The following is a 70,002-nucleotide window of genomic DNA, read 5'->3' on the forward strand; positions in this document are numbered from 1 at the left end:
TCGTCATCAGCCTCTATTCACAACGTTTCCCCAGGTAGAAGTCGTAATATGAATCGTAATGCATCTGCTATATCACTTATGTCCGGTTTAGGTTCATCCACATCTTTGTTTCCCGGACAGTGTACTCCTGTCATACTCTTCGTCTTTGTTGATGATTACTTGGAGGTGGCACATGCAAGCTCTCATGTGGAAGAGGCTTCAGAAACCTCCTCAGTTAATGTCAGTGCTAATTTAAGCAGTTCCTCTAGATCAGCCTTGCCTACAAAAGCTCCTGGTTCTGTAGTTGTGCTAGCACGCCCTATTAGTAAGTCTGAAGGTGGTTTCAAGAAGAGGCTACAGTCATCTCTTGAGGCACAGATTCGCTTTCTCATTAAGAAATGTCGAACACTCTCAGGATCCGAAACTAGTCATGCTGGGTCCAGAGGGGGTGCCTCAAGTTCTGCACCATTATTTCTGCTTGATGCTTCAAGGGCTGTTGTTCTGCTTGATAGATCAACAAATCGGAGTGGTGAATCTCTTGAATTTGCAATGGGCCTTGTGGAAGATGTTTTGAATGGAAAAGCAACTTCAGATTCTCTCTTGCTTGAAAGCCACAGTCAGAGTAACAACAAGGAGGATATAACATCAATAAAGGAATTCATTCATCGGCAGTCTGATGTCTTGAGGGGTAGAGGTGGACTAGTGGCGAACACCAATGGTGGCTCAGCTGCTGGTGTTGGCATGGTTGCTGTTGCTGCAGCTGCCGCAGCTGCTTCAGCTGCATCTGGCAAAGCAGTTACAGCTCCTGAACTTCCAAGTCTGGAATCCTGGCTTTCTTCCAGCAAGATTGTCCTGCATGGGATCCTTACGGGAAAACGTGGATGTATAGATGAAATTGAAGTAAACAAGAGAAAGCCTAGGCAGCGAAATATCAATTCCCCTCAGGTTGAAGGCATTGCATTAAAAGGTGCGGAGCCTGTAGATGTTGCAGTATCTTGGTTGGAGAGAGGAAAAGGACTCAACATGAAATTTTCAACTTCATGGTGCCAAAAAGCCCTTCCATCTGCCAGGGAGATCTATTTGAAGGACTTGCCTGCTTGTTATTCAACTTCTCAGCATGAAACTCATTTGGCAAAGGCTTTGCATGCTTTTCGCTCAATGGTAAAGGGACCTGCAGTGCAACATTTTTTGAAGATGTTAAAGGATGAATGCGTATCAATCTGGACATCTGGAAGGCAACTGTGTGATGCCGTAAGTTTGACCGGAAAACCATGTGTACATCAAAGACACGGTATTGAGGGAGTTGATTCCCTTTCGGCAGATGCCAAGCCTCATTCAAGTGGATATGTTTTCCTCCATTCGTGTCCCTGTGGCCGTACACGGCGATTACGAGCTGACCCTTTTGACTTCAAATCTGCCAACGATGTCAACTGCTCTTCAGATTGTGAAAAGCTACTCCCTGCACTTCAAATACCCGAAACAAGCAACAGAGAACCTATTAATGCATCTTCATGGCGTTTGTTACGTCTAGGGAATTCAAAGTACTATGATCCTTCCGAAGGTTTACTGCAGAGTGGCTTCCATGCCACTGAAAAATATCTTCTGAAATGGACAATTTACCTGGAAAAGCAGAAGAAGATGGATGGTTCACCACCAAAGACAATTCAACCAGATGATACAGCTAGGTCAGACACAGACCCAGTATCTGACTGTAATGCATCCACAGACATGAAGAGGAGCATTAATATGAAATCATATCCGGGACATGTGCAGCATGGCAATGACAATTCAGGGAAGACTGATGATATCTTTTCTGACAGCAAAACAATTAGCTTTGGGAGAGGTTTTCCCAATTTTATGATCAAAAGACCTTTTTCCGAGGTAGTTGCTGGATCTGCAGCTGCTGATTCGGCTTTTCCTCCTCTCCAGCAGAGGAAACAGCCTCCTTTACTTAAAAAGAAGGTGATTAAGCAAATCACTACAGAAGACAGTGCTCCAGAACAGATACACACAAATGTTGATCATAATGCATCAAACAGGTTTCAGGGTATTTCTGATCAAATCGATTCAAATAGGATTGGTTCTAATAATTTTCACGTGGGTAACCCTTTTGTACGGATAGGCAGTAATGTTATACCCGTAAACATGAGTGCTGGTGAAAAGGTCTTGTCAAAAACATCCTTGAAGAATGTTTCGGCTTATTTAGGGTTTGAGTATGAGTGTCCGCATGGACATCGTTTTCTGCTGAATCGAAAGTTTCTCGATGAACTTGGGTCATTGTATTCACCACAAAATGATTCTAACTTTCCTCCGTCGGATGTGACTTCTGATTCTAGTCAATTGGATGAGAATGGTGGTCATAATAAAGTTCAATTGGGCTTAGATGGGATTGCATCCACCAGAAAGAAGCTGAGAAATATGAACAAATCAAAAGAGATCCTGGCCAATGGTAATTCAGTGCATAATCAGTCAGCACACTTGCCTGGTAAAAGAAAAGAACATTATCAGACAACAAGCAGGTTGTCAAGAGCACCTGAGTTTGTGGAAGACTTGGAAGAACGTCTTCACTCCTTCAGCCTCGATAATGGTGGTTGTGCACCCTCTCTCTTGAATAGGAAATTACCTATATACATGAGCTGTCCCCACTGCAAGTTATTGAAGAAGAAGGATACATCAAATGTTCAATTTGCTAGCACTATATCACAGCTTCAGAGGATTTTTCTGGTATCTGCCTTTCACTCTTGTACTTATCCAACCTGTCTTATTTAGTTTGCTGAAAATCTGCATTTGCAGCTCATTCTCATGAATTTTAGGCATTCCTTTTGATTTCTTTGGAGCTGGTGAATTTCCTTGTTGCAAAAAGCTATTTTGTGAAAGTATAAATTCCTCCTCTCTGGGTTTTATGAACAAAGCCCACAGTAAATTCAAGATTGAAGTGGAAATGAAATTATCTAACAAATGTAAGAAATTGTGAGAAGTTTTTTACAATGCATGTTTTCCAGAGACACCGATTGATATTCGGCTTTTTTGTTGACAACAGAACTGAAAACTTTAGGGGCATCTCTGCTTATTCAACAATATTGTGCTTTGACCCCTGTTGCTGTGTAGACTAACATGGAACTTTCTTCTAGGTCACTCCTCCTTTTCCAGTCATATTAGCCATTGATCCGGTCGTACAATTTGAGGTATGTCTTGCTTTTTTGGGGGTTTGTTGTCGTTAGGCACCTGCATTATCTTTGATTATCTTCACATGAACAAGTAGCATAAGTAAGATTAATACGAAAATTACCTGCACTTTTCAGGCATCTTGTCTACCTTTATCAATTCCTGACTGTGAACAGAAATTGCAATTCAACCTTGGATGTCAAGTGATTTTACCACCAGAGAGCTTTCTTGTGCTTAGACTTCCTTTTATCTATGGCATACAACTTGAGGACCAGTCGTTGCATCCTCTTAAGCCTTTCGAACATCAACCTGAGAAAACTGCCTGGATAAAAGAATGCACGACTTTGTTGATTGTGTCCAAGGAAGGCAGCCCTAATGAAGGGGATTCTTCACTAGATTGAATTGACTGAATCTCTAAAGTGGCTGCTAAAGTGGTTCTCTTCTTGAAATTAACAGAGGCAACTTGTGCTGAGAGCTGCACTTAGGGTCAGTAATCTCACCTTTTATTGTACTGCCTTGTATTTAGAGTTTATTGCAATTTGCCCTTGTTTTTGTTTTCCTTAAAAGTAATTTACCTCGCTTGTTTGTGTAGCTTCTCGTAGATCTTTTAGAGCCAATGTATGGCTAAAGATAGTAGGTAGCGGGATTGTGTTTTTCACCATAATGATTTCGGAAATGTGATCCTATACAATGTCATCTGGATTTTACTGCTTGCACCTGATCAGAACTATGAATTCTGAGAGAGATGCTTTATCACATTGTGTGATAGTTGAGGGAAGTTCTGGCTGTCAAAGACGTCCAACAGGACAATATGACCTCCCAGAGCATCGGTTGTTCCTTTTCATACATCCTTTTATCTATGTGTGTGGGAGTATGACTTCATTGTTCGGTATGTATAGTGAGGAACTCATGTTTAGGGAGAGTGAGGGAGAAAGAAGTTCTCCTCTCAGTTGCCCCTTTTTCTCGAGTATTACCCTCATGCTAGGCATAGCAATCTTATTGTCAACCAAATACGAAGAAAACTGCATGAAAATCTTATTTAGTTCTTGATATTGATATACTTTAGTAGGGAGATGATGTCTTACGGCTTTCATTTTTTTTAACAGCGTGATACATCTGTACCTGGTAAAGACTGCGTAATTGGCTTTTGCAATGTCTGACGAGATGGTAAAATTTGAGAATGCACACAGAGTTGCCAGGTAAGTTTCTTTTGCACTTTTCGTAAATTGCAGCACCCTTTCTAGTGGTGTGACTAGGTGCCTGCTATACAGGCTACACAGGTCCATGGACCTCTCTGTGGTGGGTGGATCGGAGAGGTGAATCTGAAGGAAGCTACATTGCATCAGTACGGTGAGTTCTGGATATCCTCACTTGAGTTCGTTATTCTAGTAGTGCATGCAAGCGGGACTGGTGGAATCAATCCAGAAAAGCTTCTTTGAGCCAGTTGTCACAGGAGTTGTTCCGTTCTGGTTCCTAATTCTGATTACTAATACTAAAGCGGATTGTGGGCACACTAAAATAGAAACTAAAAGTCTGGGCACTTGATTCTGCTAAGCTTCTTCCACTAATACAAAAGGGTGGAGAGAATTAATTAATCTGAGTGTAACAATCCTGTGGCACCTGCTTCCGAACAACCTATCACAGTGATCCAACTCTAACACCATCGAGTCTTCAAGCACTATATTGAATGTTTCGGTCCCATTACACCAAATTCTCAATAATGTCGTGGCAGCTTCCAAGGCCATCATCCAAATGCTGCACTGTCCTGCAGACAATTGAATGAGCCGAGGTGTGCCCCATTTGATCTCTGAAAGTCCAGTTTTTGACCCAAAACTCCAAAGGCAAAATATTTCCTATTCCCTGTTGAAGTAATATCCCACTCTTTTTTTTTTTTGGTATTGAAAGGGGCAAAGCCCAGAAATTACAATATAACTCGTCTAACGAAACTTGAACCAACCTGATCTCCTATCAATAGAGGAATCAACCCTCTCGGTGGCCTATCTAGCACTAAGGTGTCATTTGCATCACAAGAATGAAAGACCCAATTTGCTAACCAATCAGCACATGAGTTGCCTTCCCTAAAATTATGTAGCATTTTGACATTTTGGAAACACTTTAAAAGTTTCTGAATCTGAGGAATGAGTGTGTCGCCAAAGTGGAGAGTGGGAGATGATCTGTGAAGTAGTGAAATGGCGACTTGCGAGTCCGCTTCCACAATAAGTTTAGGTATGCCCAAAGAAATTGCCATTTTAAGACCCAAAAGGATATCCCATAGTTCTGCTTTGAGGGAAGAGCACACTTCCACAGTTTGAGCAAATCCAACGAGCCAGTTGCCCGATTTATTGCGCAGAAGCCCACCTACTGAGGTGGGTCCCGAGTTGCCTTTAGAGGCCTCGTCGGAATTGAGCTTGACCCAACCAGTCGGAGGGGCATCCAACCCACAAGCTTATCTCTTTTCTCCCTCTGAGGAGACAATCTGTGTTGTGCTAGTCGAGCCGAAGCAATATCTTTAACATGGTCTAAAATCACGCACAAGGGTTCGCCGGTAAGACAAAAATCCTTCTCAAATATTCTTCTATTCCTCCAGTTCCAGAAATACCAACAAGCAACAACAAAAATAAGTGACCCATTATCTCGAATCCTAGTTGATGAATCAGATAAGTTTAACATCAACCGTGGGAGTAGATCTTGGGTGAAGAACTCACCCTGTAAACTGGCAGGCAGAATCTTCTGCCAAACTACCTTTGCATACTTGCAATTTTTGAGAACATATATAATTGTCTCCGGAGAGTTCGGGCACATCACGCAGCAAGAGTCCGCTGGGAGTCTACGTCGAAATCTTTCATCATTAGTGAGCAGGCACTGATGAGAAACCAACCACAAGAAGCTTTTGATTCTTTGTGGCCCATCCCATTTCCATACTAAACTCCAGAGTCGGTTAGTCGGCATTTGATGTATTGGTGCAACTAATTCATAAGCTTCTTTAACCGTGAAGGAACCATTGCTATCACTGCCTCAGATAAGCAAATCCTCACCACCATTATCAGAAGGTGGAAGCATTGAATGTATACACATCAAGATTAATTGTGGTAGAATGTCTTTTAGAAAGGTTCGATTGATTGTTGCAAACGAAATCACGAACAGTGCAATCTAGGTTCTGAGCTGCAGTAGACGGAAGAATCCAGTGGGTCGGTGGACCAACCTCATCAACCCAGTTATCCTTCTAGAATTTAACCGATCTCCCATTAACAACTACCCATCTCATACCCTCTAGGACATCACTTCTGCTAAGAGCCTTCCAAAATAAAGAATGTGTAGTACGGGAGGGTATAGCAGACGGTACCAATTCAATACAATTGTATTTATCTCGAATATATGAAACCCATAGCGATGTTGGTTTCGAAACTAAGAACCAAGCCAATTTCATAAGGTAAGCTTTGTTACTATCTCTCAAATTATGAAATCCTAGCCCTCCACAGTTTTTCGGATGGCAAAGCTTCTCCCAGCTAAGCAAGTGCATCTTCTTTTTACCTTCAACATCTCCCCAAACAAAGTTTCGACACTCTCTCTCTATTGCTTCACATGTAATTACTGGTAGCTTCGCTGCTTGCATCGCATAAGATGGCATAGTCATAGCAATAGACTGAACCAAGGTGATTCTACCAGCAAGAGATAAATTTTCAGCTTTCCACCCGCTTAACTTACTATGCACTTTGTCAACAACAGGTTGGTAAGTTCTATGGGTAACTCTTTCATGAAGCAAAGGTACCCCTAAATATTTGCCAAGATTGGTAGTAAGAGGAAAGCCTCCCATGGTGCTGATAAGTGTCATTTCATGTCAAGGGACGTTCTTCGAACAAAAGAGCTTGGACTTAGTATTACTAACCTTTTGACCCGAAGCATTGCAGAAAGAATCCAAGCACCATTTGATAACCAGCATTTGTTGAGGAGAGGCTTCCGCAAAAAGAAGGAGATCGTCCGCAAACATTAAGTGCGAGATTACAGGGCATCCTGGACGGGTACGAAACGGCTTCCATTCTCCCTTCTCAACCAACTCCATGATTAAATGAGAAAGTCGTTCCATACAAAGGATAAATAAGAAAGGCGAAAGTGGGTCCCCTTGTCTTAGGCCCCTTGTAGCCTTAAACACTTCAGTTAGTTCCTCGTTCCAAAGCAGTTGCATATTGCTAGTTGTAACACACCGCATAATAAGATTCAACAATGATTCAGGGATACCAGCCAACTGAAGAGTCTCGCGAATGAAATCCCAATTTAGTCGATCATACGCCTTCTCTAAATCTATCTTAACTAGCATGTAACCCCTCTTTCCCCTTCTCTTGCGCATTGAATGAATGATTTCCTGAGCAATGATAATGTTATCTTGAATGTAGCGACCTGGAACAAAGCTCACTTGATTGGGTGAAGTCAGAAGTGGCATTACTTCCTTCAATCGGTTGACAATAATCTTAGTGATTATTTTGTAAGAAACATTGCAGGGGCTGATGGGTCGGAAATGCACCAATCTATCATGATTATCAACTTTAGGGATCAAGGTGATAAGTGTCTGGTTGACGCCATCCAGGTTTCCATCCCGGAGCCATAGTTTCTCAATTTCAAGATTTACCGAGTTGCTCACTGTTGCCCATTGGTTCTGATAAAAAATTGCCTGAAATCCATCTGGTCCTGGTGCTTTAAACGGTCCCATTCCAAACAATGCATTCTGAATTTCCTCTCTACTAAGATGTTTTGAAAGCCTCTGAATCTCATCTTGGGAAACACGGTTGAATCGATCAGGCCAATTCACCGTGGAAGTGCGTGAACATTCTTCTGTGTATCCCACTTTAAGTCCTCATCGAGGGTGCAACTGCGCCGCCATGCTCCAGTAATGGGCCACGGTCACCTGAATCGTCTGAACACCCAAAATACTCCTTTTAACCAAACATTCTTTATGCCTTTGAATTTCATTTCCAGAAGTTCACAGAGAATCTCAACATGATTAAGATGAAGTCTCCACGTTATCTCTTTCTTGTTCGGTTGACAACGTCATGGGTTGTGCCTTCCCATCCCGAGCTCCCTGCCGCCAAAAAAGCTAAAACCTTCCCAGATTGTCTGGTTTTAGTCCACGTCCTTGGTATGATCATGTTTGAATGGGTTGGAAGGTAAATTCATGTTAAATAGCATCTAGTCAATCTTCCTTTTCTGTGCGTCCAGCCAGCCGCGCACACAGGCGTACTCTCTCTCTCTCTCTCTCTCTCTCTCTCTCTCTCTCTCTCTCTCTCTCTCTCTCTCTCTCTCTCTCTCTCTCTCTCTCTCTCTCTCTCTCTCTCTCATGGTTCCTTTGATCATTGCAGTTGTCTCCCTCACTTCAGCTTCTCGAGAAATTGGGGCAGGCACGGATACTCCGATCCCATTAAGTGGAAGACCGAGTAAAACCACCACAGAGCTGTACAGGAGTTGTATCAAGCTAACAGGGTACATTTTGGAATCACTGCTCCTTTCTTTCCTCCGTTTACGAGATGTAATGTTGCATACTAAGTGCTATAAATGTGTAACTGCTGTGATACCTGAGTATACTGGGAACACTCTTTCTTTTCTTTTTTTCTGGCAGAGTTTAGATGACGAGTTCGTTCCTTGATTGCTTAACTGATTGGTAGCATGGAGGTCATTATCTCCTTCCTTTTCCACAACAAAATTGCTGATTTGCTTGGAATTTTTACTTGTTAATCGACCAAATCAGGGAGGCTGGTGTTTGTTGACAATTAAGTTCAACTACAAAGTATTGTTCTTCATGTTTTTCCATCGAAATTTAAGATATCATCAAAATTTCAAAATCGGTGTAAAATCTATGTGAACTTACGAGCGAATACAAATCTAGTGACCCATACCCTATTCGTTTCATGTCTAATCCATACTTGACCTGGCTCATGTTGCTAAATTTTTTTTATATTTAATCCAATCTAGGAAAAATTCATACTCAAATTGACGTGAGAGCATGGAGTGAGCAAGCGTGAGATCGAGTGAGGGCAAGAAAGAGCCATGGAGGTGGGTTGGGTTTATATAAGCTGTGAACCCATTTAGTACACTTATTATATTGAGCTTCACTATTCTAAATCAATTTACTAAATATAACCAATTCACATAATAACTCAGCTTATCAAATATGAATTAAGAAATGAGTTCTCGACCTATTTTGACAAGCCTACATGCACGCGTCTCGAGATTTCATTTAAGTAAAAAGGTGAGAAACGTCAAAAGTTTATTCGAAAACGTCGATCTCATTTTCATCTAAAGGTTAAAAAAGAGAAAGAAAGAAAGAAAGAAAGAAATCCAACTTGGGTGGGCCGACATTATTTTACTGAAGAAAAGGAGTTTCTCACTTTGGGATAGGATAAGGATGTTCCCATTATGGCCACGGTGGGTGATTGGTACATGAGTTCCGCTTCCTCGTTTTCCATTAACTGTCAGCCACCAATTGAAACCTCTGCTGACTCCCCCTTCCCCTCTCCCCCCAAGAAAGGGTGCTTTGCTTTCATCCCCAGTGGTCCTCAGTTCACTTTCCATTTGGACCACTCCTTTGTCCCCCCCCACATCCCGTACTTTAGATAATGTTAACGGGTGTCTCTTTCTGATCCGAAAAATGATCTGTGAATTCGGAAATTCGAATTTTCTCGACTTATTTGTCTTATAATTATCTCCGGACTGAATCGTTTGAGCTGCGTCTAGTAGTCCGGATATACCGATTCATTATCTCATTCCGGTGTTTCGAGATGTCGCGTGGGTTCTAACCACAGGGGTGTGCAAAACGGACCGTCCGGACTGGATCGGATCGGCCGGTTTGATCTGTTCTCGAGAGTGTCGGTCCGGTTCCCGATTCCTAAAAGTGGAACCGGTGTCCGGGTGGTCCGGTTTCCGATTTCAAGAGGGAACTGGACTGGACCATCTACATATATATTTTAATTTTTTTAAAAAAAATAGTAAAATGTGAATTGAACCCTTAGTGAACTTCATCGACAAAAATTCATAGATAAAAATTAGTAAAATATGAACTAAACCCTAAATGACCGGTTCCCAATTTTAAGAGCCGGTTCGAACTCACGAGAATGCCTATTAAAGCACGTGCGGGATTCTAACTCGGAGCAGAAACCGAATGTAAAAGGATTAGGGGACAAGGTGGGATGTGGAGCGGTGGGTCCCAGTCCTCGTCAGCGCTTAGTCAGATCCTAATCCTATCCACTGCACTCTCTTCTTCTTTTTTCCTCCTTTTTTCTTCTTTTTTCAGTTTTTTGGCGCCCCGAAAATATCTTCCTCCAGCTTTTTTTTTTTCACATGGGGGGAGGGGGGAGCCTCGGGACCTCCAAAAAAGCGAACGTGGTCCAACCGCCGCAGAAATCCAGATAAACATAAAATCTACTTCTAGATTATTATTCGACTTAGCAAATATATCGGCTATATAGATAAGGCAAACCAAATTCAGATAATGCATTGGATCCGGTCCGGTCCGAAGTTACATGCCTTATCCCTTTTGACAACGACATGGACATAGATGCCTCGGTTAACTTGTGCCATCTCTCTCAACCTATTATTATCTCTAGAACCATTTTATTCATTCCATGATAAAAAAATTAAAAAATAAAGAAAAAAGGCAAAATTGTTTCCTCTCGAAACGAGCCGTGGTTTTGGCGAGACCAACATTGCCAGAGGGGGAAGGATTAACACAACTCGATAGCCGGCAACGACGACGAAGCGACTTTGGCCCCTTTGAGTTTTCGAGATTGCTTTAACCGAATTTACATGAAATTACTGAATAGAAAACATCCCTAGAGAAATTAAAGAGAGTCGCTAATCTCTGTTCCCGAATGTCTCCATGGAGTCCATCATATCCTAGCTCCTCTTGCAATATCGAGAACAAACACAATCAATGGAGCGAATAAATCGAAATTAAAATGAAGGGAGAAAAATGTCATAGTACAAAAAAAAGTATTAAGTTTGCCGAATGTCCTAAAACTCGTCATGAAAATAAAATTAAGTCCTAAAACTTTTCAAAAAATTACAGTCAAGTCCTAAAAACTTGTCACGAAAGGGCAATCGAATCATAAAACTTTCAAAAAAAGCTGCAATCGACAGAAGGACTTGATTGAACCAATTCGACAAGTTTTAAGAAATTAACTGCACTTTCATGACAAGTTTTAAGATTCAATTGCACTTTTTGAAAGTTACAAATTTTAAGATTTTCAACCCAATTATCCAACCAAAAAAAAAAAACCAGGTCCCCCCTCCTTGACAAAAGCACCCGTCGTCTCGAAAATGCCCTCGACGGTTATCCGTTAATCCATGGGGAAGCGCCCCGCCCTCCCCAAAGCGACGTGACCCTTATCGTCAAGTCCACGTGCTCTGTTGTCCCCTTCTCTCCCGCCATCCGACTCCGAACCAACGGGCTCTCTCTATAAAGAAAACCGCCGGCGCCGCGTGGGGAAAGGAGACGTAAAGAGAAACAGGAGGAAATCCGCTGTTTTCACTTCGCACAAAAATCGAGAGGCCTTGCCTCCTCCTCTCCCCGTTGCTCAATATAGCTTGATCGTTCAAAGCGCGATCTTTTCTCAGGTGGGTCTATCTGATTTCGAGCAAATCTCGCGCCATTGATTGATTACCGGTTAGAGTTCGAGGTGTCGAGGTGTCCCCGCGTCAGCCTTTCCCTCCGTTATTGGTAAGGAGAATGACAGGAGCTAGGCGTGCGGGGTGGCGCATAAATTTTCCTCCTTTCTTTGCTCGCTTTTGCATTGACCATCGTTTGATTGTTTCTGGGTCTGTGCGTGTCTGTTGAAAGATTTCGGTCGTTAGTCGCAGTTGGGTCTCTCTCTCTCTTCCTCTGGCTTCTCCCCTGCATCCGTCTTTGATCTCTGCCGTTCTCTTCTTCTGTTGGGGTGGGGGTTTCTGCTTCTGATCGCGTCTGCTGCGGATGTGGTTGCGGTTGATGCAGATTGAATATCGAGATTTGACGGGAAATGGAGGGCGGAAGAGCGGTGGATCTTGGATGTGGGGATTACGGGTTGGTATAATAGTAACTTGTTTACGAATTTGGGTATTGATTGTGATGAGAAGTTTTGTTTTTATTGGAGTTTTTGTGTAATTTTTTTTCGATGGCTAGGTGTGCGCATTATAGGAGAAGATGCAAGATAAGAGCACCGTGTTGCGACGAGGTCTTTGATTGCAGGCACTGTCATAATGAAGCGAAGGTATAGAAATGCGGAGAAACTAACCTATGCTTTTTGTTCATGGTTCATTGTCGTGCGAAATAGTCAATGATTGACGCCCTCGGATCTTCTTCAATGTCGTGCAGAATTCGCTCGAAACTGCACCTCTAAAACGGCACGATGTTCCGCGACACGAAGTGAAACAGGTATGCACGATTGTCCAGTATACATTCTTAGTGAAGAGGTTGATTTGTTTTGTCCTTGTTTCTCCTGGGGGATCTGGCTCTTGGTAAGGCCTGGAGGGATTTTCCCATTTGCATTTTCAGTTACTGTGAATGAAATGAGGGCAGGATAGTTTGACAGCAGTTAAAGACAGCCAATCGTATCGGGTTAGATTGAGATTGATTGCGAATAATGTCTTTTGCCCTGCTGAGTCATATCCGTAGTTGTCTGATGCACAATCTCCCGTTCTTGCATTGGATCAAATAGACCGTAATGAAATGCTTCTGCTTCATTGATGGTTTATTTCCAATAAATCTATAATTGTCTACTTGTTCTGCTTTCTCATAGTGCTTTTGTCTCCTTGGCCTTTCAGGTCATCTGTTCTTTGTGTGGCACCGAACAAGAAGTAAGCTGTGAATTTTCAAAAACTGAAAGATATGTAAACGAAAAGCGTGTACAACGGTACTTACCTAAATGTTCAATATGCCAGGTTCAACAGAACTGCCAGAATTGTGGGGTTTGCATGGGCAAGTATTTCTGCGCCAAGTGCAAGTTCTTCGATGATGATGTAATTATTGTTCTCTCGATTTTTCCTTCAGTTCTTTCCCAGTCTCCACCACATAATTGCATCAGCTTATCTTATGGTGGCTAAACATTCTCAGGTTTCAAAGAATCAATACCATTGTGACGAATGCGGTATCTGCAGGTAAATTAACAAACCAATATCGCTCACATTTGCATTTCCAGGCTCTTGACTAGTTCTGTGACGCTGTCGTTCTGTCATTATTGTTTTATAAGTAACCTTTTTTATGTGTCAATTTTCACCATCACGCACACTTATATATCATAAATTTCATCATTATATTCAATCCTCAATCCATCTGTTGCTTCTACAGAACTGGAGGCAAGGAGAATTACTTCCATTGTGAGAAATGTGGTGAGTGAAAATGAACAAACAGACTCCTCTGAAAACTATGTTTTTGGTTTTTTTTCCCTCTGTTTTTTGTAGCACTCGCCAGATTCTAGTTTGATCGTGAAAGACTTACTTCTGATATGCTTGGAACATTTGCTGTAGGATGTTGCTATTCGAAGTTAATGAGGGATGCCCATCGCTGTGTCGAAAGGGCAATGCACCACAATTGCCCTGTATGCTTCGAGGTAAGATACGGAGCGGAAATTCTACATAGATGATGTCAGTCAAATTTCAAATCGCTAAATTTTCTGCATTTATCCGCAGTACCTGTTCGACACAATGAAAGATATAACTGTCCTGCCTTGTGGACACACCATACATTTGGAATGCGTCAAGGAAATGGAACATCACTTCAGGTTGGTTCCATATGTCTCGATCACTCGCAGTGCCTTGCAGTCGACTAAATATTAGTTTACCTCGAGATTTACATCGAAATCATTCTTGGATTCGGCAGGTACTCATGCCCTGTTTGCTCAAAGTCGATCTGCGACATGTCTAGTTTGTGGAGAAGACTCGATCAAGAGGTACTAATTTGAACGAAATCTCTGTTTTTTCTTCTTCTTTTTCAATAGAATTTGCTTGCAGCTAACGAAGCTGTGCTCTGTCACCTGAAATCGCTTGTTGATTCTTGAATTTCATTACAGATTGCAAAAACTCCAATGCCTGAAGTGTACCAAAATAAGATGGTGAGAATTTTACTCTATATAGTCAATAGCATTCATTCAAAGTCACGAAGCCCTCGTTCAAAGTTTCTAAATTGAACATATCGTGGTCGATAGGTTTGGATACTTTGCAATGACTGCGGAGCACAATGCCAAGTCCGGTTTCACATTGTGGCGCACAAATGCACAAGTTGCGAGTCCTATAACACACGACAGATGCGAGGCGGTCCTCCGGCCTCATGTTCGTCAGGGACGACCGAGGTCGTGAGATGACCGCTGCAGTCGATAGTTTTACACAGAGCAGCTCATCCTCTTTGAATAGAGTCGGGGCATGAGCAATGGATGAAGGTCTTCGAGACACCTACTATGGTTGTGCTATCTTGTAGAAGCTTTCCCGAAAAAGGGAATTCATTTTTTTGTGGCATCGAATCCTGTAATTTTTTTTCTTGCTGCTGTATGAGAAATTCTGATAATTTATACCAGATTTGTTTCTTGATCCATCGCATTTGTCCTTCTTCACTTTTGTACAAGCGGATCAGGCAGCCGGGTCGGAGTTAAGAACCGGTGCGAAAATGAGGCTAAGCAAATTAGTTATCTCTTTAACCATAGAAATTCAAACAATGGTCTTTGCTCAGGCATATGTTTAGCATACCTTGTGATTACGAGGCTGTCATTTTACGTTTGTGACATCGTATCACTAACCGGACAAGTCATTCGAGAACTCTGTATGATAAAAGCTATCTCTACCTAAGAAATCGAGCCGAACAAAATGAAGGGAAGAAAATAAGTTAGGCTATGTGGGGGAAGTTCCTGTAATCAGTTTTAGAATTTTCTTTTTCAGAATTTTCACTGTTATAAAGACTCATTATGAGTTAAAAAATTTTAGAGGGAACGCGAAAGAAAGAAGTGCCCAAAGTGTCTCGGGACAAACATTACCTGACTTCCCCCCAAAATTTGAAATTTATTCTTCAACTATTAAATTAGATAGTTAACCGCACGCGCATATATATATATATATATATATTGATTCATGTGTATCCGAACCATATTACAGAAAAACAAGAGGTAAAACAGACCCGAGTAAAGTTTATGAAGTTGAGATCTTGAGGAGGGCACTCGCGTTTTCAACGCATAATTTTATACCACATTAAAGAAAAAGTAAACCGTCCCTGACAAAAATGGCCTCGAACGTGGGATTGTCGCTGTCCAAAGCACCTTTTGGGTCAATTAGATGGCAGAGTGTTGTTTATGACCCAGGGCCCCCACATTGGTCTATTAAAACTAACATATTTTAAGTGCACAAAGAATCAATTTAAGGCCTTGTCTCTTCTCAAACTTCTCTCTCTCTGTCTCTCTCCTCTAACGGTGACCGCAGCACCGTCTTCCGTGAGTTCCTGAAAAGTAAAGTTTAGCCTAGCCTTCGTGCTTCGTAGATCCTTTTTTTTTTGGTCAATCTGGCCACTGTTACTGGTGGGACATCCTGATTTAGCAATAACTTCTCTATAGTACGGACTAGTTTGCAATGGTTTTGACCAGATAATTTCAGATTTTTCTCATCCCGGAGGACCAGGGTAAAGGAGTGGGATCCATGAACATTATACTTGGTATAACACGTGAAGATTGTAGCTATATGATCGGTATAACATGTAGAGCGAAAGAATGGGGGATACGAAGTGATCAAATCACTCCCACAGGCGTAGTAGGATAATGTTTGTGAGAAACAATTTGGATGTGCATCGCATCTCTGTCACTTCAAAGAAGACTCGGCATTAGAACAGAGAAGAAGCCGAAATTTGCTCTACTCCTAATGGAAGTTCGTTTCCTATGCCAACTCGAGTTTTCGGTTCCAAACATAAAGAAGAAGCTGAAATTTACTCAATGGCTCGAATGGCAAGCAGGACCCACCTTCTCAGTGGAATTCCCACTCAATCAAATATTCAATAACACTGTTGAGGCGACAGGGAACTCGAAGATGGCGCCCCAAAAGTTCACGGTTGACCCTCATGCACTAACACTACACTCGAGAAACCGAGGTGGTATTTTTTTTTTTTGGACTTTCCAAAGGACCTTTTCATATGGCAGGTGAGAGTCAACTCAATCACATAGGATCCTATTTTCCAGCACCCTTTTTGGTTTCCCACATGGTTTCATGTAAATGATGGAGATGTTTCAATGATTCTCCGCATCTAAACATGTTCATCCATGCACAAAACACCCCATTATGCATTTCATATCTAAACATCCTCATCCATGCACAGAACATTAAACGATGTATTTGCTTTTGTTGTGTAAGAGTCTCAAGACAAAACAGTTGTTCTCATTGGATTTGCAGGGAGGAACAGTCCCTAGGAGGTGATGCAGCACTGTGGAAGCACCGTAACTGAGGAAATGCCATAAAGAGAGAACCCACTTTCTATAAAGCTGAACCCAAAAAAATTTGCTCAACATGACCAGAACTTGTCCCCCCAATACACAAGAAACCTTTGTTCTCTCCTATTTTTTCTCAACTTTCCAGATGTACAGTATCATCAAGAGGACCCGCCAACTCATTTCGGGTTAGCATTCAAAATTCAAATGAAGCTTTTCCGAAAGTTTCACATGCTTCACACACAAGCAGAGACAATGTGGAAACAGTGCATCTTACCTTTCGATAATTGGTAAGTCTCTTTAACAGCTGCCAACCTCAATGTGAGAAGGTGCTTTAGATTGGATTATAACCCGAGCTCCTGATGCAAGCCTGTTTAACAAAACGTATGATAATTTCAACCAACATGAACGCACAGATCTACAACACGAGCAGTCACTGAAATTAGATGGAGGAGAACAAAGTTGAAACTTACCTTTCTTCGATTTTTATCACTTTCTCATCCTCCGGGAGGGAGTCTCTCTTTAATGGTGTGTTCCCTGGGGAAGGCTCGGTGATTCTTCTACTGCTACCGTTCGATGAGTTGGCAAATAATGCTCTGGAGCTATCTGCTCTGTCTGAAGAAATTCTTGGTTTATCGGAGAGAGGGGATCTCATAGACTCACTTCGAGGTTGTCTAGCTATTGAAGCTTTAATTGATAGGGGCATGCATTTTGACCGTCCATTCTCACTTTCCCCAGCCGAATCTAACTGCTTACCAGACCTGCAAGAGAAATCACACGTCCTATATTCATCTGAATTTAGGAACAAAAAGAACTTCTCTTCTCAATAAATATTGCCTTCGCAACTACTATGGCCCCATAACAATTGACATAAGCAAAGGAGATTGTCTACTGTCTAGAATCAGCCATCCTCATACAGAAATTTCTCTAGTCAAAGCTTTTACAAAGCCAAGGCCCCCCGAGAGTGGGAAAAACATGCTCTGTAAAATTTGCACCTTCAACACATTTACCATACAAAAATGGTGTTGAATTGTTAATTTACTTGACCAATTTATCAATCCCATTAAAGATGCAATGAGATTTGTGTTGCAAGCTGTGGTTGGTTCATCGTTCGCAGGGTCTCAGGTTCCAAAATAGTGCATACAAAAAGACACTGGTTTTTGCAATATGGCTTTACAAAACAAAGCACAAATACCCATTTTTTTTCTTTATTCACTTCGTACACATATACTAGGAAAAAGAACTAAATCTAGAAAAGAGAGCACCGCATAGGAAATCGGAGTTACCGGCCAGCATTGTAGGAAGAGGAACGCTTCAGAGAGCTCAGTACATCTCCATCCTCCCGGAGATACTTTGTCTCGATCAAGCTCCCACTGAAATACTCCTTGTCTTCCAGCCTTATGCCCATCAACCGTGGATTTTCTGATAAGCAGTCAAGCTCCCCCGTCATCAGTGATGTAGAAAACAAAGGAGATGGAAATTTTGAATGAGAAAATCTTGGCCTGTAAGTTGGGATTAAGCCAAAATTGTTATCTTTCACTGATATTGATCCACACGAGATTAATTGCATCAACATGTTGGTAGCCTTGAGCCTTGCATTGTTCGGCATTCGGATCTCTTCCTCTTCAAGAATTCTAAAGCTGTTCATCTTGCTAACATCAGATCTAATCAATGATTCCAGAGTTTCGGTCTTTCCAACAGATGAAGAAGCACTAGAAGATGTCGGAGGAGGGGAAACTGCACCACTAGATATCTCAGAGGTCTCTTTCACGCATGAGGCCTTGGTTTGGCAACTATCATTGCATTCACGTTCGGTGGCGCCATCATCAGTAGAGACTCCTCTAGTACAAGTTTCTCTGGTTTTATCTCTGCTTACATTTTCTTCAGTCTGAGTTGATGCATCAGCTAACCCCTCGTTCTTGTACACCTTGTACTCCGTCAAGCTCAAAGACCCATTCCAACTGGAGCCTTTTCCATTTCTTGACTGTGGGGAAACATCAGTGGAATCGGTGTGATGAACCGGAGAAGAATGGTCATCCTCTTGGGAGTGTTTTGCTTCTTTTCCATTCATGCTTGACGATGACGATGAATCATCTTGACTTCTAGAAGACGGTGGAGCTGGCAATTGCTTTAAATTCCTCATGCCGATATTCGCGACAGGACTGAAACGATCTGTGTAAAACATCATGGTGCAATAGCAACACAGGAAGTAAGCCAGCTTAGCCAGGTTTCTGCTCTCTTTTCTGCTTGCTAATAGTAGCCATACACAATTCACAAGCAAATGCAATTTCTACACCACATCTAAAGTCAGTAGCAAGGTCAAGCACAAAAAAGGCCAACATCTACTTCACCTGAATTAGATTCATCAAAGAGCTCCGAGCCTTTGAGGACGTATTCATGTCCATTAGATGGAAGAATCAAGTCGTCTTCACATAGATCGTGCCAAACGAAACCATTTTTGTAGCTTCTGCAATGATCAACGAATTGAATAATTCAGGCAGCATCACTTGTAGGATTTACCAAACAATTACCCAATAACACGACACGGACCCCCCGGATGATCAAAGACGAGATTCTTATGCAACGAGAAATCACCCATTAATGAGAGAAATTCGAACTGGTACCTCTTAGAGGACCACGAATACATGGATGCCATTCCTCTGCCTCGAAGAACATTCAGCCTATCAATCACATCTGCCAAAACGAAACCCGCATTCGCGACAAATGAAACACACTCCGCTACCGACGGAGAAGCGGGCACAGAAAACAAGAGAAAGAAAAGCAAAACGGGGCTCCCGCTTCGCTGTTACCTCGCAGGTAGAGCCCTTCGGGGGAAGAGACGGGCACCTCGATGAAATGAGGATGCTCGAGCTGGCGATTCCTGCAGAGATAGTAAACCACGGGCACCTTCCTGCTCTGAAAATACTTGGGCGACTTCTCCGTCCACACTTTCGCTCTCTCCGGGCTCACCTGCCGATACTTCTTCATCCTCGCCTCCATCCCTCCGCCGGAACCCGCGGCCAAGCCCTAGCGGTGCCCGCCCGTCCCCCGGCCAAAAGAAGAAAGAACAAGTCCGTATCCCCCGACTCCCCGAGCCGGCCGGCACAGCTCACAGTCCAGCACTCCTCCCGCAGGAAAACCCTAGATTACAGGGACCCAATCGACCAACCCTCCGATCAGTATCCGACCACCACAGAATCACGACCGCGAAGCAGGCGTTGACCGGGAGAGAACCGGGAACGGAGCCCGAATGCTCCGTGCGGAGGAGGAGGAGGGGCGGCGCCGCTCGCGGACGCGGCCACCGGAGCCTGGAGCCGCCGTCGCCGGCGATCGCCCGTTCAAGTGCGGGAGGGGGACGGATGGGGGCGTAGCGGAGCGAAAATGTATGGACGGGGGAGCGCGGGCGGGGGTGGAGGTGGGGACCAGAGAGAGAGAGAGAGAAGGAGAAGTCTCCGCGCGTTCAATCCGTCGCCGCGTCGTCGTTTTGCTCCGGGAAGAGCTGGAAGCTGCTCAGAGAGAGAGAGAGAGCGCGACAGGCGAAGGACGGAGGAGACGGGGACGAGAGAGGCGAGGAGGAGGAGGGGGAGAACGTGAAGAGAAGAGGTGGGGGCGTGCCTGTGTCGCCCCCTTATTTGCTAGGGCCTTTTGCTTTTGGCGGATTGCGCGGACTCTGGTCTCTTCAGGAAAAAAGAGGGAGGGCTTCGCTAGAAAGTTAATAAGTTGGTCACGTCGTTCTCCCCCCCTTTTGTTAAGCTTTTTCATTTAACGGTAATGGTATGGTATGGTATGGTTTGGTTTTGGTTTAGATCTTAGCTAGCTTTTAGGAGCTGCTGCTTCTTCTTCTTCTTCTTTTTCCTCTCTCTTTTCCATAGCTTTATTGATGTGTGCATTTGGCCAAAACATAATAATTACTAGAACGTGCGCTTTTAACTTGGGTGTGCCTTTTTGAGTTACTACTATATAACGGAAGCCTCGTCTCTCTTTTTTTTCTTTCTTTCTTTTTATTCGTTCATTTATAGAAATTCTCTTATTAATAAACGGAATAAAGAGACTCCGGACCGTGCCGCCGAACGCTTTCATCGCGTAATATGTTTTCGTCGGCAACCCTCGGTGTGAGCTTTGCTGCCGTGGCATGTGTAATATAAATGCAATGAGAGAACTAAGAATGATGAGCCTTGCGCGTGAAATGCAAGCGAGCCGTAAATTATTTGATTGATATAATCATATCAAATATTAAAACTTCTTTGGGGGTGATTGTAGCTTTGACCGAATTGATTCGGGGTGACGTCGGTTCTTTTCGAATCATACTTTTAGCCGTACTGGCAATTTCATCCGCTTCAATTTTCAAGAGATGTAGGAAGTAGACGTAGATAGGGTTTGATTGGGAATGAAAACCAACGAGTTCAAGTATCGATTACAAATTTGAGAATCGCATGGGAAAAGAAAAGGTGTGAGTTTGAGAACCAAACGGGTCCTTTTTGTGCCCTTTAAATTATTCGACCGTGGAGGATAGAACAAGAGAAGTACACGTGATCTAATTCTTGTTTGACTTAGCCTAGTAGAAAGAGGCTCGAGCACGATGACGAAAAGAGATAAAAAAAAAAAAACATATTTGTGCTACCAACCAAGACAAAGATCACCTTAAATGGTTGCGTTATCCCAAAGGTTCAGATAGGCGCAAGATGCACCATTATCATGTGCACTGCGTCTTCTCGTGCTGACAAGGAGGCAACTACTAGCGCTCTCTTATTGTCGTCGGCAAGTGCGTAGAACCACAAGGTAACCTATCGTGCTATCCTCAAGGTCCGTGTAGGTACAAAGATGTACCATTATCATGTGCCACACATTCCTTATGACTAGTCACCTTCGCATAGAGGCGACCATTAGCGCTCTCTTGTCATCGTCAAATAGAGCACAAAACCACAAGATAACCTACCGTGCTATCGTAGAGCTCCATATAGGTGCAAATAGACATGGCCACGGGTCGGTTTCAGCCCGGGTCAAACCCGGGACCGGCCCGTTGACCGGGCCCGCTGTTCGGAACCGGCGGTTCCGGGCCCGGTTCCAAAAAAAAAAAAACTGCAAATTTATTTTTCTCTCTTTTTTTTCCCAAATTTAATTACAATGTACATTTTGATTACATTTTATATTGAATAATTCATTATTTCATAATTTGATAATTCATTATTTTTTTATTTCATAATTTATTTTTAAAATTTTTACTGACCGGTTCCGAACCGGCCCGGAACCAGAACCGGCCCGAAACCGCCGGTTCATACATGGCCACGAACCGGAACCGCCGGTCCGAACCGTGGCCATGCCTAGGTGCAAAAATGTAGCATTATCATGTGCCACATGTTCCCTATGATGTGTCGTCCTCGCATAGAGGCAGCTATTAGCAGTCTTTCATCATCGTCAAAAACCACAAGGTAACCTCAAATGTTTTTGGGGACCAAGGACGCGGAACAATCTTGCGGTCCTACGTCGCCAAAAGCGGACAATTAGGGCGCGAATGACAACCATTCTGTTCCTGAAACAATTCCTGAAATAGAAATAGATTTTTATATTTCTGTTTCCAGGACGAGTTTCTGATAAAAGAAACCCATTTGATAATCACCAAAAATTTCTATTTCTGGAACAGAAATCCGTTGATAACAGCATAAAATTTCTATTTCCTGGAACAGAAACCCGTTTGATAACAACACAAATTTCTATTTCTCGGAACAGAAATCCATTTTTTTAGAACCCCTTTTGGGAGTTAAACCCCTGTTAAGGTTTTTTAGGGGTTAAAACTCCTTTTAAATCCCTAAACTAAGGAGTTTTCAAAAATACCATTTGGGTAACTCAAAAAATTTAAATTTCACTCAAAATGGGTGGCCACAAGTATTCTAAGCCATCCTGTGAAGTTTTGAAATTTTTAAATTTTTTTTTGAAAAAATTCACCAAATTTCCTATTTTCCCGAAATATGACTTTTTTTATTTTCTGGAAATTTTTATGAATTTTTCTGGAATTTTTCAATTTTATGGATTCTTTGAAATATTTTTTGAGATTTGTAGAAATTTTCGGGATTTTCTAATTTTTTTTTATGAATTTTCTAATTTTTTTAGAAATTTTTTTATTTTCCCACCAGGAATGAACCGGACTGGACTGGTTCGAATCGGTCTGACCAAGTTAGACCAGGGCCAAATTTAGGAAGAGATGTGTTTTGAAGAGAGAAGATAGGTTCTTTTAAAAATGGTTTTCATTTCTTGTCCAGAAATAGAAAACCTACTTTTTTTTTGTTATGATTTTTGGTCCAGAATCAGTTCTAGAACAAAAAGTTGTTCCAGAAATAGAAAAATGAAATTGCGTTACCAAACGGGTTTCTGTTCCAAACCTATTTTCGGGAACAGAAAACTAGTTCTGAACAGAAACAAAATGGTTATTATTCGCGCCCTTAGTCGGAACGCTTATTCAAGTTTTGGCTCGCATCTTCTGCGGCCGATGAGATGTAAGTTATTTCAAATGTTTAGAATTTACCTATATAAGATAGTTTTTGTGTCCTGAAAAAAAAAGTGGAGATTGGTTTAAACAAATATTTCATACAAGGAATGAATGTACATGGGTGGGTTTGAGTACCTTCTTTTGAGGCCACATTATTTGGCTCAACAAGCCACACCCCAACTCATCATAAGCTTGCGTAGCCACTCAAGATTTTTATTTTTAATTATCGTTGACAATCATGATTAGTTGGAACGAGCTAATTGAACGCGCGATGATTTCGTTTTGATCGTCGTGATGCCTTATCGACGTGAAATCAGGCTATTACATAGAACCAACCACGAAACATTCGATCGCGCTAAATCCCGATCTCTCTCTCTTTGTCACGTGGATAAGAGACGGATAACATGTCGCGGATTCGAGGCTCATAGGGCACGGGTTCAATTGCCTGTAGGGAATGGCAAAGAGATAGCCAACGTTCATGCGATCAAGCCGGACCGAAACTGATGGGTCGAATTGCTCATTTTTTATTTCGCCGTTAGTTTGTGCTCTAGCATTCTAATTTTCTGCCGCGCATAAAAACTCCCCTTAACGGATGGGTCGACGTTTTTAAAATTTTCCTTTTGGCTAAGAAAAAAAGTTAAAAAAAAAAACAACATGATAGTCTTCGGTTAGAATAAAGTAAGACTTTCCTATGGGATGAAAAAAAAACGAAATTTCTAACTACCTTTGTTCCACGAAAAATGAATTATCTGGAAAGCATTTTCTTTAAAATGATTAACTTGTATCACTTAAAATAATTAACCAATGAAAAACGTTTTCACCATCAATAATAATTTATGTCTAAATATCTTTACGTAGGATGGAAATATTTTTCATTCGTTCAATTTTGTAATTGATATAAAACAACTATATTTTAACAAGATTTTTTTTCAAATTATTCATTTTCTGCTAAATAAATAGAGCCGAAACTCGATGAATTTGACGATTGGTATGTTTTTGATAGTTAGAAGAAAATATGATTTTCAAGAAAATAAGAAAGACGAGAAATTGACTCAATGATAAGTAGTAGCCTAGTAGGATCCTACGCTACATTGCCAGCTTGGAGTGTTTGCTGGTCGGGCTTCGTGGCCTCGGGGGCCTATTGCATTAAGTCAGACTCATGCGCCTTGTCTCTAGAGTAGTTCCATTCGTAGTATAGTCATTAATCGAGAGAGAGCCGAGCAAGGAATTTTATTTGGCATAAGATCATTAGAAATGCCGGAAGTTTTCGCCGGCTCGCTTAAGTGTCAAATTAGAGAAAAAACGAGTGCCTCGGACGAGAAATTCTAGCAAAAAATATTACGTGAATCTTATAATAAAAAATTTAATATGATTTGGCGTTTTTATATTAAAAGTGAGTCCATGTGGCAAAGCGGCTAGCCATACTTCCCTAAAAATGACGACGCCCAGCAGCTGCTAGGAGATGATTTCGACAATTGTCGCCATGAATATCGCAAGTAGCTGCCAAGCGTTCCTCGAGACGCCCGCTGGGATGGGGATGAACCAGAGGATGGCCTTGGTGGTGATGGAGGCAAGGAGAGGCGTCATGGCCGCGCCCTGCTATGGCTGCAAATTCCGAGATGAGCTTATTTTGTAACAATAAGACGGTCATCGATATTTCTCATAGTCCAATCCAGCAAGATCGTACTAAACACATCGAGGTAGATCAACATTTCATCAAACAAGACCTTGATGCCAAGATAGTTCAATTCCCGTTTGTTAAATCTAAAGACCAACCGTGGATATACTCCCAAAGGCCGTCTCTAGCAACATCTTCTACAAAGTCACTTGATAAGTTAGACATCAGTGATATCCATGCACCAACTTGAGGGGGAGTGTTGGCGTGAGTTGTCAATTAAGATTAATTGGAGAAATTTTGGTGCTGATTAGTTGCTAAAATTGTATTGTATAATGTCCTAATTTTGAGGATCAAGATTCGTAAGCGGTACATAGCCTAAAATAGTTTTTGCGGTAGTTTTTCTCTATACAACTAGATATGTTTTTGTATTTATTCGAAAAAGAAAGAAAGAGAAAAGCATTTATGTTCATCAGTACATACAGAAAAGAGAAATGCTTATGTAACTGTCCTGAATCTACCGTAAGAATAACAGCTAGAAAATACCAGAATCAGAAACCTGCCCTTTGGGCCGTTGGAGATTATATCACCGTTCACCCGTAGCTTGAACAGCAGCAGCATTCCTTTGCCGCCTTTACCCTCGCTAGCCCATCCTCACGCTGTCAGGATGTCCTTCAGTGTCATCAGCATCACGCTCGGTCACCGTGGCGTTATCACGACCCATCTTGCGGACATTTCTTGGTCTTCCTTTGTCAGCAAGACCGGGTTCGTCCCGATCGTCGGCGTTCGTAGGCGCGGAGTCCTCGACATTTCCATTCTCCCACTCGGTCTCATTCGAACCAAAACGTTTCCTAACTGTAGTGTTAGCATCTTGGCCAACTTCTTTCATGGTACGTGTCCCGTTAGCCCTTGCTCTGCCCCTCTCGCGACGCTGATGGACACCATTGTTTAAATCAGAAGGCTGAGAATCTTCAGCAACTTCTCGTCTCTTACTGTTGACATCGCTATTGTATGAAGTATCTTGACCAGCTTCGTCCTCCCTGTGATGCCCCTCGACATCGAAAGAAGCACTCGCTACTGCAAAAGAGAGCTCAGCATCATCTTCAGCACATGCTTCGGAAGGTTCTTCAACATTTACATGATCACCACGCACACGTCCCTCGAGTCAAATCTTGAACAGGATGGGAATCGGTTTTTCTGCCAGGGGTGATGCTAAATATCTTAGATGTGCATTTTCGAAGCCAAGACACAGTTCCAGGGGAGAGAGTCGTTCTTGAACCGACTAAATTTGGAGATGTATCTGTACTTGGCCTTCCAGAAGCAATTAAAGGTCATATTTGCCTCTTCCTTTACATAAGCCTCGGCCAACTTTGACTGACAAAGCTCAGCGTTCTCAATCTCAGATATACATTGTAGAACGGAAAGCAGAGACTCGCGAGTAAGTTCCCCACGTGTTGCAGCTACTCTGCTGCTTAGCAAAAGAAATTAAGCGATCTCTCCCCTCGATAAATTTCTCTCTCTGGTCCTTCAACTTTTTGCCGAGTGCAACAAGCTGTTCAATGTCCTTTGTTATTTCAACTTGTTCATCCTCCTCCAGATGCTTCTTATTTGCAGCAAATTCTTCCCTTTCCTTTTGCAATTCTGCTCGTTCCTGTTTCATTCCTTCCATTTCTCTTCTGGCTACTACTCTCAGGTAGTTGATATTGTTTAGTTCTCTCTCCTTTTCTTCCTCGAATGACTTTATTCTACCACGCAAGTTATTTTCCATCTCATCCCATTCATTCTGCATACTAGTCTCAAGCTCCTTTTTCTGAAGCACAAAATCGTGAAGCATTTGACTTCTCTCACTTTGCACCTTCTCAGCAAGAACTGTAGCCTCATGCTCCATTCTGGCTTCTTTAGCCAGTTTATAATTTTTCAGCTCCCTGTTTATGTAATCATCCGTCTCCATCCTGTCCCTTCGTAAATTTTCCTCCTCACTACGTTTGAGCTTTTCAAATTTTTCTTTTTGTCACTCTGCATCCATCCTTTCTTTCTCAATCTGAGTCCTTTACTCATCAAGCTCATCCCACTCCTTCTCAAAGGCTTCCTTTTGCTGCTTCAAGTCCTCTGTTTGAAGCCTGCACTTCTCTCTGTCTTCCTTCAATTCAGATTGCAAACGCACAAATTCTGACCTTTCTTCTTCGCTCACTTTCAGTTGATCCTTCTCCGTGCGGATCTTCACCAGCTGTTCTTCATTTTCCGCTCTTATCTTCTCAAGAGCAGCCCTAAAGCTGAGCAACTCCTCTTTCTCAACAGCGACCGATTTCTTCTGAGTCTCCAATTTCTTTTCCTCAGACTCGAGAAATTTCTCCATTTCCTCAAGATCTTTAAGAAGGTCATCGCCTTTCTCCTTGAGCTTCTCAGTTTTCTCCTCCACTGCTTGTTCTCTTATCACAAGTACATCCTCTTTGTGCTTAATTTCAGCTTCCTCCTTCTGCATGTCAAATCCTTTTATTTCTAAGTCCTCATCAAACTTTTTCCTCTTTTGCTCAAGTTCCAACTTAAAATTTTTTTTAATCACATCTAAAACACGGGCATGATCCTCAAAGATCTTTTGAATTTCATCCTGAAAGGACCAAGCACAAGGAGTGTCAAATCTCAAGAATGTTAGAAGATTATTTAAATTGCTACAGAAATTTGATGATTAAAGTGACCGATAAAGAGTCAAATCTTAAGAATGCTTAGGAGTGTCAAATCTTAAGAATGTTTAGAAGATTATTTAAATTGCTCCCATGATGGGTAAGTCATCAAGACATCTATGCACCAGCAAATACTAGGCAAATGCAAATCTCCAAACTTCAAGAACTTACTATTGCTCTGGCATCGAGCTTTTCTTCTGTAGCAACCAACTGCTTCTCTTTAATCTCTAGGTTCTTTCTCATTGTTTCAAATTCCTGCAGCCAAAAAGAATGCGTTAGATTAGAATCGTCCCGCTGTCGAAATCTTAAGTGGGCAGCATCAGAAAGACTTGCCTTCTCTTTCAACTTTAGATTCGCCAGCCTGCTGCTCATATCCTCTTCCTTTCTTGACAATGTCAGATTAGCTTCATCTATCGTTTTTGGTGCTTCCTCAAGATCCTTCTCTTTTTGCTTATGCATCTTGTCTTGCCATCTCCTCTCTCTGGTTCAGAACCCTAAATCTATCTCCCAACCTTCCCTCTCTGTCACGCAATTTTCTTTCCCATTCTTGCAAGTCTTCCATTTGCTTGGACATAGTAGTTTCAAGTACTTCACGCCTGAGAAAATTTGCAACAAGCTCATTTATCAAAGAAGACAATAGTATGAGCAACATTAAATGGCCAGAGATACAACCACAGACTTAAATAGCTACAATGAACCATGCGAAATTAGCTATGCAAATGCTTTGGACATACTCTGTAATGAATGATAACTGTTCCCTTCGAAGAGAAGCTTCCCTAGCATCTACATCTTGCGACTTCCTCTCGATTTCCGATTTCTTTCGGCTTATTTCGGCAAGTTTGGCATCCGCAGCGTGCAACTTAGCCTCCACTTCAAGAGATTTTCCCTCAATGCTTGCAGAATCAGCTGTAAATTCAATTTCAACATAATCTGCACGCATCTCACGCAAGGTCTTCTCCAGCTGCAACCAACATTCACAAGAAAAGGAACAATAATTACCAGATATTTTCTTTCTAACATCATCCATCATGCAAGAAAAGGATAACCAAGTACATGCAAGGTAATCTCACTGCAAATAAAAGGACTGCCCACTTTGGAGGTGGGATGGGTGGCAAGGCGTGACTGAAGACGTGACTTTCTAACGAAGAAAACCTGGGTATCGCACTCAAAACCATTTTCTTCATCTAACACTAGCCTTGACATATGCATGATTGCTTTTTCATCATTTTATGCAAATGCTAACCACCACACAAACCTTCCTACCATATCTAAATGCTACTTTATGATTTTTTTCTTGTCACTTCCACAATTACAAAGCTCGAGGCATTAAAAACTCCCAACTTAAACTGAGTTGTAAGTTGTAAATGAACGAAGATATTTTGCATGTGAAACTACATCTAATCCTTCCTCTTCTACCTTGTTAATTTGTAAAGTTCACCATCCAAATTGTGCTATAAATTGAATTTCATACACAGATAGCTGTAGTTATGTAAACATTGATATTGTGGCCATTTAATTACATTCCAGGCAAATTTGAATGAAGTACAAATTTATTTGTTTAAGGAAACAGATGATAAAAGCGATCACGTACATGATGTGGGCATATTCGCTTTTACGTTTCATTGTTAGATATATGGAGAGACGACTTCAAGATACTGACACAAATATAATAACTAAATTATGGTCAACTAGATAATCAAAATGCAACTACAACACAATATGCATCTGTTAGAAATCGAGGGGAGGATATCGAAATCCATATTTTGAAGGCCACATGCTGATGTTATCTCTTATATTAAGAGAAAAGGATAACATCTTCAAAGTTGAAAAGAGAGAGAAATATTGTCCTATGATGCATCAAAGTAGCTTTTGTGAAACCAACTAGTAAGAGGTAGTCCAATTTAGGTAGATCCCCACCCATAGCAAAGAGGGGAGTTATTTAAGAAAAGCACCACAATCTTGACATTGAGTTTACGATTTTGCAGGCAATCAAATCAAACATCGCCCTTGAACTCATGCCATCTACTTTGCAATCATAGACATAGAAAAAGTTCAAACAGACATTTTTACAGACATTTTTTGGGCTGAAAAGAAAAGGTAAAGTAATTTTACAATGGAGATCTTACATCACTCATGCGCTGCTTCTCGACACCAAGAGCTTTCCTCAAGTCATCCTCTCATTTTTCAACATCTGACATAGCAATCAAATGAGCCACTGCTCGCGTTTGAGAGCATTCTTTGTTTCCTCCAATGCTCGCCTCAGCTCTTCATGCTTGGAAGCCCACTCTCTTTTCTCAATCAAGAGACGTCCCATTTTATATTGGTACTCAAAAGCTGGACCAAAAGATCAGGGAATGGAAAGGGTTCTCAACATTAATGCATTCCTAAAATGCAACAATTAGAAAGGCTAAAAACATGGAACTAGAGCAACACGAGCTGATTTTAGATGAGCAGTATAAGAAATTGACAAGATGAAAACACAGATTCACAGGGTGGATCCTCCATAAATGATTCCATAATAAGTGCATTTCCACTTCCACATGCGACATGCCATAACTGTCGTGGCTTATCATCACTTTTAAACCAAGTGAATACGTACGAATAGACACAGAATGGCTAGAAATTTAAATCAAAGGCTGCAGTAAATTGACACAGAACTGGATTTTATATAAAATTCAACACCTGAGTTGCAAAAGAAACTTCAGTTCGCTCAGTTCTGATGATGTTCATAGTAAATCTTGTTTCAGTACACGACCACCAGCTTGTCAGCTATTCTAATGAAGAGCTTACAACCAAGCATTATTTATCTACACCTACATATTCTCTAAGGCAATCGATTTCTTGCGCAATGGACCCCATAGGTAATTGCAAAGTCCCTTCTACGGAGATGCCAATTGTACTATTCAATGAACTTTCACTACTCCCGTCAAGTTGCATGTACTTAAGGAACTTGTTCCTTTTACATCTGATCAAAGATATCACTTTCTGAACAAATATGGAAGACCCTCCACGCCATCCCTCCATCCCTCCCTCACTGATTTTGGAGGAAAGCTCAACATGGCCGCAACTACAAAAACCATTGTTTTGGAAAACCTATCGGCACCCCTTTCCCCAGACGAAAGCTTTCTTGCCATATTTGACATTGCTTCGACAATCTTCATTCTCATCAAGTAACTGACATTCCTTACCCGTTTTCTACTCCTATGATCGACTGAGCTTGCCACAAAACTCTCCTAGGATTAGCAAACTCGCTTGTCTTGAGAAGAACTACATGTAAGATACTGCACCACCATAGTAGAATATGCCCACATACGACCATAGCAGCAAATAATACCGTCTTTCATCCTGAATCCAGAACAACGTAACAGTGGCCGACGGTACAGAACAAGGGAACAATCTGTCGATCACTGAGGAACACCCTTCACGTGTCAAGACTGATCAAGATTGGCGAATAACTACAGCAAAGCACCAAAGATAGCAAATGCAGGAATTCAACCCTCACAAGCCACTGCCGGTTGCCAAAAGGACAAAAGGCGAAAACAAGCCAGAATTTATCTACCAACCTCCTTCTCGAGTGGCGAAACCTTGCCGGCTGAATCGCCTCTGTCCATGACCATCCCATTCGAGCCCAGAGGAGGAGCCACGGGCTGTGCAGGAACAATGCTCTTCCCCGTCATCGACCACACCTTCCTCTGCGGAGTGAACATCACACAACGCGACCACCTGCGCTCAATCCCTGCAGCAGCAAGGCAGCCCAATTCACCGGATCGCGTGTTATTTTAAGAAATCCACGAGGAGGAAAAAAATTCATTGACCGCGTGTTATTTTAAGATAACATTTATAATGTTGTTGCGAAATCGAACGACAATGATAAAAAAAGAAAAATGCTCGGTAGTAGTAATCACGATAAATGTCGGAATCACCATCCTTAAATGCTAATTGGGCAAACGCTAAACTCATAGTATATTCATATCGAGACATACCATATCGAATGAACGTAAGCAAAAGGCTGAAATTTTTTCAAAGGGGAAGATGGGAGTTTGAGATATAAGGAAAATTCTAAATAAAGGTCCGAAGTGTTCTTATTTTCTCAAATAGGAATTTGAAGTACGCATTTTTTTAAAATAATGGCATGACTTAGCTGGCCGAAAAGCATTTTCATTTTTTATTTTAAATTTTTTTTTCTCTTTTTTCTATTTTTTTCTTTTTTCTTTTTCCCACTTCCTTCCGTCGACCATCGCCGGCCTCAAGTGAGGGCCGCCGTCGCCGATTGCTCGGCAAAAAGAAAAAGAAAAAAAAGAAAAAGATATTTAAAAAAATATTATTAAAAATTATTCACGTTAACATCGATCGGCGTTGACATCATGGAGAAGGATTGAATTGTCTCGTTAAAAAGAATTAGAATTAAATTGACATTATTAAAAACGTTTAAGAGTTTTCCGACACTTTTTTCCGGCCATGGATGACCCTCGGAACGAGCGAGGACTGTCCGAAATTGTTTTTTTTTTTTTTGGGGGCTGCGCGCAAACAAAAGGAAGCCCCTCTTTGGTTCCCGCCATTTCTGCTCCGAGCTTGACCTTCATCAGTCCATCTTCGACCCCCTCCCTCGCTCGCTCCCTCCCTCTCGTCTTTCATGTTCTTCCTTCGCTCATGCCACTGCCCTCCGCGCCTCGCTCTCGATCTCAGGCTCGCCGCCTCTCCTCTCGCTCGCTCTCTCTCCTCCGCTAAGCCCCCCTCCCCCCTCCTCCGCCGCCGCCCCGCCTCCCTATCCTCCTCCCCGCCGCCGCCGCCGCCCGGCCGCAGGATGTCCTCCAAGCCCTCCGCGTTCGACGCCCTCATGTCCGGCGCCCGCGCCGCCGCCGCCGCCAGGAAGAAGCCCGGGGCTCCCTCGCCGAGGAAGCGCAAGTCCCCCGATCCCGCACCGGTCGAAAACCCTAGCGACGCCTCGAAGCCCGATTCGGCCCCGGCCGGAGCGGAAGTCGATCAGTCGGAGACGAGCGCGGGAGGGAACCGGCTAATTGAAGCCGAGGGCTCGAATCCGGAGAAATGCCCCGAGCAGAAAAAGGCGAAGCAAAGCGAGGGAAGCGGGAAGAGTGGGAAGAAAGGGGATTCGTCTGCCGAGAGAGTGAAGGAATTGAAGAGCAATATCCATTTGCTGAAGAAGAAGCCGGCGGATTTCTCCCCGAAGTCCGTGGCTTGCTGGAGCGAGGGCGAGAGGGTTCCGTTCGTGTTTTTGTGCTTGGCGTTCGACCTGATATCGAATGAGACTGGGAGGATTGTGATTACGGACATAGTGTGTAATGTGCTGAGGACTGTGATGAACACAACCCCGGATGATTTGGTTGCTGTTGTGTACCTGTTGGCCAACAGGATTGCTCCTGCTCACGAGGGGCTGGAGCTGGGAATCGGGGATGCGTCGATCATTAAGGCGCTTGCTGAGGCCTGTGGAAGGACAGAAGTGCAGATTAAGAAGCAATACAAGGTTATCTTTTAAATGTATTTGATCCCTTCATCCTCTCGTTTGAACTTTTGGGCTGAAGTGTGGAGCTCTAGTCTTTACATCCTGTTGATTGGTGTCAGCTCATGCTTGCTGAGTCTCGATATTTAAACTTCAATTTACATGAGGGAGTCTCCATGCTACATGTTCTTACTGGCACTTTTCAGGAATTGCATTAGTGGTGGAGAAAATCAACTTAGTTGATTAAAGAATGAGAAGATTTTGACATAATACTTAATATACGGAATATTACAAGCAAGAATTCAAGGCCACTGACTGGAAAAAGGATTTTGGGCATGATAAAATAGATCACTATAGAAAACTTTTAAAATGATACCAGCATGATCATCTAGAAAGGGGTAATTTACAAGGCTATTGGCCACTGACAAGGAATTGAACATTGGGAAAATTTTCCTAATGTCACAATTGATGATCCTAGGCAAGTTTCAATGTTCTTTTCCTCCTAATTCTCTCCCGAAGTTTGTTGGCTTTTGTCACTTTTCATTCAATTCTGGCCATAAAGCTTATCTGAATCTTTGAAATTCACAAACTTACTCAACTTTTTCACTTTCGATACTGGCCATACAGCTTATCCAAATCTTTGAAATTCACAAACTTACTCAACATTTTCACTTTTGTAGGATCTAGTGAAATCTGTTGAAAGTTCCAGACTATCACCATTAGGACTTTTTACTTTTAGCCACCTCCTTGCATTATGGGTCTAAAGGATCCAATTTACTGGATCGCAACGCAGATATTTTTTGTTCTTTAATGAAGCCTTTTGTGGTACAATTGCTCAACCTGTTGCTTGATTATGTTGTAGGAGTTGGGAGATTTGGGCCTTGTCGCTAAAGCAAGTCGATCATCTCAATCCACAATGCGGAAGCCTGATGCATTAACTCTTGCCAAAGTATTTGATACGTTTCGGCTCATAGCTAAGGTATAATAACTCTTTATTGCTAATCTTGAGTTCTTCTTTGGAGTAGCAATTGTGCACACATCACTTTGCTTGAAAATTTGTATTGGTGAGAGATATAGCAGCTGATAAAATTATGGTGAAAAACATAGCATGATACTTGTTTCCTGATACGTCTATTAGTTGTTGTCCTTATTGATTCCTTGTCCTCAGAGTGTTGTTTGCTTTAAGGTTAAGTGTTTGAAATGCTGGATCATTTGTTGCAAGAGTGAAAGCTTTTACTTAATCCCTGTATTATGTGACTTTGGTGAATATATTTGGTACTTGAAGCACATTGTTTCTTTGAAATCGATATCTTATCTAAGAGTGTTGATATATTCTGGAAGTTCTGTGGCTCCTGTATTTTCCAATACATATATTCTTTACTATTACTTTTTTTTTTATTTGGATGTATTTACTATTACGTTTAAGAGCTGATAATTAGTTGTTAGTATTTGACATAGTGTAACATAGTACTGTGCCTCCAGCTTACCAAGATCAAGAGGCTATCCTATGTTTAGTTGACCTTGATGCATATTTTCACGGGAGACCCCCATTATCGGAGACAGTTGGAGGTAAGTTGCTAGGAGAATTAGGTATTAGCTTTGGGATTGAAGCCATTGCAATGCAAACATCTACTGCAGCGAGGGCTATAAAATGGTTTTCTTAGTCTTGGTTGCTTGCATAACTGCTCATGTTTTTGGGTTTCTATCGTCTTCCGTACAAAGTTGAAGCCACATGGGCTCTTTGCTGGGTGTAATTGAAGCATCTAGTAAAATAATTTTGAGTTGAACGTTTGCTTAGTCTTTTGCTTTTTTCCCTCTATTCTTCTTCCCCATGGCAAAGCCAGATCTTTGTTAGTCTGCACATAGAGCAGATGCTTGGTTCTGGTTGGAAGTAAAATTGGTGTAATGTCCTATGCATCAATGTTCCTCCCTATAACTAATAGTTTAGGATTGTGAGCTGGATATCATTTAATGCAATTGGACTACAACTTTTAGAATGTTGTTATTGCCTTGGTTAATCTGCTTCTTGTTGCATATTCACAGGAATCCGGGCAGAATAGTCAGGAAAAGAAAAAGAACCATATAAAAGCGCTTCTTGTTGCAGCCACTGATTGTGAACCTCAATATTTGATCCGCCTACTTCAGGTTGTGGTCGAGACTTCTATAATGGTATCACATACATGCTTGTTGATGGTTTTATTTGAGCTTAACTTAGTGACTTGCAGACGAAATTGAGGATTGGATTAGCAGAGCAGACTCTCTTAGCTGCACTTGGACAAGCTGCTGTACATGCTGAAAAACTTTCTAAACCATCCACAGATGTTCAATCTCCTCTAGAAGAGGTGAAATTGACATATGTTAACATTCATTCGTGTAGTGTTGATATTTTAGGAAATGTGCTCTTTGTTCATTATTTTTTTATGTGGGTGGCTTCCCCTTGGACATCGTTTTCTTCTGTATAGGGATGTTACCCCTTTGGTCCTTTTTCAATGAAAACTTTGCTTATACTTGAAACAAACATGTTTATAGTCCTGCTAAAACCCTCCGTCTTTTGATCAACTCACTCTTCCTTTTTGCATATAAGGAAGTATTCTGTATATTATGTCCTGAGAGTAGCAATATATTTGACACAAAATTTAGAATTGCCTCTCTTGTCCGTGCCATTGTTGGAGGGTTTAACGCTGCTAAAAATACTTCTTTTTACTCTAGTTTTCGGTAAGTAATAATGCTTTAGTTCCATTTTTTTCTTGTATTTCTTCAAGTGCCTGTCCTAGAATTGTGATCATCTCTTTTCTTTAATTGTAAGGTTTGAGTTGGATTTTCTTAAGTGTGGTTGTTTAGTTTGTGTCTACATCCTTTTATTTTGGTTTTATTCCCTTATTTTTTATTTTTTCCTTCCGTATGAAGTCTGGACTAGGATTACCTTTCTGAATCGTTCTTGCTTCCTTCTATACATGATTTATGATTTTTATCTGTTACAGGCAGCAAAGATTGTCAAGCAAGTGTACTCTGTTCTTCCAGTTTATGATAAAATAGTTCCTGCTCTTCTCACTGACGGTGTATGGAATCTTCCAAAGTCGTGTACTTTTACTTTGGGGGTCCCTGTTGGACCTATGCTTGCAAAACCAACAAAAGGTGTCTCGGAGATTTTAAGTAAATTCCAGAACATGGTATACACTTGTGAATACAAGTATGATGGGGAGCGTGCACAGGTGATACATCTGAGTCATTTTTTTCTTGCCACTTCTTGTTATTTTATGTAAGGCTTTGTCATATAGTGTTGCTGTTGTAACAGATACATTATAAGGAGGATGGTTCTGTCGAGATATACAGTAGAAACGCTGAACATAACACCGGCAAGTTTCCAGATGTTGTTGCCACTGCATCAAGGTGGGTAATTTTTCTTCAAGTTTCTCTTACACGATATGTAGACCATTCTCTTGAGTCTCCACGGCTCAGATGGCTACTAGCTTAAAAATTCAGTAGAGATGGCCATTCCTGCACGTTTTCTTAGATTTGTCTTTCAGTTCTTTGCCTTGCTTGGGTAGGTAACCGGTGAATTGAAGTAACGCTTAACTTTAGTATTTGATAGTGAGAAAGTTCATAATGTGCATGGATACTTGATTAAATTTAATTAATTGCTGCATGTCTTGTTACACAGATTAAAGAAAGAAGCTGTTAAATCATTTGTTCTAGATTGCGAACTTGTCGCTTATGATCGAGAAAAGAAAAAGATTCTTCCTTTCCAGGTAATAGGTTCTCATAAAGCTGGTCTCACTTATTGGTGCTATCTCAAATTCTGGAACAATCTTTTTTGCTTTCAACTTTTTAGTGATGTTAATAATAAAAATAATCCTTGTTTAGGAACTGATCTACCAGTTCGGGCTACCTTTTATTTTTCTGCTCAAGCATAGTTGGTGCAGCGACCCTGTTGTGTTCTCTCATTGCTTCTGATATTTGTGCGTAAGATAGATTGGCTAGTTGGATTGGCTTGTTGGCATTTGCAGAATCTCCTAGTATATGAACCCCTGCACGTTGAGAATACAAGTTAGCCAAGTTTGCCGAGAATGTGTGGCTAGCAATCACTCAGAGCTGAGTCCTTGGCAACCTGATTTTCAATCAGGGATTTTGTGGTTATTAATAGCCATTAGGCATTAAAGATACTAAAACAATTACAATATGTTATGTGCGGAAATAGTTGAACCTTGGCACTAAGTTATGACACGAGATAAGTTGCCAGAGGGACCTACACATGTGGGAGTTATCGACTTTAACAATTATTTCTCTTATTTCTAACTTTTCATCATACCTTACCTGCTCAGTGTCTCTTCATTGCCCTGAAGCAGTTGTTAGTTATATTGATGTAAGTAAAAAAGTGATGTTTTTGTTACTTCCTGTTGAGATTTTATTATTTATTTATTCATTAATTGTAACTCTTGACCTAGTATGCACGTGTGTGATGTGAGTCACCAATAGATCTCACGTGAATCTATTCTCCCCTGTGTTCTCTTTTTCTTTCTCTTTCTCTCTTTCTCCCAACAAACTTTCTAACTTTTTTTTAGTAATTGCGGGGCTAACAATATTTACCGGCATTGATATATTCACATCCTGTTTGATTGCGGTTGAACCTTGAATTTTAGCCTTAATGCTCGACTTGCTGTACTAGTCACTTTGATAGCTATACGCTCCAAGATATTACCTATGCCTGTGATTAGTTTCTTTATACTGAAAAAAGAGTAATGGATCTGATCGAGAATTTCTTATTTTGAGATGGTTGCAAGAGCTAATTGAAACAGGTCCTAAGATCAAAGTTTCTATCGCAGATCCTCAGTACGCGAGCTCGCAAAAATGTAGTCTTGAGTGAGATCAAGGTGGATGTCTGCATATATGCTTTTGACATGCTTTATTTGAATGGCAAGCCACTTATTCAGGAAGAACTCAAACTTCGGAGGGAGGTATTGCCATTTTTTTTTCAAGTAGGGGCTAATAGTACCTTTTTCCCCTTATAGGAAATGTAAATTCTTGCTAGAGCAGAGAGACTTGTTGATTGTGTGGTTTAAGGGTGTTTCTGCTTTAATTATATAGTGAAAAGTGCAGGTTCATCTCTAAGCCATGAGTTGTTTGGAACTGCTTAACTTAAGATGATATTATTTGCAAAATCTTTACCTTCTTATGTGCTTAGACCTTATTGTAAGAATGCCTTGTCTTAGTCTGGGAAGTTGTTTTTTGTCTTTTATTAAGAACTGGGTAGTTGCAGAGCTTGATGAAGCCATTGATCTTTTAAGAGGGACAAAATGATTGGCAGGAATTGAGAGGTGTTTTTTCTTTAAAAAAGGATGGCCGTAACTCTGTCCAGGCATTGGAAATATAAATTTCAGAGACTAGATAAAGCTAGAGGTATTGGCATGTTAAGGAGCAGGTCTTGACTCTCGATAATTTTGTTGCCCTGCTATTCATGCAATTTGTGAAAGGTTGTAATGTCCATTCTTATGGACCTGTTGCTGTGGTATTGCGCAGCATCTATACGATTCGTTCAAGGAAGAACCCGGATTTTTTCAGTTTGCCACCGCAATAACATCTAATGATATAGAGGAGATACAAACATTTCTTGACGCTGCTGTTAATGCAAGGTATTATGCTCTGTTCATGCTATATCAGTATGGTATTTCTTGTTCGCTTGTCAGCGGTCATGCGTCATTATTTGATCGTATTAAACACTTGGTAGTTCTTCTTCTTCTATGACATTGGGTGTCTAAGCCTCCCGAAGCACCTGCCTAAAAGCATCATGTGAACGACTCAAATAGCAGTTCTTAATTGTGGACCTTTTGTATGCAGTAACAGATTATTTGGGATGTGAACAATTGAGCTGAAAAGCATTTGCAGGATCTCTCTCTCTCTGTGCGCATGCACGTGTTTTTCTTTACTCTTTTTTTTCAGTGTTTTTTTTTGGGGGGGGTGTGGCGGAGGAACCCCGATTAGATTCTTTTTCAATTGCTCATGCCATTAGCTCAAAAAGATCTTGCTGTATATGTTATGATTCTCATTTGGTCTCTTTGCTTTTTTATCTGTCATATTCCTATGAATTGGCAAGTTCTCCATGTCAAACCCTTTGGACAACTGTCTCTCACAAGGCATAGCTTTAGTGCGTAATGTAAAAATATGCTCCCTTAATGATCAAATATTATTGAAGTGTTGTAATTGAGATTTGCTTATCCTTTTCCCATACTGTTGACATACTTGGTGCAGTTGTGAAGGTTTGATTATCAAAACACTGGATCGAGATGCTACATATGAGCCTTCTAAGAGGTCAAATAACTGGCTGAAATTGAAGAAAGATTATATGGACAGGTAACAACATGGTCATTCTGATAGTCTTGCACTAGGTATGTGACTGTCTAATATATGCTACTTTCCTTATGCAGTATTGGCGATTCAGTAGATTTGGTGCCTATTGCCGCTTTCCATGGTCGTGGGAAGCGTACAGGTAAGTGCTCATTAGAAAACTGACTTAACTGAAGTAATCGGCTTTGATTAATCACTATGGACAATGTCTTGAGGCTCGACTTCCATTTGAAGTGATAAGGTTTATTATTTAAAAGAAATGTCAGGGCTGTGGCTACTGCTGCAGGCTATGTTTTCTATTACAAAATCCACTCTTCAATTTATTTATGAACCTTTCATAATTGTTTAAAAAATCAACAATATGGTCATTATGTTGTTCATTGACATTAGTCAACTTTGCCTTTTCTGGAGGTTATTTTGAGCTCAACCTGCTCCAAATATCCCTCAAAGATAACATAATGATATTATCTTCGATGAATATGCCTTGATGGACAATATCTTTCGTTGCTCAATTTATTTGCCTCAGCTGTTCAGATCTGTCTACTGGACTCATGGGCCAATGTATGCTTCTGTTCTTACCTCATTAAACTTTAAATTAAGCTTGATCAGAGTTTATGGATTTTCTCCTTTATAGGTGTGTATGGTGCATTTCTCCTTGCTTGTTATGACAGTTCCAATGAAGAGTTTCAAAGCATTTGTAAAATTGGTGAGAGAAACTAATTTGCTTTGTTGTTTGATGACACACGTTCTGTTTATCAATACATGACTTGATTATTCTCTCTGGCAATGCGGCTAGGAACTGGTTTTTCTGAAGCCATGCTTGAAGAACGATCTGCCAGTCTTCGGTCTAAGGTTATTCCGAAGCCAAAGGTCTCTCTCTCTCTCTCTCTCTCTCTCAAAAGAAGGGAAAGAAATATTTTACTTTGTAACTTCTTTTCTTTGTTTGTTTCAGTCGTATTATCGTTATTCAGATACAATCAGTCCAGATGTGTGGTTTGAACCCTCTGAGGTAGTTTATCAACTGTTTTTATTTTTTCTGCATTCTCCTTTTTCATTTATATTTCTTGCGTGCAGCTTCTGGTCTCTGCAAAAATTTTATAATTTTCTATATGAACTCCAACTCTCTTCCAGGTTTGGGAGGTGAAAGCTGCAGACTTAACTATTAGCCCTGTTCATCGTGCTGCTGTTGGAACAGTGGATCCTGATAAGGTTTATGTTAATCTTCTTCTTCTTTTTCTTCTTTGCAAAGGAATGAGGAGGGGGTTTCTATTCAGCAGACCTTACCGATCAATAGCAATTAACTTGTACTCTTTATTCATCACTAAATCTTGTCATGAATTCTTGTATGAAGGGAATCTCTCTCCGGTTTCCTCGGTTAGTTCGTGTCCGTGAAGATAAAGCACCGGAGCAAGCAAGCTCATCGGATCTGGTGAGAAACAGTGCTATTAAGTTTTTGTGTTGTTTGGTAGACCATATTGATATAGAGGTGGTGTGGGAAAGGGTAAATGAAGTGACTATTTATTCTTTCACTGGCTTTCCTCTGTAATTTTTCCTCTAATATATCCAGATTGCGGAGATGTATTTTGCTCAGAAGCACAATCACCCGAATAATAAAGATGAGGATGAAGATGACTGAGAAGCAAAATCCTCATGTTTGCAACATTTTCCATGTGATTCTCCCTGTAAGTAGAGGTGATCTTACTTATCTGCGATGACAAGATGGCGATGACAAGATGTTCCATTGTCACGGTGACCAAAGCTTAAGCATAAATACTGCCATCAAGTCACCATACTTGTGGATGCGGCTCCTGTGACACAGAATTGGTGATCACTTACATCAATTGCCATATCAAATTTCCATTTTCTTTAAAAGAGAGCAGGCGGTGTCCTTGACAAATCCATTTGTAAACCTGTATGTAGTTTTGTTTGTATTCTCGAGCTACATCATGTATCCCTTACCATTGACACTTCAGGTCGATGAAAGATATTGACTCAAGCAAGAGTGAAAACGTGCTTCATGCTCCTTGGTGCTTTTATACTTGCATGCTATATCAGAAACCATTGGAGAAGATAGCAGTACATGTGTGTGTAAATGCGGGTCTTCTTTTTACTAGACCTTCCTTTGTCGAAACCTTCTAAAAGGGCTAGGGGGTGGAGCACTTTCTTATACTTGATGTTATCGCTTATATTTTCTTGCGCTGGGTTGCATGTTGCACACTTGAGAAATCCCAGAGAGGCAGATATCTCCATAGGACTACTGACTTACAAAATTTTCTGTTATGTAGATTTCCAGTTTGGTGTCAAAATAAGCTTGGTAATTTCGTACGTCTCATGAGCAATCGATCCTTGGTTCACTTATCTCCGAGGCACTGGAGGTACGTGTAATTCTTATTGCTAATGTGTGATCACTGTGATTGGTCATTATCTGAAGGAGTATTTAGGATAATTTTTCGCCGGACTCCTCATATGCTAGTTCAAAGGACAAGAAACAGCAATTTTATTGGTGCATTTTGTCAATTTTGAACGTGACTAGTAGTGGCAGAAGAATCTTCTGCGTAAGAGGTGATTTTTATATTGCACGGTCTCCGGTGGATCATAGTGCGATTTCAACTTGTATAGGACCACTATGTTACGGCTCAGTCCTTCGATTGTCACGCTACGTATAGATTTGATCTGAAGTCCCTGCGGTTTCAAGATTTGCTCCTAGCTTAGCTGAAAAATTGGGGGCAAGAGACGGGATCAATGGCTCAGAGTATCAGTACATGAAATAGAGGAAACAACTTACGGAATTGAATATTTGGTAGCCTAAAATGTAGGCCGATGATTGCTTTCCGAACAGATGTCAGGAGGCAGGCTTGGCCAAGGTAAGACATAGAACTAGGTTCCAGTGTATGGGTTTATGCAGACCCGACATCAAAGGGTCCTGGAGTTTTCTTGTTCTTACCATATAAATCTCCCTATCCTACTATTCTGGACTATGCACCACTCTCTTTGATGCGTATCTGGCTTATGAGAATGTATAGCATAAATCTGGTGTTGGAGTTACATTTTAAGTACCAAGAGCAAATGACCTTGGACACATCAAGCTTTCTTTCAGTTGATGCTAAATAGATTGAGGATAAACAAGAAAAGAAAGCTGAAATTCTTCGACGATAAGCCCCCTTACTTTTCTTCTCCGAAACAAATCAAGTTTTGGGTAATTCCCTTTCTAGATGAGGGCATCTGTACAAATGCTAAACCAGTCATCAACCCAAATCCCTTGCCGATCCTTTCTGTTCTAAACGAGTGCCGAGACCAGTCTTAGTTTAATCAGCTGATTAAAAATATCAATTGTCAAATTGGAGGGACTGTTTTGGTGGCGCGAGTCAGTTGAGGACAACTCTTTGGTACTTGGCTTCTCTTGAGGAAGCTGATACCTCACAAAGTCCCCTTTTCCTACTGTCCCCACCACAATTTGTGCCGGTGATGACGCTGCCGATGTTGATAGCAGAATCTGGGAGGAAGAATGACGGGGTTGGCGGAATTGGCGGTGACGGTATTGTAACTGGGGGGATGTCCGATGAAGCAAGCGGCGGCGGCGGGTGCTTCCACTCGGGAAGTGGTCCTGCAAGGAGGAGTGTCTGAAGCAGTGGACCTGCTTTCATCACTGCCTGCAAGAGCTTGCCCTTCTCGGGGAGCGGCTTTTCCGGGACTAACTCAATGTCCGGCGGCGCTGCCTTCATTTGAGGTGGATGAACCAGGTCCATGCTTGGGGACGAGACGATGCTCTCGTCGCAATCGGATGACGAGAACGCATTGTTGGAGTCCATTACTCTCCACGGCTCATCTTCCATGGACGAAACTCCAGAGAGCGGAACCCTTAGCTGCTGCTGCTGTTGTTGGAGCAGCAGCTTCTCTAGCAGGAGACGCTGGCATTTGATCTCCGCATCGTTCCTCTCGGCAATCGTCTTCTCGAGCAGTCCCTTGAGGCAATTCAATTGGTCATCTCGCCTCTTGAGCTCTTCTTGAACCGCTAACTTGGTGCTCTCTAGCTCCAGCGTCATGCAGGCGAGAGAATGTCGCAGCTCGTCCATGCTCTGCATGATCATAATGAGAGGAATAAGCACCTCGATGGCAGGGGAACACAAGAGGGGCTAGAGATGTGACTCTCACATTGTAGCACCAACAATCCCATTCAACCTTCATAACATAACATCATTGACAGGAAAAAAGAGCATCAAACATACCTTTCCTTGGCAGTAGTTAGCCCAAGTGGCTAAAGAGCTCCTCTCATTGTCCATGTCTCTTTTTCAATGTGCTCCTAAGTACTAGGGAGGGAGAGAGAGAGAGAGAGAGAGAGAGAGAGAGAGAGAGAATTTGAGTGAGGGTTGTATGTGCTCTCATGGCATTTATAAGAGAAAGGTTGTTCTCACTGTTGCTTCTGGTTCGTGCTAGATCTGTTGTTTCTCCTTTTTATTTTCCAAGGAGCGTTGGACGAATGCAGAAACTGCCAAAGTCCTGGCTAGCTAAGGCCAAATTGTCTCAATCCAAAGTCCAAAATGGTCTCTCTCTCTCTCTGAGTCGCATGTAGATGTAAAGAGTTTAGTCTCTGACATGAACGGAGTCTCGTGTCTTTACGCACAGAATTGCCGCAGGTATACCAGAAAATATCACCGATGAAAGCGGGGGGAGCTTCGCTCGTCTTTTACCCTTGTCACACGCCTCCTCTCTGCCGTCCGTACAAGGCTACAATGAATATTGTCGGTACTGAAAATCCGACTTCGTTCATAAACGTTATGCGATCAAGTCGAGTTAAATCGGTCCTAATCTAGAAGAAAGAATTCAGACGATCAAAAGTGATTGAGCCGGCCAGTCCGTTTCTATTTTCAGAATAGCGATAAACATGCTTACACATTGGACCGTCATTTTGATGGTTCCGGATTTTCAGCCTAATTAGAGATAAAAATAAACGAAAGGGGCAAAGAAAGAAAAGAGAAGGGCTTGGGGTTGACCGGACATTCTCTTCCTGCCACACCACAGGAGAATAGAATTCCGCACATCGGCATCACTAGAAAAGAGTTTTAACTACGAAAGGAGGACACATGGGGCCATTACATTTATGATTCTATCCGGCACTTCATTCTCTCGTTGAATGGTAAATGTGATTCGCTTATTTAAATACTTGCTTTCAATCCACTGCATCACTTTCAAAGTCATTTTGACAGATCGATCGGAGTATGTGTCGTCGTCGTAATCTTGAATATGATTGGGAACGTCGAGAAATGCAAAAACTCCTCCTCATCCTCCTATCAACATTGGGTCTTCACATTTGTGGAAGTTTGAGTCTTTGTCCAGACCAAGGGCACTAAATGCTTTGTCGTCGTGGACTAATCGAACTTATTATATGCTTAGCGTGCAAGTAATATATCCTTTGGACATAGGGATGAAAACCATTATTTATAGGTTCCACTATCACCCAAGATTAGATACCTCATGATCTCTGCCACAAGAAAGAGGCTTCTTTGAGGAATTAAGTGATTATTTTCTTCTTTTAATTTTGTGAAGCAAAAGTAATTTCAAGACTCCATTTCGGGGTGTCCATGTGGCACTAGTGCAATTATCATGGAATCTTGCTTTTCCGTTAGACAAAATAGACAGCATCAGTGCTCCGTACGGTTTCTTCATCACAAACCACTCATGTCATAATTGCTTTGTTTTCCTTGAGATTATGTTTTACGTGGTAATAAATGAGATGCAATGCTTTAAGCCTATATTTCACCTTTGAGAAGAACTTCATGCCATGATTAGTTCAACTAGTTGTTGGTTCACTTTGCTTTTATAGGCTCGTTGTAAATCTGGACAAACCAATCATGTCCTAAGCCCAAAATCATGTATAAACAGGTCCTAGCATTATAATTTGGAAAAGTACAAAAAAAGTCCTAAACTTATTGCATTGGTATTAATTTAGCCATAAACTTTTTAATTGGACCAATTAAGTCATAAACAATTTCACAATGGTATAGATTCAGTCCATCCGGCCAATTTAGACCGGAAGTCGCTGACGTGGATGTCGGTCGTTCTACATGGCATGCCCGGCGCTGACGTGGATATTTTTAGTAATAATTTAATAATTTTTAATTTTATTATTTTTTACTATTTTTTTTCTTTTTTTTCCTTCTTCATTTTGACTGGCGAGGGCCAACAAGCCTTCATCGACTATGAGCGAGGCTAGAAAGGCCCTTGCCTAAGGCCTTCATGGCCCTGCCGGCTCTAGGCGAGGCGACCCTCACCCGGAACTAGTGAGGGCCTGGGCCAAGGCTGTGACCTTGGCCCGCAGCCGACCCTCGCTGGCCAAAATGAAGGAAAAAGAAAGAAAGAAAGAAAATAATAAGAAAAAGAAAAGAAAAAACATAAAAAAAATTATTAAAAAATTCAAAATATTATTAAAAATGTCCATTTCAGTATCGGCTGTGTCACGTAAGAATTCTAACATTCACGTCAGAAATTTCCAGCCTAAATTGGCCGGGTGGATCCAATTGGTACCAATGTGAAAATGTTTATGACTAAATTGGTTCAATTGTAAGGTTTAAGACTGAATTAGTACTAATGCAATAGGTTTATGACTTTTTTTTTGGTACTTTTCCCCATGATAATTTCGATTATATCTTGCATGATTTCATAAAAACAATCGATTAAGCATGTTATGAATTCCAATTATTGCCGAGATTGATTAGGGGGAAAATCTTAATAATAAGATAAAGGGAGGGTGAAAGATACAAATAGAGAGATGAAGGAAGCATCATCCTTCACTTTATCTCATAAGGCTAAATTCCATTTGCGGTCATTGCAATTTGATATAGTTTGCAATTGGGTTGATTCCATTCACCAAACGCATTGAACTTTATAACATCTTTATAATATATTCAGAAAGTGAGTGACCACAATAGAAATATTACAAGGATAGAGTAAGTGTCTATGGAAACTAATTTAAGCATATAATGACTGTTCACGCAATTATCACACGTCAACGAGTACCCCACGTTGTAGAGATTGTCATATTGTTTAGTATTTAATCCTAATAACATCATGTTCCATAGAGGGGGCCAAGGCTTATGTCTATTACAATTTAATAACCTATCCTCTAGAAAGCCAATAAATTTATATTTAGCCCTCCATCTCTTCCTCGCATGTCGTTGCCCAACTTTTTCCAACCATCGAATCGATATGAGAAAGTTCAAGAGGGACCAAAAGAGAAAATCGAGAGAAGTAATCACCATCTTCGTGGCATTCATTTGTTGACAATGGAGGAGCTAGGACATGTGCTGTCCATTTCTCAGCAATAGACTAGAACTAACGAATCGAAGAAACCAATGTGAGCGGATGCTGATCTTTCCGAAATTCCCTCTATCTCCTTCTAATGCAGGTCAATGAAGGGTTTTCTGAATTCAGTCAAAGAAAGGAGCCGGTGACGCCACTTTTTCAGCAGTATTTGCCCAAAGAAGGGTCGTGGAGCCCCCACAAAACCCATCTTGCGCCACAAGAAAGTCTTCCTTCAAGAGGAAAAATGAGAGAGAGAGAGAGAGAGAGAGAGAGAGAGAGAGAGAGAGAGAGAGAGAGGGGTTTCGATGTTTGACTCATTCAAGACTAGTACAGTGAGAAGGGCAAGACTTCTCTTGCGCGCTAGTCGGTGTTGCCTGGAACACGCCTTACGGGAACAATTATTAGGTAGCGGTCTTCTTCTTATACTAGTTTGACACAACATTCTTCAGTGTCGGGTCCTTGCTGCCCTTCTCCCTCTAAGGAGAAAACAGCTTGTTGAGGCACACGCGTCGAGGTATAGGGCGAAAGCGTATAGGTAATGGTATCGAGTAGTTAAAATAAGTAATTTCGCATTTAACTCGCGGGTCAGAGCATGCGGGGGAAAGTACGTCCGAACGGATATGTTTCGAACTTGGACTTCCTCCTGATAATTTCTTTTGAATGATGATTGGACTTTTGGCGGTGTTCATTCCAACAATTGGGTGTTAAAATATTAACATGGAAGCTAATCAGGATTTTGCAATTAAATTAATGTGAAAGAACTAGAGAAATAAACGAGGAATGATAAAAGATACAAAAGATTTACATGGTTCGATCCGAGTATCAATACCTACAACCATGGGAAAAGCCAGTAGCAAATAATTAACTATAATCGAAGAATCAAAGTTATAATTCGCTCGTATACTTGAGCGTTTCCCATACCTAGATTACACCAAAGTTCAAAGTGTTTACAAATAAACAACTCATTAGTTGTAAAACCCACAACTTGAAACACTCACGTCTCCATGAAGAAAACGCCTCGATTGGGTCTGGAATCCTTTTGCACAAATCATGTGTGAGCCCAGGTTACTATCAAGTCCGGATCCAAGAGTCACTCAGAAAGGGTTGTTACAGTTCTGACCTAAAAACCCAATGTGTGAAGGGGAGATTGTTAGGATTATCGAATGGGCTGGTGGTCGGTCTATAAGTGTAAGGGAAAGCCTCACCTTTTTTAGCTAGCTTTTAAGGTGAGAAAGGTCCAAGACTACCAAACAATGACATTAGAGCTGATGGTTGATTGGTGGCCCACTCCCAATATGCATTGGTATTTGGTGAATATCTCAAGGAATAAATCTAATGACCAATGCGGTTTCCGGGCAGGTGGCCGTTGTAATGTAGTAATACGGTCTCGATGGCAGCGTTCATGGTTCGGTCCGGAGAAAGAGACTAGGGTTAAAGTGGGCGTTGGAGATTCACGTTGAGATAAATCGATGCTGAATGATATTTGAATTAATGGGGAGTAAACCTAACATTGAACTCATGCGTGAGGGAGAGATTGTTGACATGCATGTGTGGGTTATGCTAGAAAAAGTCCCACATCGAATAATTGATGTGGTTTATAGCAGTTAATATATTCTAGTTGGCACATAACTCACTGACTTAAGCTTTTTGGTGAAGATGGGTCCAACTAGATATGTTGATGAGTTTGGACTTGGGTTTATTCTTGGTGATCTTCCCAAGTAAAATGTATCGAGTTTCTGTTGTGCGCTCTCAACAATTGGTATTAGAGTTGATGGTTGATTGGTGGGTCCTATTGTAATTGGATATTTCAAGGAAGACTCTCTTAGATTATAAGGATTGTTGGGTCATGGTTCGGCGGAAGATGACCATGGGTGAAGGCAACGGTTATGGTGTAGCAATGCGTTCATGGGCTATGTGTTTCATCATTAGATAACTAGATTAAAGAAATGAGAGACTTGATACCGTAGGCTTACAAATGGGGAGGAGATTTGCTAAGGTGTTTCTATGAGAGTATTACACAAAAGAAGTCCTACATTAGAGCATCGACATGGTAGAGTGGTTTTGAATGAAGGCGTGTCTAATTGGAATTGATAGTGTGGTGTGTTCGAAATTTGGCTTTCTCTTGGTAATCTTCTCAAGATGATATTGGACTTTTGTTGCACATCCCAACGAAGCTAATAGTAGGTGGCTATGCTAAATCAATTGCCACAATGGTAGAGACATTTTCTTAATGATAGGAGAAAAATTGTCACTAGAAGGTAGACAGTATATAACTCCTTACCAAACATAACAAAGGGAAAAAGAACCTTCTCAGCTAAAGGGTAACATCATTAAATAGCAAGAATTAGACCTGATCGTGGATCTTGTGGTCCACGAGCCTACCAAGGCCTTCCCGAGCCAATTGAATCTGGCAAGGCTATTTAGTCGGAATGTCTAGCCTGATTCAACTAATTTACATATGATTTTTTTTTATCATGCACGACGTTGGACAACATATTAAGCTCGACCGGATGGCCATATCCAGCCTTGGCCTAGGCATGGCCACCTCTAGCAAGAATAATATTCTATCGTTAACGGAGTTGATAAAAATGGTTGAAATTTTTGTCTTAATCTGAATGACTTGTATTTTGACTAGATCAGTGAATTGGACTTAGGTCTAGGATACATGCAATGAATGCAATACTTTAAAAGAAGAAGAAGAAGAAGAAGAAATATATGCTTGCTAAAGACCGCCAACGAGCCATGACATTCTAATCGATTTCCTTTTTACTAGACAGTTAGTGTGGCATGTTGCCACGAAAAGAGAAACCTTCCCACCTCTAAATTTGGTCCAAAATCCAAAGTTTAATCACTCATCGCATATGCTGCTCCCATCTATTAGATCTGATTCAAATCTAAATCAAATTGATGGGGGATGATTAGACCCCAATAACAGTGCCAAAAAGTCTCCATCAGTTGCAATTGTCTGTCGGATGGTACCTAATCGAGAAGCAAATGGATGCCAACTCTTTGCTTAATACGCGTGAGGACCATCTCAAATAGAAAGGAAATCAAAGGGAATCAAGTGGGTCTCTCGTTAGCCTCCTTTTATAGGTGGGTTGTCACTCGTCAGTTTCCTGCCTCAGGCTAATGATGTTTCCATCTTTTGAATCCTAAGCGGTGGGTTACCTATCAAATTTAAGTGTTCATGACATTACCACGAGAGAAGTAGAGACGGGTTTCTTTCACGAATTGCCAGAGAGTTGCTCGTGAACTCTCTCGGCATATCTAGATTTCGAGTCGACCCCGCATAGATCTCGACTCACATATCACTTCAACTCGAATAGATTACAATGCATCGGACCCGTTTCTCCACCTCAATCGTCGAGGTTCCAAAACGCAGGATCAAGATCTAAGTTTGTTTCATGTGAGATCTTGTCATGAACATTGATTCACTTTTGGGTACATGAAGATGCATGTATAATGATGCCAAGGGTGAAAAGGATTGACAACTTACGCTGGCATCGAAAGCGACAACAAAGCATATATTAATCGAAATTCAACTATTGAGGAAATTAAGGATCACCTCTCTCTCATAGGTGATGAAAATGATGGGTGAAATCGGAAGTGAAAGGCATGATCTCAGAGCTCGTGAGAACTGCCAGAACTCTGCTGAAAAAAACTGTAATTAAAGTCGTTTCCTTTTCGATCTTTTCCCTAAGTATATTTTACGTTCTTTAGTTTTTAGACCTGATACTCTGTATTCTGCTGAAATTTCAATGAACCTACTCATCGCCCACTAGTCTTTAAGATCTCATACTCTGCATAAAGGATTCAAGTACAATTGCACATTTTACCCACTTCAATTTCAAACATCTAGGGGCATTGTCATGGTATTCCTAATGATGATAGATTGAGTTTTTTCCCCCCTTCATCCCGGAATCTGAAAGCGTTCTTAATGAAAAAGTTGAAGACGGATCTTTTTTCCACTAGTCTCGTTCTTTTTTTCAAATCAGAACATGCAGGATAAATTTAAGCTCGCCGTCCTATGAGTGGAGTCTTAGTTGATGTGCGACGTCTTAGAGAATGAATCAAGCAAAAACGTTTCACATCCTTGTTTGGCTTTCACTTGGATTTTCTAAATTGAGTTATTGAACTCCTTTTATACATCTGAACAAATGAGCGTCAGAGATGATAGTTTATTTATGGTAGCCTTTTTAGCCTGTCACTTGGATTTTCTCTTGGCAATCTCACTAAATTGAGGTATCGGATTTCTCCTATACATCCGGATTACTGGATATTAGAACCAATAGTTGATTGATGACTATCTCCTAATATGTATTGACATTCGGTGAAAATCTCGGGGGATTGACTTCAATTTCAAGTCGAGATAGGTCCAATTAGATATGTCGACGAGTTATGATTGAAACTTTTTCTTCGTGATTTTTTTCAAGTCGAAGCACCGAATTTTCCTTTTTCCGACTCTGAATGGTAAAATCTGTTCATATTCGCGTAAGGACGGGGGGGCTCTATCTCATCCTTCAACCGAGGTTTGTTACAATGATTGATGGATTGATTGATTGTGGGTGGTGGCATATTCATCACTTTAAAAACAAAAGAATGCTGATGGACCCACGCGGTGAAGGCTAATTTCAATTCGTTGGTAGTTAGAATTCCACTTGATAATTGAAATGAGGGAGAAAAAAATCATATCTTGACAAGTGGTGATGGTCACCTTTGGTGATTTAGTCTCTCGAATTTTAGGACTATTATCGTTGCGTAATAGAAAGTATTTCGTGAAAGAATTGTGTACGGTCCGATGCGAAGAAGCAAGCCAATTGCTTTTTCGATGAAGGCGGTCATGTGCCGCTATCAAATGAGAAGGTCTCTCTGCTTGTGAATTTGACATTTCCAAACTCTTGTGCGCTGAGATGTGACATAGCCGTTGCATAAGATATTCCCGATTCAGTAGCCATGGCTTGGCTTATGTACAACATCAAACCTAAGAGAATATGAGATATGTTTTGAAAATCCCTTTCATTATAGCGCTCCTTCTTTTACGTTGAGTTATGACATAGATCGCCGTGAAAGAGAAAGCGATAAACGACGCGAAAAATAAATGGACAAGCGATGTAGATGAAGAGCGAGAGCCGTCAAGCCCTTCTGTCGATTTGTCTTGCGAGTCGCTAGCCATTCACGTGGCATGCGGCGGCCACTGAATGTTCTCGGAATTAGGAATTCAACAGCTACGGGAACATGGGCTGCTGCTCTTTTTTTTTTTTTGGTAAGGAGGGCTACTGCTCTTTGATTTGCTCCAAATTGAAAACAACTCAAAAAAAACGCGGTTCCGACTGGTAGTTGGAGAGTTCAGTCCACTCTAGTTTTGGTGGCACCAAGGTCGCCGAAAAAGACACAGAAAATTCAGAGCATAACCTTGAGGTGTCGTGTGATATCAGATCATGATGTTGCATCACAGGAAATGTTTGGATCACGTTCTAAGTTCACCCCTTTATTCAAGCCCATCCATGATCGATAAGTTGCTTAAATTATCCATATTTGGCACGTTGGACCCGAGAAGGAAGCGTTCTCGTCTGAGCCTTTCCAAATTCACTTCCAACCGGGCGGGCCTTGTAAACCCTTGTCGCGACCTAAAAAAATCGGGTTTTCGATCTTAGGCTAATGGATTACTAGATCAATTAAATTAACTAACCTAGCTCGAGTTCTCCCAAACTCTACCAAATCGCAACTTAGGTCCAATTGTGAGCATGCAAATATTTTCAATGGGAGTCGCCACTAATCATTTAAGGTAGGTTGATTAGAAATCTAAATAAAATAGCGGGAGTACTATTTTATTTCTGCGAACCAGAAATTATAAATTCGGGGACTTGGTTACGCTAGATTCCCTAACGCCCTTTCGGTACCAATTTCAAAAGAAATACTCAATTGGACAATTTTGATAAATCCTAACTTAGAGTTCAAACGTGCAGAAATTTTCTTTTTTGATTTTTTATTTATTTAAATGAAAGCTAACCTATATGTAATGACGTGCAAAAATTGACATGTGATTAATGCAACCTAACATGCAAACTATATGTCATGCGACGACGTGATCTATTTCTAATGACGGGCATATTATTTTTTTTGTATTTTTTCTTTAATGAAATTCGGAATTAAAAATGCCAATTATCTATACATGCAATTTTAAACTAAAGAAATTAACCTATTCTAGAGTAATCTTTTGTCATTTTTTTTTATCAAAATTCGAAATTAAAATCAAGTAAAAAAATATAACCGCTAAATCTTTCGAATTAAGTTTCGATCTGAAACCTGACAGATCGATCCTAAAATTCGAAATACCCGCTATGGAAATAACTCTATCTAAAGCCTGATAGATAAATTTATTTTCACGTGTGCGGTTGCGGATTAGGAAATTTTCCTAATCAATCATATCTTGAAAAAAATTAGATATCTTAAATATCTTGGATATATTCAAAAGATTTTGAAAATTCTAAATTCTATCCAAATTTGAAAAGTAATAGATATCCAAGATTTCAAAAAAAAGGAAATAAAATCCTAATTGAAATAATGCTTATTATCCAAATATGCAAAATTAGATATCAATAAGCACAAATTAGGCAACCAAATATTCGAATCAAATCGGGATATGATAATTACCTGATTTGCAGATTTCTTTCCTAATTTGAATCTGTAGTGGATCGGGATTGCGGATCGGCGGTGCGTCGGGAGCGGCGGCGTGACGTTGGGAACAGTGGCGGCTAGCGACGGTGACACGACGGGAACGGCGGCGCGGCGGGCGTCTCCGGGCAGCGGCCAATAGGCGGGGACGGGCGACTCTCCGGCGGCTGTGCAGCGAACAGCGGCAGCACAGGCGGTGGGCTAACGGCGGTGCAGGCGGCTCCGGCTGGCGAGCGGTGGCACCGACGCGGCGGTGGTGTGCGACGAGGCAGCGGCAGGCAGGAGTGCAGCGGCGGTGACACACGGCGAGAGATGGAAGCGTGCAGCAGGAGGCAGCGGCGCGCGGCGGTGGCACACAGCGGCTGAGGGGAGGAGCAGTTCCGGCGTAGTGCTGCAGGCGGTGGCGCGACAGGCGCGCAGTGCGGCGCGGCGGGCGGTCTCCTTCTCTTTCTCTCTCTCTCACTCTTCTCAAAATTCTCTCGTATGTCTCTCTAAAAATCCGATCTGAAAAATTATGAGAGCTCCCTCCTTGATTATGAGACATAAATATATATTTATAATGTAAATCTAGGTCAATTAGCCGGGCTTTCTAGTCCTAATGGGCTTAGGTTTAGGCTTTAATTTAATTCTAAATGGGCTGAATTAATTTGGGCTTTTCTTTAATTAAGCATAATAGGCTAATTTAAGCTCAAATTAAGACAACCAAGCCCTTTTGTGTGTGATTTTCGGCCCATGCTTTCCAAGTGAGCCGAATCTCGTTCGGTGCCCGAGCTCGATTTACGTGATGAATTTTAAGCTCGCTTACCACCGCCGATCCGATGCGAAATGCAGTTAATCTATATGGACCTAAACTTTATGCTATGCGATTTGTAATATTTTTGTTCATGGATTAAAATTTAATCCCTAATTTTCTATGCAATTAATCACTAAATGATGCGCCGAAATTTAGGTATCAACAGCTGCCCCTCTTTGAGTGGAGGCTCGCAAAGGTTTCGCTAAAAAACTGAGACCTAAATTTAAACTATGCAAAATGATGAATGATGATTTTTTTTTAATGCAATGATGCATGATATGCAAACAATAAAGAACGTATGCTAAGGCTTCTCACTACGTGTAGAGCGGTGAAAGAGCCTTACATACGGATCGCACAAAAAGCGTCCAAGTAAGGGAAAGCTTTATAATGCTTTGACTTCCCTCGATCTCCAAACTTCTGGTCCACTGGAAGTAAGGTTCTCGAGGTACTGGATTGCCTATCTGTTACCTGTAGTTTCCTACAGATGCGAAATAACGCATGATATAAAGAAAGAATGGGATGTGTTGCCCATACCACTGGGCAATCACGAAAAGGATCATGTCACCTCTTCCATTGGATGAACATGAAATGGGGTGTGCCGCGTACTCCACTTAGCAACACCAAATGAGAAATTATGTTGTCTGTACTACTGGGCAAACATGAAATGGGGTGTGCCGCGTACTCCACTTAGCAACACCAAATGAGATATTATGCTGCCTGTCCTACTGGGCGAACATAAAATGGGGTGTGCCGCGTACTGCACTTGGCAACACCAAATGATATGTCACCTGTTCCACTTGGCGAACATATGAAAGAGATCATGTCTCACATTCTGGGAAAAGAGAAACAATGAAGAATAATGAGTAGACGTACCTGATTTCTTCTTGTGTTATAAAAATGGCAAAGCCAATTGCATTGCACCTGTTTTTACCTGAGAAAAGGCTAAAACAACACATGCGCGGGGCGAGAAAACATAATTCATGAATCTCGCTTGCATTACCAAGCTTTCTTGGGGAATTTATCAATAAGAACAACCATTTCGTCCTTTTGACAATTTGATCACATTAAATGAGAGACCTTTAATCAGAAAGGACTTTCTACTCACTCTCAATGAAAGGCTTTTGACCCGACCTTTGATGCGGGTATAAGAATCACTCAAACTCTCTTCATCGTGCTTGACAAGGGTTCGGATATTCTCAAAATCAGTATGACTTGACCAATCTGAGAGGTCTTTATAAGGACTAAAACGTGGGTTTGGTCAATGGCTTAGCAAAAGGGACTCTTCGAGTCGAGGTTATTGAAAGAATTGATATCACCAGCTGCTCCGAGTTTACAAGTCAGGAATGCTGCAAAAATGAGATAGAAAAATCTTGCTCGCACTTCTTCGAGCAACATTTATAAGCATTTAAAACTCTACGTTAACTCAAGTGCCCTATTCTGAAGAGACTTCAGTAAGGGTTGTAACGTAGGTTCGGGTAGGCTTGAAATGAATGGCTTATTTCATCAAAGGGGGTATTATGAACATGGAAATTGGTGATCATCCAATTATGCTACTGGTACCATTGACCTATCTCTAGCAATTGCTCCACAAATGAACCTTCAAACGGTCTTTTCCTTGAAGACTGATCTTGTATGTCGACTCAGTTCTTGCTGAAGCTTTTCTTTTCCTCCTTTTTCTCTCTCTTTTTTTTTAGAGAGATTTTCTTTTCGAGAGATTTTTCCAAGAGAGAGAACTTCAATTTAATGGAGTCTTTTTGCGTCCTTTCTGATGAATTTTCTTTCTAACTCCCATTTGCCTCAAGTCACCTTGAACTTGCTTTGAGATGATTTCATTTGTTTATCACCAGAATAATCACCAATCGGGTTGAAATGAATTCACCGCTCAAATTGGGTATGCAAAGGGTATAATGTGTATGGATATAGAAAGAAATGCTCTTCGTCATATCTAAGGCACTCGAGCTAACACAGAACTTGCATGCAATAAATATAGTTGAAGATTGATGCAAGTGAAAGCAAGAAAATTCTAACCATTTTGAACTTTCTAAGAAATTACCCCGGTATGGGGTTGTTCCTGACAGGGGTAAGAAATGAAACTTCGTTCAAAGGGGTTAAGCAAATGATAACCTGTAGTGTTTAGATAGAGGAAATGAATGCCTCTCATCATTTTGGTCGTCATACTTTTCGTGAGATAATCCTTTACCTTGTCAGCACGGAATTTTCACTTAACTCGCACTAGGGATTATTATTCAGAACATGTATGGAAATGTCTTGCCTTTCATCATCTTGAAGTCTCTCATGCAATATGATCGCTTCATTAGGACAGAAACATATTACCAAACCAAAAGCCTTCCTCAAACAAAACTTGGTAACATAAATTGATTCATGAAATTCAACTTGATACTTGATAGAAACAAAGTTAGAATGAGTACAAATCAAGTGTAATACTTCTTCACAGAATCGGAATTAACTGGACTGGAAAAAACACGACCATCCATCTCGGCCAAAATCAAAGCACCTCCTGGAAGAACTTTCTTCACAATGTACGGGCCGCCATAATTTGGGGCGAATTTTCCTTCTGCAAGAGGAACTATCGGCAATAATTTCCGTAAGACAAGGTCGCCTACTTGAAAATGTCGAGGCTTGACTTTCTTGTTGAAAGATTTAGCAACTCGTTGTTGGTAGCACTGGCCATGACATAGAGCTCTAAGTCTTATCTCATCAATCATGTTCAACTGGTCCAATCTCTGCTGGATCCAATCTGCTTCTGACAATTGTACTTGTGAAAGAATACGCAACGAAGGAATTTCAACCTCAATAGGTAGAACTGCTTCCATACCGTACACAAGAGAATATGGAGTTGCCCCTGTAGATGTCCAAATAGAAGTCCGATATGCCATAAGTGCAAAAGGTAATCTCTCATGCCAATCACGGTAGTTCTCAGCTGTTTTAGCCAAAATTTTCTTGATATTCTTATTGGCTGCTTCGACCGCTCCGTTCATCTGCGGACGATATGGAGAGGAATTCAAATGCTTGATCTTGAACTCCTTGAACAGATCATCCACCAATTTATTATTTAGATTCGACCCATTGTCAGTAATTATAGTCTCAGGTGTACCATATCGAGCAATGATGTCTCGACGAATGAACTTCACCACAATCCGGGCCATCAATGTCGTATAGGACATAGCTTCGATTCACTTTGAAAAATAATCGATAGCGACCAGGATAAACCGATGTCCATTTGACGCTTTAGGATTGATTGGGCCAATCACATCAATGCCCCACATAGAAAATGACCATGGTTCAGACATCCGATGCAATTCATTCGGGGGAGTATTAATCTTGTCACCATAGATCTGGCATTTGTGACAACTCCGGACATGCTGAATGTAATCATTCTCTAAAGTGAGCTAGTAATAACCCATCCTCATTATCTTCCTTGCTAGCATATGACCATTCATGTGCGGACCACATACTCCCTCATGTACTTCTAGCATCAAATGAACAGCCTAGGTTGAATCAACACACCTTAATAAAACCGAATCATAGGACCGCTTGTATAGGCATTCCCTGCTCAAGAAGAACTTCGACGCCATTTTCCTGATATACTTTTGGTCGGATGAGGTACTTTTCTCAGGAAATTCCTGTGTTTGAAGATATGCCTTGATATTATGATACCACGGCTTGCCGTCAGGCTCTTCTGTCGTGGCCATGCAATAAGCCGGTTTCTGTAAGACCTCTATCTTCAAAGGTTCAACTTCTAAACCGCTTGTCACTCGTAGCATTGCTGATAACGTAGCCAGAGCATCGGCAAAACTGTTTTGAGTCCTTGACAAGTATTCAAACGAAATGTCTTCAAACTCTTCCACCAACTCCTCCAGATAGACGTGATAGGGCTGCAACTTAGCATCTCTAGTTTGCCATTTACCAACGATCTGAAGAATAATGAGGGTTGAATCCCCGAACACCTTAAGTCGAGCTACTCCCATTTCAATTGCAGCTTGTAACCTGAGGATGCATGCTTCATATTCGGCGATATTGTTCGTACAAGGAAATATCAGTTTCGCTGCGACCGGATAATGTTGTCCGCTTGGAGATATTAAAACTGCCCCGATACCTGATCCTGACAAGTTTACGGCTCCATCAAAATACATGATCCATACATACTCATCAATTGGCATGACTCTATCCTCTAACGGATTCAGATCCTCATTTTTCCCAGGATTTTCAGCCAAGACATCAGCAATTACTCGTCATTTGACTGATTTCTGGGACATGAAGTCTGAGATGAGAATCTGCCATTTTGCCAGTTTTCCAACCAAAGCGGGTTGATTGAGCAAGTATTTGATGGGATCACACTCTGTCACAAGCAATATCTGATAGTGCAAAGTGTATTGCCTCAATCTGTATAGTACCCAAACCAATGCTGCGCACGTTCTTTCTGCTTCGGAATAATTCATCTCAGAGGAGGTGAATTTCTTACTCAAATAATAAATCGCATGCTCCTTTCCATCCTCTTCACTTTTTTGAGCAAGCATGGCACCTAAGGATTTACTGTGAATTGTAAGGTACAGGATCAGAGGTTGCCCCGGCGTTGGTGGAACAAGCACTGGCGGATTCATCAAGTAGTGTTTAATCTTGTCGAATGCCAGTTCACACTCTTCATCCCATCTAACCAGCGCATTCTTCTTGAGGAGTTTAAAGAAAGGCTTCGCTGTCTCAGATAGCTGAGAAATAAATCTGGCAATATAATTTAGTCTGCCCATTAAGCTACGAACTTTCTTCACTGAAGAGAGAGATTTTATTTCACAAATGGCTTTCACTTTTGACGGGTCAATCTCAATCCCTTTGTTACTAACAATGAAGCCAAGTAGTTTGCCAGAGGCTGCCCCGAACACGCATTTTGCCGGATTGAGGCGCAATTTGAACTTACGAAGCCTGTCGAATAATTTCGTCAAGGTTTCTATGTGATCTTCTCCACGTCGAGTTTTTGCAATCATATCGTCAACATAGACCTCGATCTCATTATGCATCATGTCATGGAACAACGTGACCATTGCCCGCTGGTAAGTTGCCCCAGCATTTTTGAGACCGAAGGGCATCACCTTGTAATGAAATGTCCCCCAAGGAGTAGTAAATGCTGTTTTCAACTTATCATCCTCATTCATCAAGATCTGATTATAACCTGAGAAACCATCCATTTAGGAGAATAGTTCGAATCGAGCTGTACTGTCCACAAGCACATCAATGTGCGGGAGTGAAAAATCATCTTTAGGACTAGCTTTGTTCAGATCTCGGTAGTCAACACATACTCGAACCCGACCGTCTTTCTTCATCACTGGGACTATAGTAGAGACCCATTCTGAGTATTGGGTAGTCTCAATAAATCCCACGTCAAGAAGCTTCATGACCTCTTCCTTGATTTTCTTCGCCAGTTCTGGCTTAGCTCTTCGCGGCCTTTGTTTCACAGGCTCAACCGAAGGATCAGTAGGTAGACAATGTTCGACGATCGATCGGTCAAGACCCGGCATATCAGCATAAGACGAGGCAAAGATGTCTTGATAATCCTTCAACAACTGGGTCAAGCGTTTGGCCACATCTTCAGGAAGACATGCCCCAACCTTCACCTCTCTAGGATTCTCCATGTCGCCAAGGTTGATCACCACGGTTTCTTTGGCGGTCAGAGGCTTAGATTTCTCATGGATTTCCAATTTCCGTCGTATCTCTTCATCATTCGGATTAGAATCATCTGAGTCATTGGATTGGCTTGCATCACATATATGAGGGTCCACGATTCCCGTCACTTCGCATGCCTCGAGATTAGTCCGTAGATGACAAAGTTTTCAATCGTTGGTTATCGTCATCGGGTATTATGAGGATGAGGGGGATCCGTGGCAAATTACCTGCAAAAAGCAACGGTGGAATAAATACGACAAGTAAGAATAACGAGTCGGTCCATGACATCCTCTAGACCCTCAAGATGAAATTTCTTTCGAACGACCGATTCGTCCAGTAAATCCCGAAATTCCAAATTGCTTTATTCAATAAAAACCTGGACTGATTCCAAAATTTACAAATTATACCTCAACGTTTTTCATTGAATTGCTCAAAATGGAAAATGTCTCAAAAGAATTCTTATAAAAATCGTTTAGCAACATTTATTACCAAAAAACATTAATAGCATGAAGTACAAATGTAAGCTAACATTCCATCTTAAAAAGAAAGAAAAACTCCCTAAACCAAACTAGAAATCAGATAGTCTTCCTCTTTTTAGAGGCTACGTGATCTATAGACGAATGGGCCTTCAAGGCGCGCCGTAATCGTGCATTCTCTTCAGCCAGAGCATCCGCCTTATCCTGGGCTTTCGTCGCCTTTTCTTCGCTGATTTTGATTTGAGTCTGAAGGGTATGCCGTACTGTCACGACCGGAATCTTCGGGAGTATCTCAGCAGGGATGGTATGATGCTGAATATACCGGGCTGTGGCAAAGTGACTTCTCATCCTTCCGGTGGGCTCATCCGCGGGCCAAATCAGCTTCTGAGTGGAACAATTCTGCCAAGCCTCAGAATGACGCCTAAGCTCGACTCTGTAGGACTCGTCCTTCTTGAGCTGGACTTGAAATTCATTGGGCCTGAGTGGAGGTGGGACATCCTGCAGAACTCGAAATTGACGTGTAACTCGAAGGGGCTGATAGCAGGTTGCCCCATAAATGCCCATCAAAGGTACGGGCTTCTGATCGCCATGGTATAGTCGAGCCTCAACCTCCCGAAACCACACAGCTTGCCAAAGGAAAATCTTAGAGCTTGGATCCTTGAACAGATGGACCCATTGTGTATAGTGCAAACTCTTAGTTTGATCTTGTATTTGTTTGAACCTTAAAATAGGGTTATCAGTCATGTCCATTTCAAATACAGTCATATTTTCCCCAAATTGAGAAAGGTGTGAGAAAAGTCAGATTTGTAAAAGCTCAATCGGGGCTCGAAAAGCTCTATCTTTTCCTTTCTTGAATCGTGTCAGAGACATGAAAGTTTCTGCCAGAATTGTGTTTATAAAACTAACTCCACCACATATTTGTTTTACCGTCCTAGCTATACCCGGATCAATAGCATTTTGACGGAATGGAAAAACGATGAGTCCAAAAAAAACTAAGATAAAAATTTTAGATCTCATGAGGACGGAGTTATTTTCGAAACATTCAATAAGAAAAGATAATGGACATGCTTGACAATTACCCTTTAGCACTTTTTCAATTTCCTTTTTAGTCAAATTCAAAAATTCAGCAAGCACTACCACAGGATCTACCTTAATGGGTGGTTCGACTATATCCAACTCAATTGATTTCCCAATGGCAATACTGTATTCTTCCAGAGTCGGTGTGAGCTCAAACTTACCTCCCAACACAAATGTGGTTGTCTCGGGGCACCAAAAATGAGCGAGTGCTTGCATGATCCCGCTCTAAACATCTATGTCTAGGATTAGCAGCATGAATCCAATACGCTTGAGAACGTACTGCTGACCATCTGGCTTCAACTGGCTCCATAACTTCTTGAGCTCTAGCTTCGGAGTAGGCACGAAATGGATATCGAGGCGACCCATTCTTATAGACCACGTGCCAAAAGACTCAACCTAAATCATGGACCGACTCAAAATAAGATACAGAAAACCAAAGATAAAGCTCGAGAAATTACCGTCTTTGGGGAAAAAATGTCAATCACAGAGACATGCACATGAATCGTGAGTTTAAATCTTAATCTATCTATCCTAATGGCTTTTGCAAAGTGAAATGATGAACGAAACGACACGTCGCAGCCTCGCGTACAATCATCATGACTAGTCGCGGCCTCGCATACCGTTGTCATGACTAGTCGGGTCCAATCACTTCGGCTTGGTTCGGTCGACAAGGGTAACCTCCATGCATTGTAGCCTCACGTGCATGAGGACGACCCTTGAGCCATTTTTTGAAAAAAATTTCGGGATCCAAATGGGATAACCTTTAGCGAAGTCTTACCACCAAGGTTAAAGAACCATCCAAATACCATCTTAAAACTATGGGTGTGACCCAGGTCCGGTCACAAGTTGTGTGTGGTGTAGTGCAAATACTGTAAATCATGCACAACAATTATATGCAAACACCACTTCAATAGTACAAAAATTAAATCACAATTCCACTCCACCAAGCCTGCAAAACAAAGGGTTAACCAATCACTACTCCCCTTATAACTCCCATCCTGCAAAACCATTTAACACCTAAGACTGAGAATCCGATCAAATTTTGTCAAATCGAGTGATTTTTCTATAAAAATTTTTTGGCCTAAGTCCTCCTTAAATTTTTTTTTTAAAAAAAAAAGGGAAAAAACCACCAAAAACCCCAAACTTTGCCATCTGTGACACATTTACCCCGAACTTTTTTTTGTGACACCAAAAATCCCGAACTTTGCTTTTTGTGACACATTTACCCCAATGTATTTAGTCCATGGGCATTTTCGTCTTTTTTGCTTTTTCTTTTTTTTTTTCCTTCCGGCGAGGGGGCCTCGCCGGCGTCGGCGTCGCCGGATCCGGCGAGGGCCCTCGCCGGCGTCGAGCGAGGGCGGCCCTTGCCGCGTCGGGCGAGGTTCGGCCTCGCCCGGGCGAGCGAGGCGTCCCTCGCCCGACTCGGGAGAGAGGTCCCCTCGCCCGACGCCGGCGAGGTCGACCTCGCTGGAGTCGGCGAGGCGGCCCTCGCTCGCCCGAGCGAGTGGCGACCCTCGCCGGCGTCGGCGAGGTTCGCCTCGCTTTGAGCGGGCGAGGGCCTCCCGCGCCGGATCGGCGAGGGCCGCCTCGCTTGACGCCGGCGAGGGTCGACCTCGCCGAGATCGGGCGAAGGCCGCCCTCGCTCGCCCGTGCGCGGCGGACCTCGCCCGACGCCGGCGAGGGTCGCCCTCGCCCGGGCGAGCGAGGGCGGCCCTCGCCCGGCTCGGGCGAGGTCGACCTCGCCGACGCCGGCGAGGTCGACCTCGCCGGATCGGGCGAGGCGGCCCTCGCTCGCCCGCGAGGCGGCCTCGCTCGCCCGGCGAGGCGGCCCTCGCCGGCGTCGGGCGAGGTTCGGCCTCGCACGGGCGAGCGGCGTCCTCGCCCAGGCTCGAGCGAGTCGACCCTCGCCGGCGTCGAGCGAGGTCGACCTCGCTGAGTCGGGCGAGGACGCCCTCGCTCGCCCGAGCGAGCCGAACCTCGCCCGACGCCGGCGAGGTCCGCCTCACCCGGCGGCGCGAGGCGGCCCTCGCCCGACTCGGGCGAGGTCGACCCTCGCCCGACGCCGGCGGGGTCGACCTCGCTCGAGTCGGGCGAGGGCGAACCTCGCCCGACGCGGTGAGGACCCCCCTCGCCTGATCCGGCGAGGCTGACGCCGGCGAGGCCCCCCCTCGCCGGAAAGGAAAAAAAAAAGAAAAAAAAAAAAAGAAAAAGCAGAAAAGACGAAAATGCCCATGGACTAAATACATTGGGGTAAATGTGTCACAAAAAGCAAAGTTCGGGATTTTTGGTGTCACAAAAAAAAGTTCGGGGTAAATGTGTCACAGATGGCAAAGTTTGGGGTTTTTGGTGGTTTTTTCCCAAAAAAAAATTAAAGTTAATCTCCCTAGCGGAGTCAACAAGCTGTCGCGACCTAAAAAAATCGACTTTTCGATCTTAGGCTAATGGATTACTAGATCAATTAAATTAACTAACCTAGCTTGAGTTCTCTCAAACTCTACCAAATCGCAACTTAGGTCCAATTATGAGCATGCAAATATTTTCAATGGGAGTCGCCACTAATCATTTAAGGTAGGTTGATTAGAAATCTAAATGAAATAGCGGGAGTACTATTTTATTTCTGCGAACCAGAAATTATAAATTCGGGGACTTGGTTACGCTAGATTCCCTAACGCCCTTTCGGTACCAATTTCAAAAGAAATACTCAATTGGACAATTTTGATAAATCCTAACTTAGAGTTCAAAGGTGCAGAAATTTTCTTTTTTGATTTTTTATTTATTTAAATGAAAGCTAACCTATATGTAATGACGTGCAAAAATTGACATGTGATTAATGCAACCTAACATGCAAACTATATGTCATGCGACGACGTGATCTATTTCTAATGACGGGCATATTATTTTTTGTGTATTTTTTCTTTAATGAAATTCGGAATTAAAAATGCCAATTATCTAAACATGCAATTTTAAACTAAAGAAATTAACCTATTCTAGAGTAATCTTTTGGCATTTTTTTTTATCAAAATTCGAAATTAAAATCAAGTAAAAAAATATAACCGCTAAATCTTTCGAATTAAGTTTCGATCTGAAGCCTGACAGATCGATCCTAAAATTCGAAATACCCGCTATGGAAGCCGCTATGGAAATAACTCTATCTAAAGCCTGATAGATAGATTTATTTCCACGTGTGTGGTTGCGGATTAGGAAATTTTCCTAATTGATCATATCTTGAAAAAAATTAGATATCTTAAATATCTTGGATATATTCAAAAGATTTTGAAAATTCTAAATTCTATCCAAATTTGAAAAGTAATAGATATCCAAGATTTCAAAAAAAAGGAAAGAAAATCCTAATTGAAATAATGCTTATTATCCAAATATGCAAAATTATATATCAATAAGCACAAATTAGGCAACCAAATATTCGAATCAAATCGGGATATGATAATTACCTGATTTGCAGATTTCTTTCCTAATTTGAATCTGTAGCGGATCGGCGGTGCGTCGGGAGCGGCGGCGTGACGTCGGGAACAGTGGCGGCTAGCGACGGTGACACGACGGGAACGGGCGGGCGGCGGGCGTCTCGGGCGGCGGCCAACAAAGCGGGGACGGGCGACTCTCGGCGGGCTGTGCGGCGGCAAAAATGGGCAGCGACACGAGGCGGTGGGCTAACGGCGGTGCGAGCGGCTCAGCGGCAGTGAGCGGTGGCACCGACAAGCGGCGGTGGTGTGCGACGAGGCAGCGAGGCAGGAGTGCGGCGGCGGTGACACACGGCGAGAGATGGCAGCAGCGCGGCGGGAAGGCGCTGCTGCGGCGGTGCACGCACGCGGCGAGGCGGCGGCGAGCTCCGGCGTCGTGCGGCAGGCGGTGGCGCGGCAGGCGTGCAGTGCGGCGCGGCAGGCGTGCAGTGCGGCGCGGCTGGCGGTCTCCTTCTCTCTCTCTCTCACTCTTCTCAAAATTCTCTCGTATGTCTCTCTAAAAATCCGATCTGAAAAATTATGATAGCCCCCCTTCTTGATTATGAGACATAAACATATATTTATAATGTAAACCTAGGTCAATTAGCCGGGCTTTCTAGTCCTAATGGGCTTAGGTTTAGGCTTTAATTTAATTCTAAATGGGCTGAATTAATTTGGGCTTTTCTTTAATTAAGCATAATAGGCTAATTTAAGCTCAAATTAAGACAACCAAGCCCTTTTGTGTGTGATTTTCGGCCCATGCTTTCCGAGTGAGCCGAATCTCGTTCGGTGCCCGAGCTCGATTTACGTGATGAATTTTAAGCTCGCTTACCACTGCCGATCCGATGCGAAATGCAGTTAATCTATATGAACCTAAACTTTATGCTATGCGATTTGCAATATTTTTGTTCAGGGATTAAAATTTAATCCCTAATTTTCTATGCAATTAATCACTAAATGATGCGCCGAAATTTAGGTGTCAACAACCCTAGGCTCATGTTTTTTCCATCTTCATGTTTTGCTGATCTAAGCCGTCAAGAAGAAGGTGCACAATGGTGATAGAGAGTCTTTCAAGCACTACCAGCGTCTGCAACCTGCAAGAAAAAGCATAGAAAAGAAAAGCGAAACTACCGTAAGCGATCGCGACATGTTACCAACGACGTGTTATCTCTCTATTTCATTGAGGAGCTTATCGAGCCATTATGTAGAATACTGCATGAGTAGCAACCGGGGTTAAGTGATCTTTGCGATATATGCACATCACTTAGCAAAAAACGACCAAGAGATGGAGCACTATAGAGACTCGAAACAGGATTAGCTAGTTGCTGTGGCTAGCTAGTTACTCTATGCACAGCATTATGGGGAATCGTAGTTCCTAACATCCCAACCCCAAAATAGGATAAAAGAAGACATCCCCAGACAAGACAACCTGGGAGACACTCAACAAGGATGCTATTCTTGGACTCAGGCGAGTTATTGCACAAAAGGGACGTATGATAGGGCACAATCGGTTAGCAAAGAAGATATGCACTCAATGAATGTTTTAGTGTGAAGCAAAGTTCATTCCTGGTACCAAATCATCATAACCATCAAGCTCCCAATTACTTAAAGATTCAGATGTAAATAGATAAGAGTACAAGCTGTTCTTTGGCCACTTGAAAGAGGCTCTCAAAAGCTGCTGATTTCTAAGCCCCCATCAAAGGCTACATTGGGTGGTTAGGGTTTTACTGATTGGGCGGATCTTTTGGAGCGTTGGAAGTTCAAAACCTTAAAAGGGGTAACTTAGGAAGAAGAAACGATAATTTTGCATAGACTAGGATGTTTAAGTAATCCGAGATGCAATTTGGTGTATGACATGAAAACTCATGATGCAAAACGGTGTTTTAGAATTCAGAGGAGGTAAAGTGGTTATTGGGATCAAATGGCGACGAGAGTTTTTAGCATTTTTCCTTATCTTAATATGCAGACTAATCTAAAATCCATCAGAGTCTACTTCTTTGTTGGCTTTGAAAGGTTGCTGCAAATCACGTTCTTCTTCGCAGGACATATAGTCATCCCTCATGACTAATATAGTAACTAGAGTTTGATTACGGGCTTCGGGTTTGGAGATGTGTTCGGCCTGTCTAAGCAAGCTATTTCCTTCTTTGGCTTGACCCGCCAGTACCCACCAAGGCAAGATCGTACTCATTTAGACAAAATTAATTCCTTTTCTAATTATGGGCAAGCCTAACTCCTAAGCAAGGATCGAATTGATCCGACCCAAAACATGTCCAGTGGTTGGCCACATGGAAAAAGAACACCTTTCTTACTGTTTCCAGAGAAATTGGCCAAATTCGTTGTTGTCCCAACGCTCCCACTTCCAAAAACGGCACATGAGCAAAGCAAAGGCAAAGAGCTAAGGCCATGTGCCTTAGGATTTGGTTCCCCGATTGAAGATGCAAGAAGGGCCACATCCACATGTGCATCGACAGCTCGATCCATCTGTAAAAGCGGAGTAGGGTCAATGTACCCAATCAAGAAATGCCCCAACCTTTCTTCAGACTCTTGGAAAGGAGCTCCTTTTAGGGTTTCCTACCACACCATCTTTGCAATGACGCACGACATTGGTAATCGCATGAGCATTTTGTGGAAACGTGAGATTATGTTAGTAGACCATGTTGTTGATTCAGCTAAGGACAATGACATGATTTAAATGTTCGTCCCACTAATTTGTTTTCTTATAGCAAGTGCTTTCCAAGAGGGTGTTTCATGTGCATTACGTGGTCTTTTTCTTCTGCGTTGGTTAATAGGAAAGGGGTGAAAAACAATTACAAAAAATATAAAATGGACGGCAAAGAAAATGATAATCGGTGACCGAACCCCAGGTTCCTCGCTTTTTTATGCGCCCAGAACTTCAATTTGTCCCACTATAGTCTTATCAATGTGATCGAATTCAAGGAAAATTCAGGTCAGTTCACTATTGAATCCATATCTTTGCAATTGCAATTAGGAAAAGAATTTTATCCTCTTATGACGTTTCGAATGACTACTTGAACAAAATTTCAATAGGAATTCGAACATGTCTCTATGCAATCTAGTTGGATTTCTTGAAACGGCACGGCACGGGAGCTTATGACAAGTAGCTTTTCCCTTTTTCGGTCGATTGAGCTTGTGGTACGCTATGAATACCGTGACAGTAACATGTCACAGAAGAATGAAAAATAGAAACATGTCGAAAACTTATTGAAGTAGAAAAAGAACGGTACCCATTTAACAATTTTTAATTATTCATTACTGTTAGGGACAATTAGGGAATCTCTAGAATAATTTCCATTGTTAGAGACATTTTGATAATTTTTGTTGATTATTCATATATCTCAAAATTGCATGTATATTGCATGATTGCACGTGTATTACACGTATATCTCTTTTTGACTGTGTATATGTTGATTGAAATATTATTATAGAATAGTTATATAACAAAGTCTATAAATAGACTGATGTGTTCTTTATTAATATATACATCAAATTTAAAAAAAAAAATCCTCGAATCAGTTTTTCATATTATTACTCAAAAAGGAAAGGACCTCCTTTTAGGGTTTCCTCCACACGATCTTTGCAATGATACTTGACTTTATAACTTGGTTGACACGACATTGGTAATTCCATAAGCATTTTGTGGAAACAAGAGATTACGTTAGTAGACCATGTTGCTGATTCAATTAAGGACATTGACCATGATTTAAAGGCTTGTCCCACTAATTTGTTTTTCTTATAGCGAGTGCTTTCCAAGAGGGTGCCTGTCTTTCTTTGTTCATGTGTTTTACATGGTCTTTTTTCTTCTGCGTTGGATAATAGGAAAAGGGTGAACAAACAATTATAAAAATAAAAAGTGGACGACAAAGAAAATGGTAACCGGGGACCGGAACCGCGGTTCCTTGCTCTTTTTATGGGCCTGGTACTTGAATTTGCCCCACTATAGTCTGATCAAATGTACACTAAAGGCCCATCCATCATCACTTAAATCACCCATCAAATAATTACCAACCAACCAATCATCCATCCCCAATAAGTTCAGATTAATAATTGTGATATGGTGTGTCAAGACTTCACTTCGGATGCAAAATTTTCACGCCACCTATTTAGCGTACGGACCGGTAAATTCTAGATCAATTGATTGAATCATCATATTCATATACTTTTCATCGACGATCCATTTTACTTTTAACCGGTCCATGGAATTGCAAAACGAAATACTGAAGCAATACTTGCACGAGTCGGCTTTGCGCATACCTTAAAGTTCTTAAAACGTGCCGTAACGGGTACAATAATCAAACCCATCTACGGTCAAGAAGTAATCGATCTTGAATAACATAGTTCATGCCCACTAAAAGATGGGACAAGCAAGAGCATCTAATTTCTGATGATGCTGGGCCTCACCACAGTCATGATGGATGATGATCATTGCTCTTCTGTTTTTTTTCCCCTTTTGGAGGCGTTTCTAAGCATCACGGGTCGAGCTCGACCAGGAATTGTAGCTACATGCATTGATTAAGAATTTAACCTGGACAAAACATGCTAATTACGCTTGATTTCGGTGCTTAGATTTGCAAAATCTAAAAAATGATTAAAAAATCTCGAATCTTGAGCTCCACTCCCAATCAAAGCTCCATTATTGCCTTCCCATGATGAGATCATGGACGACACCAGAACCACACACATCGTGCCGTCTGATGATGTAGTAGGCGGTGGGACTCGACGTGGGTCCTCCATGTTCCCATCACCCAATTACCCAAAGCAATGCGTTTTGCTTTTCTTGGACTTTTAGGTTCATCGTACTCTTGTTAAATTATTAGCGGCGAGCCGGATTTAGATAGTATAATTATTCAAAAGATCTTAAATTTATTATACGGCAACTGATTCAATCTTATATTTTTTTTAGTTTAACAAATTGAATCCCGAATTTTTTAACGATTTATTAATAATAGTCCTTTCAGTATATAGCTAATTTTGGCCTGAAGTCGCTCACATAGATGTTCACCGTCTTATGTGTTACGACCGGCGGTGACGTGGATGGTTTTTGCAATTTTCTTTTAAACTGTTGCAAGAAATTTGAAAGGGCTAAATTTCGGGAATGTATATCTTGTTGTTCAGACATTTTTTGGGCAATTTTTTTTAATCTGCATAACTTTTCAAGAGGAATTTCATGGCAAAAATGAAGTTTTTAGAAAATAAATAGAATCAAACTATTAGAGCATATGTCCTATTATTTGTCCTGTTGCAAACTTCCTAAGTTTTTTCCTTTTTCTTTTCCTATTCCCCTCCATGGGGCCTCGGCAATGGCTAGTGAGTGTATCATCCCCGAGGCCCCCACGACCGGCAGAAGGAAATAGAGAAAAAAGAAAAGTAAATGAAAAAAATGAGAAAGAATTA

At 41.6% G+C, this 70,002-nt stretch overlaps 5 protein-coding genes and 1 pseudogene across 8 annotated transcripts in view; 3 read left to right on the top strand and 3 right to left on the bottom strand.

Moving 5' to 3' along the window:
* Positions 1-8,741, top strand: part of LOC115675251 (uncharacterized) — a 10,822-nt gene extending 2,081 nt beyond the window's left edge. The window contains exons 2-8 of one of the 2 annotated variants that reach the window (XM_056313101.1): positions 1-2,703; positions 3,111-3,164; positions 3,282-3,630; positions 4,251-4,343; positions 4,416-4,494; positions 6,871-7,163; positions 8,496-8,741. The exon at positions 1-2,703 is cut by the window's left edge and continues 171 nt beyond it. In XM_056313101.1, the coding sequence (XP_056169076.1) occupies positions 1-2,703; positions 3,111-3,164; positions 3,282-3,545 (3,021 nt within the window). In that variant the 3' untranslated portion in view covers positions 3,546-3,630; positions 4,251-4,343; positions 4,416-4,494; positions 6,871-7,163; positions 8,496-8,741. The remainder of the gene's footprint in view (positions 2,704-3,110; positions 3,165-3,281; positions 3,631-4,250; positions 4,344-4,415; positions 4,495-6,870; positions 7,164-8,495) is intronic. The other variant, XM_030597853.2, reaches the window with a different exon arrangement.
* Positions 8,742-11,636: 2,895 nt separating this feature from the next.
* LOC115673074 (E3 ubiquitin-protein ligase RZFP34) lies at positions 11,637-14,690 on the top strand. 2 transcript variants are annotated; one of them, XM_030595129.2, is made up of 13 exons: positions 11,637-11,745; positions 12,122-12,190; positions 12,290-12,377; positions 12,482-12,541; positions 12,931-12,963; positions 13,048-13,125; positions 13,220-13,263; positions 13,454-13,494; positions 13,633-13,715; positions 13,795-13,886; positions 13,985-14,054; positions 14,175-14,216; positions 14,310-14,690. In XM_030595129.2, exons 2-13 carry the CDS (start codon positions 12,147-12,149, stop codon positions 14,463-14,465), a joined length of 831 nt encoding a protein of 276 aa, XP_030450989.1. In that variant the 5' UTR covers positions 11,637-11,745; positions 12,122-12,146; the 3' UTR covers positions 14,466-14,690. The 2 variants fall into 2 exon arrangements, with proteins under 2 accessions (XP_030450989.1, XP_056168838.1); XM_056312863.1 differs by lacking the exon at positions 11,637-11,745 and adding an exon at positions 11,823-11,946.
* Positions 14,691-16,443: 1,753 nt separating this feature from the next.
* Positions 16,444-19,854, bottom strand: LOC115675976 (protein SOSEKI 3). The gene is made up of 6 exons (XM_030598809.2): positions 19,370-19,854; positions 19,184-19,253; positions 18,911-19,026; positions 17,846-18,731; positions 17,033-17,320; positions 16,444-16,929 (listed from the first exon to the last, which is right to left on the bottom strand). Exons 1-6 carry the CDS (start codon positions 19,557-19,559, stop codon positions 16,860-16,862), a joined length of 1,620 nt encoding a protein of 539 aa, XP_030454669.1. The 5' UTR covers positions 19,560-19,854; the 3' UTR covers positions 16,444-16,859.
* A 5,203-nt stretch (positions 19,855-25,057) lies between these two features.
* LOC115673544 (nuclear matrix constituent protein 1-like) lies at positions 25,058-29,682 on the bottom strand (annotated as a pseudogene).
* Positions 29,683-31,854: 2,172 nt separating this feature from the next.
* LOC115674994 (DNA ligase 1) lies at positions 31,855-41,135 on the top strand. Of its 2 annotated transcripts, none has more exons than XM_056313273.1 (17): positions 31,855-32,821; positions 33,660-33,776; positions 34,841-34,942; positions 35,023-35,139; positions 35,779-36,009; positions 36,093-36,187; positions 36,459-36,546; positions 37,621-37,752; positions 38,315-38,427; positions 39,035-39,145; positions 39,220-39,281; positions 39,774-39,845; positions 39,936-40,009; positions 40,092-40,148; positions 40,271-40,348; positions 40,491-40,568; positions 40,707-41,135. In XM_056313273.1, exons 1-17 carry the CDS (start codon positions 31,973-31,975, stop codon positions 40,773-40,775), a joined length of 2,445 nt encoding a protein of 814 aa, XP_056169248.1. In that variant the 5' UTR covers positions 31,855-31,972; the 3' UTR covers positions 40,776-41,135. The 2 variants fall into 2 exon arrangements, with proteins under 2 accessions (XP_056169248.1, XP_030453413.1); XM_030597553.2 differs by having other exon boundaries at positions 31,856-32,821; positions 39,044-39,145.
* A 1,007-nt stretch (positions 41,136-42,142) lies between these two features.
* Positions 42,143-43,565, bottom strand: LOC115675009 (uncharacterized). Its single transcript, XM_030597577.2, has 2 exons — positions 43,366-43,565; positions 42,143-43,215 (listed from the first exon to the last, which is right to left on the bottom strand). The coding sequence occupies exons 1-2, from the start codon at positions 43,417-43,419 to the stop codon at positions 42,505-42,507; spliced, it is 765 nt and encodes a 254-aa protein (XP_030453437.1). The 5' UTR covers positions 43,420-43,565; the 3' UTR covers positions 42,143-42,504.
* Positions 43,566-70,002: the final 26,437 nt, after the last annotated feature.

This window comes from Syzygium oleosum, unplaced genomic scaffold, assembly GCF_021117445.2.
Source record: "Syzygium oleosum isolate NSW1041296 unplaced genomic scaffold, Sole_v2.1 Sole_v2.07, whole genome shotgun sequence".
Classification (NCBI taxonomy): Eukaryota; Viridiplantae; Streptophyta; class Magnoliopsida; order Myrtales; family Myrtaceae; genus Syzygium; species Syzygium oleosum.

Bases quoted from the DNA above. Each gene is read 5' to 3' on its own strand.
- LOC115673074 (XM_030595129.2), top strand. From the start codon at position 12,147: ATGGAGGGCGGAAGAGCGGTGGATCTTGGATGTGGGGATTACGG. The intron at 12,191-12,289 runs GTTGGTATAATA...TTCGATGGCTAG, and splicing joins CTTGGATGTGGGGATTACGG to GTGTGCGCATTATAGGAGAA. The intron at 13,126-13,219 runs GTAATTATTGTT...AAACATTCTCAG, and splicing joins GCAAGTTCTTCGATGATGAT to GTTTCAAAGAATCAATACCA.
- LOC115675976 (XM_030598809.2), bottom strand. From the start codon at position 19,559: ATGGAGGCGAGGATGAAGAAGTATCGGCAGGTGAGCCCGGAGAGAGCG. The intron at 19,254-19,369 runs GTAACAGCGAAG...TCGTTTTGGCAG, and splicing joins CGAAGGGCTCTACCTGCGAG to ATGTGATTGATAGGCTGAAT. The intron at 17,321-17,845 runs GTAACTCCGATT...TTTCTCTTGCAG, and splicing joins TCTTCCTACAATGCTGGCCG to GTCTGGTAAGCAGTTAGATT.
- LOC115674994 (XM_056313273.1), top strand. From the start codon at position 31,973: ATGTTCTTCCTTCGCTCATGCCACTGCCCTCCGCGCCTCGCTCTCGAT. The intron at 32,822-33,659 runs GTTATCTTTTAA...ATTATGTTGTAG, and splicing joins AGATTAAGAAGCAATACAAG to GAGTTGGGAGATTTGGGCCT. The intron at 35,140-35,778 runs GTGAAATTGACA...TATCTGTTACAG, and splicing joins TTCAATCTCCTCTAGAAGAG to GCAGCAAAGATTGTCAAGCA.
- LOC115675009 (XM_030597577.2), bottom strand. From the start codon at position 43,419: ATGGACAATGAGAGGAGCTCTTTAGCCACTTGGGCTAACTACTGCCAA. The intron at 43,216-43,365 runs GTATGTTTGATG...ATGATCATGCAG, and splicing joins CTAACTACTGCCAAGGAAAG to AGCATGGACGAGCTGCGACA.